Source organism: Ziziphus jujuba, chromosome 10, assembly GCF_031755915.1.
Source record: "Ziziphus jujuba cultivar Dongzao chromosome 10, ASM3175591v1".
NCBI classification, from domain to species: Eukaryota; Viridiplantae; Streptophyta; class Magnoliopsida; order Rosales; family Rhamnaceae; genus Ziziphus; species Ziziphus jujuba.
Window position 1 is genome coordinate 20,391,072 of NC_083388.1, and position 70,826 is coordinate 20,461,897.

The 70,826-nt window shown below is 34.0% G+C and overlaps 8 protein-coding genes across 15 annotated transcripts; 3 read left to right on the plus strand and 5 right to left on the minus strand.

Annotated features, from left to right (window-relative positions):
• Positions 1-1,793: 1,793 nt before the first annotated feature.
• On the minus strand, positions 1,794-4,175 carry LOC107411776 (F-box/kelch-repeat protein At3g23880). Of its 2 annotated transcripts, none has more exons than XR_007239373.2 (2): positions 2,770-4,175; positions 1,794-2,138 (listed from the first exon to the last, which is right to left on the minus strand). XR_007239373.2 is itself a non-coding variant. In XM_016019433.3 (2 exons), the coding sequence occupies exon 1, from the start codon at positions 4,005-4,007 to the stop codon at positions 2,841-2,843; it is 1,167 nt and encodes a 388-aa protein (XP_015874919.2). In that variant the 5' UTR covers positions 4,008-4,175; the 3' UTR covers positions 1,794-2,138; positions 2,805-2,840. The 2 variants fall into 2 exon arrangements, 1 of the variants encoding a protein (XP_015874919.2); XM_016019433.3 differs by having other exon boundaries at positions 2,805-4,175.
• A 14,638-nt stretch (positions 4,176-18,813) lies between these two features.
• On the minus strand, positions 18,814-20,106 carry LOC107411747 (F-box/kelch-repeat protein At3g23880-like). The gene has a single exon (XM_016019395.2). It carries the CDS (start codon positions 20,104-20,106, stop codon positions 18,814-18,816), a length of 1,293 nt encoding a protein of 430 aa, XP_015874881.2.
• A 2,387-nt stretch (positions 20,107-22,493) lies between these two features.
• On the minus strand, positions 22,494-24,624 carry LOC107411775 (pentatricopeptide repeat-containing protein At1g09190). Its single transcript, XM_016019432.4, has one exon. The coding sequence runs from the start codon at positions 24,470-24,472 to the stop codon at positions 23,012-23,014; it is 1,461 nt and encodes a 486-aa protein (XP_015874918.2). The 5' UTR covers positions 24,473-24,624; the 3' UTR covers positions 22,494-23,011.
• Positions 24,625-25,455: 831 nt separating this feature from the next.
• Positions 25,456-28,970, minus strand: LOC107411763 (uncharacterized). 2 transcript variants are annotated; one of them, XM_016019417.4, is made up of 10 exons: positions 28,732-28,967; positions 28,367-28,447; positions 28,223-28,250; positions 27,993-28,075; positions 27,795-27,827; positions 26,890-26,968; positions 26,651-26,703; positions 26,211-26,271; positions 26,005-26,087; positions 25,456-25,761 (listed from the first exon to the last, which is right to left on the minus strand). In XM_016019417.4, the coding sequence occupies exons 1-10, from the start codon at positions 28,750-28,752 to the stop codon at positions 25,672-25,674; spliced, it is 612 nt and encodes a 203-aa protein (XP_015874903.1). In that variant the 5' UTR covers positions 28,753-28,967; the 3' UTR covers positions 25,456-25,671. The 2 variants fall into 2 exon arrangements, with proteins under 2 accessions (XP_015874903.1, XP_015874904.1); XM_016019418.4 differs by having other exon boundaries at positions 25,702-25,838; positions 28,732-28,970.
• An 802-nt stretch (positions 28,971-29,772) lies between these two features.
• Positions 29,773-34,656, plus strand: LOC107411774 (probable protein disulfide-isomerase A6). Its single transcript, XM_016019431.4, has 11 exons — positions 29,773-30,011; positions 30,795-30,879; positions 31,034-31,131; positions 31,286-31,341; positions 31,504-31,621; positions 31,814-31,841; positions 31,940-32,031; positions 32,220-32,376; positions 32,458-32,582; positions 32,787-32,886; positions 34,272-34,656. The coding sequence occupies exons 1-11, from the start codon at positions 29,854-29,856 to the stop codon at positions 34,344-34,346; spliced, it is 1,092 nt and encodes a 363-aa protein (XP_015874917.3). The 5' UTR covers positions 29,773-29,853; the 3' UTR covers positions 34,347-34,656.
• Positions 34,463-38,622, minus strand: LOC107411764 (uncharacterized). The gene has a single exon (XM_016019420.4). It carries the CDS (start codon positions 38,394-38,396, stop codon positions 37,185-37,187), a length of 1,212 nt encoding a protein of 403 aa, XP_015874906.2. The 5' UTR covers positions 38,397-38,622; the 3' UTR covers positions 34,463-37,184.
• Positions 38,623-42,758: 4,136 nt separating this feature from the next.
• LOC107411748 (ATP-dependent DNA helicase Q-like 1) lies at positions 42,759-48,980 on the plus strand. Of its 4 annotated transcripts, XM_060811956.1 has the most exons (11): positions 42,759-43,056; positions 44,151-44,539; positions 44,830-45,090; positions 46,292-46,455; positions 46,777-46,873; positions 46,979-47,022; positions 47,157-47,271; positions 47,350-47,703; positions 47,820-48,044; positions 48,182-48,324; positions 48,491-48,980. In XM_060811956.1, exons 1-10 carry the CDS (start codon positions 42,942-42,944, stop codon positions 48,290-48,292), a joined length of 1,875 nt encoding a protein of 624 aa, XP_060667939.1. In that variant the 5' UTR covers positions 42,759-42,941; the 3' UTR covers positions 48,293-48,324; positions 48,491-48,980. The 4 variants fall into 4 exon arrangements, with proteins under 4 accessions (XP_060667939.1, XP_024926409.2, XP_060667940.1 ...); XM_025070641.3 differs by having other exon boundaries at positions 48,182-48,980; XM_060811957.1 differs by having other exon boundaries at positions 44,839-45,090; positions 48,182-48,980.
• Positions 48,981-50,240: 1,260 nt separating this feature from the next.
• LOC107411771 (uncharacterized) lies at positions 50,241-55,680 on the plus strand. 3 transcript variants are annotated; one of them, XM_016019427.4, is made up of 6 exons: positions 50,241-51,157; positions 51,535-51,657; positions 51,759-51,814; positions 51,940-53,688; positions 54,285-54,426; positions 54,888-55,680. In XM_016019427.4, exons 2-6 carry the CDS (start codon positions 51,552-51,554, stop codon positions 55,550-55,552), a joined length of 2,718 nt encoding a protein of 905 aa, XP_015874913.3. In that variant the 5' UTR covers positions 50,241-51,157; positions 51,535-51,551; the 3' UTR covers positions 55,553-55,680. The 3 variants fall into 3 exon arrangements, with proteins under 3 accessions (XP_015874913.3, XP_024926407.3, XP_015874911.3); XM_016019425.4 differs by having other exon boundaries at positions 50,244-51,157; positions 54,285-54,438; XM_025070639.3 differs by lacking the exon at positions 51,759-51,814 and having other exon boundaries at positions 50,242-51,157; positions 54,285-54,438.
• The last annotated feature ends 15,146 nt before the right edge of the window (positions 55,681-70,826 follow it).

Below are 70,826 nucleotides of genomic sequence, written 5' to 3' on the forward strand. Positions count from 1 at the left end.
AGATTCTCTTCTTCGCGCTAATGGTGAATGGAACAGAAATTTGTTGGAGTGCCTGTTTGATTTTGCCTTAGTTCGAAACATCTTGAGAATATTTTAGGCCAACGTATCCTTAGATGACAAGTTGTTATGGTTGGGGAACAAGGCTGGTAAATTTCAAGTTAAGACAGTGTACAAATTCTTAAGATCTGGAATGGCTGAAGCTTCTACATGGTGGAAGTTCCTTTGGAATAGTAATATCCATGACCGGCTAAAGTTCCTTTTGTGGAAGCTGTCGTCTCATGGTCTCCCAGTGAGATCTGTCCTCCTACAAAAACAGTGGTCCTTAGAGAACTCTAACTGCCCCTTTGGCTGTGACAGCGTTGAAACTGAAGTCCATTTATTTTTTCTCTGCAATGTAGCTAGAGCTCTTTAGCTGGCTTCCCTTTGGAATGTTAAGTGGGAAGATTTACAGCCTGCAAGTTTGGAATCTTTCCTTGCTCAAATAGTTAACCCTGCTGGACAGCTGCCAGTTCACCCAGCAGATCATAATGATTTCATTATTTTTGCAGCCCTCACTTTTGAGACAATTTGGAGGATACGAAATAGACTTGTCTTTGAAAACTCAAGGGGCTCTCTGAATGATGATATGAGAGCTTTGATCAACAGGTTTGAAGAGCATAAGGTGGTTGGGACTCTTCGCCATTAGACCATCAATTGTAGACTTGGTTCTGCAATGGATAATATCTCCTGGCGGCCACCCCCATCTGGTGTTATGCAAATTTTCTGTGATGCAGCTGTCAAGGGAGGATCGGCTAGCATTGGACTAGTAGTCAAAAACCACCAAGGACAAGTAATGAAGGCTCGAGTCTGCCAGGAGCCCGTAGATCTCCCAGAAGCGATAGCTATCCTTAGGGCAGTGACTCTGGCTTTCGACGAAGGCCACCTTAATTTGTGCTGCATAAGCAACTCCAAAGTTGTGATTCAAATCCTCAATAATCTAGGTTCCTCTGCTGGTCATTGGGCCTCTGTAGGCTTTATTTCGGGCATTCTAGGTTTATGTTCAAGTTTGCAGTATGTGTATTTTGCTTGGACCCTAAGAAACAATAATAAACTAGCTCATATTGTTTCTCGATGAGGTCTGATTTCTAGGTGTTCTGGGGATGTGCCCCTTTCTCTGCTTCCCAGAGAATTTGTCAAGGAGATGAACAAGGAAAGGGTTTAATTCCCTCCACTGTTTGAGCTTGTTTTCTGTATGTTTCCTCTTTTTTGGTTTATACAATCCCCTTTTTCGTAGCAAAAAAAAAAAAGGAATCATGGAAGAAGCTATTCGCAATTGGACCTTCTCAAGGCATTAGGCATTGAACGAGTACCAAGGCTTTTGGACGAATGGTAAGGTGTTTGTTCAAATATTTTATGAGAATAAGTTTTTGGCCCAATTCCAAGAAAGACAGCGGCTTTTGTTAGTCCTAACCAACAAATAACAAGACTTCAAGTTTTTAAAGGCTCTTTTATACAAGTTTTACCAATAAAGAGACTCTAGTTCCGCTTAAAAGCTTTTATGCATAGCTTCCTGCTTTTCTAGTAGCTATATGAGTGTCTTTGTCTTTCACGTAGACAGAGCAATGGAAAGTCTAATAATAGTTTGTTTGCGAGGAAATGCTATATGTTATAATATATACTTCATGTTTACTGTATGCTATGTTATTTCTAATATTATTCAATCTGAAATTTAATTCCAAACGCAATGTTGTGCTTCGTTATATTTCTACAATAAGACAATTGAACAAATTTGTTCAATCATCTGGTCAAACCTATCAATTAATAGCACTACATGGACTAGAAATTTTTCAAGTTTCATATGTTCATCTTTAACAGTGACATAAACTACCAAATAGATTTTAAAGTCGCCTCCTTAGTATGTAACATAAGGATTGAAGTTAACATAAACTAACCAAAATATAAAGTCCCCATTTTTTTATTGGGGCTTACAGACAAGCTAGAAAAATGTTAAAGGAAATGAACAAGTATATCTCACAAGTCATAAGAAAGAACTGCAAAAGCTCCGCTGCCTGCCACCAACAAAATATTCCATTGTCCACCATAAGAAAATCTAGCAGATGAAGAGAAGATCCAGGAGAACAGAGCATCTAAATGTAAATCTGCAATATCCAATAAGTATGATCAATATCAGGAAGCAAGGAATTCATGTAATCTACTACCACATTCAAAAAGATCACTGTGGGATTCCCAATTCTGCATCTGCTTTGCAAAGTTTAAGTTCGATAATCAAGGGGCAGACAGTTTCAACAAGGACTTTCTTATGGCATTAGCATGAAGTGGTGCTCAAATTTTAAGGGGCAGACAGGATTGTTTCTTCACATTTTTCACTGTGCCATTTCCTTTACCTTTCTCTTTACCCCTACCAATTTTTTGTTTTTTTCTTAAAAATACATCTATATTAACAATTAATTTCGATATAAATTTCATTCATTTCTCAAAAGGGTTCGAAGGAATTGAGAAAATAAAATGGTTCTATAGTTGCTCAAATCGAGCTATGCTTGACATTCTTCCCAAAACAAAAGAACAAATAACCAAGAATACTAAATGGCCAAAACGGTCTTAGGCCTACAATATTGTCTAAGAGCCAATTAGGGACACACAAAGAAACATAAACCAATTGATCCTTCAAAAGCAAATTAATATAAAGTACATAAATCAAAGACTTCCAAGTTTCATGTATCAAAAACACAGCACAAAAATAGGCACTATCAAAATGAAATGATCGCTTACAAAAACAAATAGTCATTCACATCTCACAACTCAACTTTGCAGGCTGCTTAAATCACATCATTCTTCCAGCATTAATTCTCACTGTTGATTTGTACTAGGCTCTCTTTATAACGAAAAATCCGCAATGTGAGTGAATCCCCAGAAATAGCAAGACTAGTATTTTGGTTGGTAGTGCAGTCATGGAAGAACAACTCTCGACCATTTGTTTGCCACAACACCAACCTGCTGTCCCAAAATCCCAGCGGAGGTGGAACATATTGAAGGGGTCCAATCGTAAATGATTTAGTCCATGACTCCACTACACCAGGTTCACGCAAAACCCATATATCCAAAAGTCTTCCCTCCTGAGATCTAGCTCCAGCATTAATAATAGCAAGGTATTCCTTATAAACCACCAAATGACTTACTTCCACACCATCGAAATATATAGAAATACTTTCAGGGAAAGGTGTCCTTATGATCATTTCGTTGCTGATGTCAAATGACAATATTTCATCTCGACCAAAATTCCAACCCCAAGTCCCATCATCCGCTTCATCTTGTACCACTTCCTTCTTAGACGCTGACCAGCTACACATCCCACCCACATATAAACCGGATGAGCATAACATTAAATCCATACTTTGAATTCCTGGAACCAATCTCCAAGAATCGGTGGTTAGACTATAGACCTGAAGCTGGAAGCTCATAGGATCATTTTGGGTACAAGCATAAGTCATGACTACTCTGTAGTCATCATTGTTGACATCAAAATAGAACCCAACATTCTGCATCTCAACATCTGCATCCCTCTCATTCCGCTGGATGTGGGAACGTGGGACAACCTTGGTCTCTCTAGTAGGAGGGTTCCAAAGAACCACATTGCCATTGGCCTCATTATACAGACAAACGACACCGTTACAAGATCCCTCGATTTCTGACCCCGGTGAGGCAGGTGGGGCTTGAATGAGTTTCACATCCAGTGGATTGTCATAAGGAAGTATAGAGGCCGACTCAAGATTAAAATCATAAGGAGACAGAATTTGGACAAGGAGATCAGGAGGGTTGGTGGAGTTGCAAACCTGGAGGTGTTTTTGAATGAAGAAACGGCGAGTGATGATAGAGCGCCATGACTTGCATACGCATTTGAACCTCAACAAAGAAATCACCGGAAGCCTCGCGAGGATTTCAATCTCCAACTCCTCGCTCAATATATTGTCCCTCCCCTTTGCTTTGGATTCAGCTTTTATCAGATCCATGAAATTAGTCGATTACCATTTTACCAACAAAACAGAGACGCAGAATTACAACACTGTATTGAATTCAATTCTCTAGCACATGGACAACTGATGAAAAAGAATAACCATCAGAAATGAGAGAGAGAAGCAAGTTTTGGGGATTTTCGTACAACAACTCGTGTAAAGATTTTGCGGGAATATAGAGATTTATTTATATATACAAAAATAAAAATAAATAAATAAATAAAAAGACGATGGGGAAGGGTAAATTTTAAATTTTGAAGATGGAATTTGCCAAAATGACATTTGCTTTTTTTATTTTTTTATTTTTTTTTAATGCAATTTACTATTACAATAAAAAATAATAAAAATAAAAGATTCATGGAATTCCCGGTTCTACTGCTTGTTCTGCATCTGCTTTGCAAAATTCAATTTCTAATGAATATCAAGGGGCAGAGAGTTTCAGGTTTCTTTATCTTTACCCCTTACAAGTTTTTCTTAAAAATGCATCTAAAATTAACAATTTTAATTTTTAAATAAAGTTCTTTCATTCCTCAAAAGGGTTCAAAGGAATTGAGGAAACAAGGGGGATCTATATTTTGCTTAACATTGATCCCAAAAGAAAAGGACTTATAACCAAGAATATTTGGATGGCTAAAATTGTCTTGGACGTGCAATATCCTAACATACTAAGCTACATAAACTGTGATCCATCATAAGCAGGTTTATATGAAGTTCATGTATATCAAAAGGGATGTACGAGAACCTAGGGGCCCAGCCACACTAGCTAAAAAAATATAGGAAATTTCATGTATATCAAAAGGGATAAAAGCAAAAGATAAGTTTCATGTATATTAAAGGAAATTTTCATAAAAAAATTTATTATAAAAAAAAAAGAAAAAAAGAAAAAAAATAGAGAAGGTATAGTATGCGAGCTTGCAAAGTATGAGCTAAGAATTGAAAACTCCCTATGGCGCAGCAGGTAAAAATATATATATGCAAGGTTACAAATTATAAAGTAATTAACTAAATGTGGAAAACATCGCTATGGAGCAGCATATAAAAATATAAGTATGCAAGGTTGCAAAATATAAACTTAATATGGAAAAGTCCCTATATATGGGATATAGCCATACATAATGACAAAGCATTGTTTACTCCTGCAAAGGAGTATAACGGTAAGCGATAAGTGAATTTTTAAAAGGATGAATATGTATAAACTTGATAATCTTGTTTTGTTTTTGAAAGAAAACTTGATAGTGTTGTTAAAAAAAAAAGAAAAAAAGAAAAAATACTAGAACAAAAAAAATTCCAGCCAGTTCCTCAAAAAATACATTTAATTAAAAATTAGTTTTGCAAAAAATTTCTTTCGTTTCTCGCTTCTTCAGCGATTAACCAAAAAAAAAAAAAAAAACACATGCAAGGGGGTAATTTGATGTTCACATTCTTTTATATTTTGACCGAGCTCCAATCGGCAATTGTCTCTTAGGCCTACAATTTCTACCAATTGGGTCAATTCAAGAAATAAACTTTTATTTATTTATTTACTTTTTCGAGGTTAAAGTATTTATCAAACAAAGATTTTAAAGTCAAGAACATAATAGAATGTTACATAAGCAAAGTGATAACATAATGAGCAAATTAATGAGCATAACATGATGTTTCACCACAAAGAAAATAAGCATTAGCATGAACTAAAAGTTATCAAGTTTCATATATTTAACTACAAAATGACAAAATAGTCAAAAGGATTTTAAAGCGACCTTAATAGTATCTAACACAAGGATCCAAGTTACTAAAGCAATAGATAAACAGGGAAAAAATGTCTAGACGCTAATTTGCTGCCGGCAGAGCTGTGTAAAAGCGGGCTTAAATCGTTTTGTCATTTTACATTCTTTACACCTTGATCGGAACCAAACTTTCTTTGCATGTAACAAAACCCCTGCATCTGTACTTAAGATGAGAAACTCCAATACTTGTTTTTTCTTTGTTAGCAAAGTCATACATGGGGCTCTTCATTACTCTTAAAATCAAATATGATCATATTTTCATTCCAAATTCTCAACATAGGTGTATCCTACCAATCAAGCAATCCAACAGTATACAGTTTAGTCCAAGATTCCACTAAACCAACTTCACGCAACACCCAAAATTCATACGAAAAGGTGTCACGAACCTCATAGACATCTATGAGATCACAAGCATCATTAAGAATAGCGACGGATCCATTGAAAACCCCGACATGAATAAAAACTTCATCAAAGTCGAAAACAACATCACCAACTTCACTTGGCAGAGGTGTGGTTATGATCTCCTCATTGCTGATGTCAAATGACAAAATTTCAGGATGCCTAAAATGATCATAAACCAACCACGAAATCATTCCATTGGTGTATGTACCTGCTGTATGTATCTTCATCTATAGAAGTTAAATACATCCCTCGATCACCTTTAACCAATTTCCAAGAATCCATTCTTAGGCTATAGATCTCAAACCAAAATCGATCTGGTTTAGAAAACTCCTCTACTTCTTCATATCCCTCTGCTTCAGTACCATCACTATCACTACCAGAATCTTTGAATGAATGAATATGGAGTACCTTGTAATCATTATGTTGCAAACATAATATGTGAATATATGTAAATACATATGGACAATTTAATACAAAATAAATAAAATTAAATATAAAATAATTAAAAAATTATAGAACCTGTAGGTCCTTAAAATTGATCTGCTTTCTAGAAAGATTGACTGAGGCCTGTGTGATACCATAGTGTCCTTCAGACGTTTTACGCCCACCGGTGTAGGAGTTTTGTAGCGAACGTCTCCCAGGATACAACGGCTGCAAAAGCTTTCAGATTCAGCACCTCTGAAGCTTTTTTCTTCGAACTATCTGAGTACATTCCCTTTACCACTGTTTTTTTTTTTTTTTTTTTTGTAAAAAACTGTAGAAACGTTATCAAAGAACGTGTAAGTAACCAACTCTAAACAACAAAGAGTTGTAAAGCCTTCAAACTCTCAACTTCCCACATTCAAAAATCTTTTTATTTTATTCAAAAATAATGTTTTTCCAAAACAAAAACAAACAAAAGTCCAAAACCTTTTGAGGCTCAAATCATTCACATATACATGGGCCCAAACTCTAACAATCCCCCACATGAATGATTTGACTTCTAAAACAACCATGCCTCTAGTGGTAAAGCTCTACAATCGGAACCTGCATAGGATAGGTAGATGTTACTCTTTGAACCTTCCCTTGTAAGACTACATTTTCTTTACTGACTTATGGTAGAAGCGATATCTTTGAACTATTTCATTTTTTGTGTAAATGACAACATAGCCCACACATGATTCCTTCCTGCTACACTTTAGTTCTCACTGTTGTGTTCATTTTGGCCCTGAACACCTCCCTGATTCTGCGAGAGTGCCCTAAACAATTCTCCTTTGAAGCGGCCACTCTTCTCTCTCACATAGGTGATTCTTATTTCTTATGTAATCAGCATACCTATGCATAGATTACTAAGCACACACTTATAGGAATCATTAAAAGCATACTTTTATGCTTAACCTCTTTTTATCACTGTTTCATCATAGAAATGGGCAGAGGATTAACCCCCCACAGTGATCCATACTAGTCTTTACAATTTAGTTGTCCCATTGAACCTAGATCTTGGGATCTCCAGTCAACTAGGTTGGGTTTCCATCGTATTGACTTTATTCACGGGCTTCAATCACATTCCCCTTGATGAATTCTCAACTAGTTCTCTATTTAACCCTTTGGTTAGCGGATCCGCAATGTTATCTTTTGACTTCACATAGTCTATTGAGATAACTCCAGTTGAGATTAATTGTCTAATGGAATTGTGTCTACGACGAATGTGTCTAGACTTTCCATTATACATAATATTCTGTGCCTTGCCAATCGCAGATTGACTATCACAATGTAAACTTATTGCTGGCACAGGTTTAGGCCACCTCGGAATGTCCTCTAAAAATTGGCGTAGCCATTCTGCCTCTTCACCACGTTTATCCAAAGCAATAAACTCGGATTCCATAGTGGATCGAGCTATCACAGTTTGTTTTGAGGACTTCCATGTCATAGCTGCACCTGGTAATGTGAACACATAGCCACTAGTGGATTTTGAATCCTTTATATCTGATATCCAATTTGCATCACTGTATCCTTCTAATACAGCAGGATATCTTGTATAGTACATTCTGTATTCACGAGTGTATCGTAGATATCTTAGTACTCTAACGATCCCTTTCCAATGATCTTCATTTGGATTACTCGTGTATCTACTTAGTCTACTTATTGCGTAGGCTAAGTCTAGTCTGGTACAACTCATCAAGTACATCGGACTTCCAATCACCCTAGCATATTCCACTTGAGATACACCTTCTTCTTTATTTTTGGATAAGTGTAAACTCATATCTATGGGTGTTCTGGTTATACTAGTATCATCATTACTAAACTTAGCCAGTATTTTATCTATATAATGAGTTTGATTAAGAATGATTCCATTCGAAGTTCTTGTGATTTTCATACCTAAAATCACATCTGCAATCCCCATATCTTTCATGTCAAATTTAGAATTTAACATGGCTTTTGTAGTTCGGACCATATTGTCGTCACTACCTACTATAAGTATGTCATCTACATACAAACATAGAATGACATATCCATTCTCTGTATCTTTTACATAGATACACTTGTCACATTCATTTATTTTGAACCCATCTTTAGCATGGCATTATCAAATTTTTGATGCCATTGCTTTGGAGCTTGTTTAAGTCCATATAAGGACTTTACCAATCTACAGACTTTCTTTTCTTGTCCTAGAGCACTGAAACCCTCAGATTGCTCCATGTAGATCTCTTCCTCTAGATCTCCATTAAGAAAAGTTGTTTTCACATCCATTTGATGTACTGTAAGATGCCGCAATGCTGCGATTGCCAGTACCATCCTTATGGAATTTATCCTCGTTACTGGAGAATAAGTGTCAAAATAATCAAGGCCTTCTTTTTGCTTGTATCTCTTAATTACAGGCCTTACCTTGTATTTATCTATTGTTCCATCTGCTTTCATCTTCCTTTTAAAAATCCATTTGTAACCTAAAGATTTACAACTTGGAGGAAGATCTACCAACTCCCAAGTGTGATTCTGCAAGATGGAATCAATTTCACTTTTAACCGCTTCTTTCCATAAATTCCCTTCAGGAGAATTTATGGCCTCTTGGAAGCTTTGAGGTTCACTTTCTAGCATATAAATAAGAAAATCCGAACCGTAGGAATTTTCAGTTCTTACTCTCTTGCTACGTCTAAGCTCAACTTCAGTTTCTTATTCTTGATCACTATCATGATTATTATCATAAATAGTATCATAAGTTTGTTTAGACGTACTCAGTCCTTCTTCCACTTTATATGGAAAAATGTATTCGAAAAATGATGCATTTCTCGATTCCATTATTGTGTTCTTTTGTATATCAGAAATTTCTGACCTATACATGAGAAACCGATATACACTACTATTCTGTGCATATCCTATGAAGATGCAATCAACAGTTTTTGGACCTATCTTCACCTTCTTAGGTGTAAGTACTACTACTTTAGTTAGACACCCCCACACTCATAAATATTTGTAGGAGGGTTGTCTTCCCTTCCATATCTCATAAGGTGTCTTTACCTTATCTTTCCGAGGCACCTTATTTAAAAGGTCATTTGCCCACAAAATGGCTTCCCCCCACAAGTTCTGCGGTACTCCAGAACTTATCAACATTGCATTCATCATTTCTTTCAAGATTCTATTTTTTCGTTCAGCCACACCATTTGATTGTGGCGAATATAGTGGAGTAACTTCATGTATTATGGCATGTTGAGCACAATACTCTCCAAAATGAGTTACATACTCTCCACCATGATCACTTCTGATCACTTTAACTTTCCTGTTGAGTTGATTCTCAACTTCTGTTTTATAGAGAATAAATTTCTCTATAGCCTCATCCTTGCTTTTAAGCAAGTATACATAGCAATATTTCGTACTATCATCAATAAAGGTGATAAAATACTTATTACCACCTCTAGTCGGTGCGAATTTTAAATCACATATATCACTATGTATTAAATCTAAAGGTTCATTATTTCTATCAATTGTTTAATATGATGACCTCGTTAATTTTGCTTCCACACAAGTTTCACACTTATGATTGGAATCAATTTCAAATGTGGGAATATGATTTAAGTTAATTAATCTCCGCAGAGAATTAAAATTAACATGTCCTAGTCTACCATGCCACAAAATGGAAGACTTAAGCAAGTAAATAGAAGAACTACTAGCTTTATTCATTTTTTTAAGCTTTACAGTCATTACATTCAGTTTAAATAAACCATTGACTACATAGTCCTTTCCCACAAACATCCTAAATTTGGGCAAAATAACCTTATCTGACTCAAACACTAAGCGAAAACCATTGCGCAGCAGCGATCCAGATACCAAATTCTTGCGAATGTCTGGAACATACAGTATATTATTCAGAGTTAGCTCTTTCCCCGAGGTCATCTTCAGGATTACTTTGCCCTTACCTTGGATTTCTGAGGTAGCGGAGTTACCCATAAATAGCTTCTCCCATTCTTCTTTGGTTCGAAGGAAGTGAATATACTCATATCCGAACACACGTGGCGGATCGCACCAGTATCTATCTACCACTCTCTAGGATTAGATCCCACCAAGTTCAGCTCAGATATCATAGCACTTAGGTCAATATTGTCAACCTCTTTAGTGATGTCCTCCATCACCTGTGCCTGGTTCAGCACCTGCCTTGAAATTTGGCCTTCTTGGAGATTCCTCCTTTTGGCCCCAGCTTAGAAGCTTTTCCAATTTGCTTCTTATTCTTGGAGCCCTGACCATGCTCCACAACATTAGCCTTCAACATGGCCTTCGAAGTTCTCTTATCAGACTTCCTGATGTCATCTTCTATGCGAAGCTTGCTAATAAGAGTCTCTATATCCATCTCCTTTCTCTTGTGCTTCAGATAATTCTTGAAGTCACTCCAACTCGGAGGTAGCTTCTCAATCATACAAACCACTTGTAATGCTTCATTCATTATCATCCTTTCAGCAAGCATTTCCTGAATCAGCACTTGCAACTCATGTACTTGATTCATTATTGGCTTCGCATCCACCATCATGTAGTCCGAGAATCGGCTTGTAATAAACTTTCCTGAACCCGCATTCTCGATCTTGTACTTCCTGTCCATTGTTTCCCACAGCTCCTTAGTTGATTTCGTGCCACAGTATACACCATATAGGGCATCAGACAGGCCATTCAGGACATAATTTCGACATAAGTAATCGGAATTATTCCATGCATCCACCTCCATGAGAGTCTCCTTATCACTCTCTTCATTACTGGGTGGTGCATCTTCAGTCAAGTACCGCGCAAGTCCCAGGGTGGTCAAGTAAAATAGCATCTTCTGCTGCCACCTTTTGAAGTTTGCTCCATTAAACTTCTTAGGTTTTTTTGCATGAGTAGCAAAAGGAGGCATCTGAATTCCAGAAGTCTGAGTGGGCACAGTCTTGTTGCCTCCACTTGTCATTTCTGTAACATCACACAACAGAAATCAATTAGTTGTTATTTTTTATATTAACAAACTAATTATAAGCAATTTCCATAAGGAAAACACACAAAAAAGTGATTTTTAGGGTTTCTGAGTACACCACAAAAATTACTGTATACACCCAAAAATACTATTCACAAGCACTATTCACCGGTACTGTTCATGCCATGTGTTACTATGCTGATGTGGATATGCCACGTGGCGAGCCTGTTACACTATTTCCGACACTTGTCACTACTATAGATAGACACGTGTCACCTGTAGCAGGTCGGCACGTGGACTGTCCAAACGTGATACGTGGCCGTCCAAAAGGAAACAGTCGACACGTGGCTCATTGCTTTTTCGACACGTGTCCTTGCCTCGATGCGCCATTTGTCTGCACCTCGTTTCGACACGTGGCTCTCTTTTCTTACGACACGTGGCTAGCCTATTTGCCATTGGGCCGTTTCTCTTGGGCCTTGATCTCAATCAGGCCTGGGTCCTGGGTTGAACAGTAACCTGTTCTTTAGAACTGGGCCTGACCCAATAAAATTAAAAAAAAACCTGCCCAGTCTTTGAGATATAGCCCAAACCTTAATTTCCTTTCTTCTTCAACCTTCAACCGGGTCGTTTTGACCCGGTTTCTCTGGTAAACGGGTCATACAGAGAAACCGGGTCAAAACGACGGGTTTAATACAATTTTTTTTTTTTGGTTTTAACAGTGAAACACACATGGAAATATATAATCAATATATATATATATACACATAAAAATGCAATATATACATAGCAATCAATAACATAATAAACAACTTAAATTTCCACATTATATTTACATATATAAAATTTGTAAAACGTCTTAAGATTGTTGCAAACATAATATGTGAATATATGTAAATACATGTAGACAATTTAATACAAAATAGATAAAATTAAATACAAAATAATTAAAAAATTATAGAACCTGTAGGTCTTTAAAATTGATCTGCTTTCTGGAAAGGTTGACCGAGGCCTGTGTGATACCACAGTGTCCTTAAGATGTTTTACGCCCACCGGTGCAGGAGTTTTGTAGCGAATGTCTCCCAAGATACAACGCTGCAAAAGTTTTCAGATTCAGCACCTCTGAAGCTTTTCTTTTCGAACTATCTGAGTACCTTCCCTTTACCACTGTTTTTTTTGTTCTCTCTCGTTCAACTCCAAAAAAAAAAAAAAAAACCCTTTTTTTTTTTGGGTAAAAAAACTGTAGAAACGTTATCAAAGAACGTGTAAGTAACCAACTCTAAACAACGAAGAGTTGTAAAGCCTTCAAACTCTCAACTTCCCACATTTAAAAATCTTTTTATTTTATTCAAAAATAATGTTTTTCCAAAACAGAAACAAATAAAAGCCCTAAACCTTTTGAGGCCTAAATCATTCACATATACATGGGCCCAAACTCTAACATATTATTCTCTTCATCAAAACCAAATCCATGTGCAGCTACATCAACATAACACCACCGGCTTTGACGTGGCATTAAGGAAGGTGGCAATAACTTTGTTTCCCCAGTTGCAAGATTCCAAATAAACCCTACGTCTCTGAGTGGGTCATAAAGTAAAACAAGACTATTACAAAAACACAATATTCTTCGAAACCAGTCAGGCCGAATACTACGCGGTGGGATTTCTTGTATTTCAACAACTTGCAGTGTTCCATGAGAAACAATGAATATCATTATTTTCAATCCTAGTTTGGGTTTTGACAAGGAGATTAGGATTGTTGGTGGTGCAGTTGCATAGCTGGAGGTGGTTGGCTATGAAGAAAGGGCTACTAATGAGAGAACACCATGACTTGCAAACGCATTTGAACCTCAACAGAGAAATCACTGGTAGCCTCACCGGGATTTCAATCAGCATGCCTTCATTCAAATTCATTATCATGGCTTTTTTGGATTCCATTTTTAGAGCCATGAAATTACCAAAACAAAAAATAGAGGAAAATTTAAAAATATACACAACAAGGAATTCAGACTCTAGCTCATCGACACACTGAAAGAGAAAGAACCAATGAAAGAAAGTTTGAAGGAGAATGTGAATGAGAGTAGCAGAAGAACGAACTCAAAATCTGCTGAGCAAAAGAAAACAATAAATTAAAATGGTGAAATGATTTGTTTTTCCATATTTGGATAAAAGAAAACGATGAGGAAAAAAAATGTAACGGAAATCTAGGAGGAAATTGTAGTGATATGGAATTCTGTTTTCCCTTCAAAACCGAGTGGAAAAGGTGGGAAAATTTTTCGGAAACCATGTTTCCTATTGCTCTCTCTCTCTTCCTCAATTTTCTAATTCTATTTTTAATTTTTTTAGTTTACTTTTCTTCCAGTCCAATCAGTTTAAAATTTTCAAAGATTCATGTGTTGTCAAATTAATTTGTATTTTTTATTTGTTATTTTTGTTTTTTTATATTCTCAGAACTAGCCTGTTTGGCTGAAGAGAAACTTGGTTGAAAGAAAAAAAAAAATGGTAACAATGAAATAAAAAAAAATGAAAACAAGGGCTAAATAATATTAGAAATTATAATAATTTTTTTTCTGATTTTATCAAATTTCTAATGACTAAATCTTTTTCCCATGATTACATTTTCTTCAGCCCCAACAATATCAAATTTGCAAAGAATCCTGCATTGTCAAATTAATTTCTCAAATATGCTCTTTTTCTTTTATATTCAGAAATAGCTTGTTTTCGCTAAATAGAAACTTCGGTTGAAAAAAGAAAATAAAACAAAGAGTAGATAAAAAAAAAATAAAAACTCATGTTCACAAATCAGTTATGTTTAAGGTTTAACCCAAACAAATAACGAGCAATAACCAAAAACAATGATATATATATATATATATATATAAAGGATCCAAAAAAGTGGTCTAAGGCCCAAAATATCTTCAGGTACATAATAATGAAATAGATTTTCAAAAACTATAATATATACATCATTAGGGACTATCGAAAAGCAATGATCAATTGAAAAAAAAAAAAGTTACAAGATCATAGAAACTATCAAAAGGATTTTAAAAATTCGTGACATATGGCATCAATTGGTGGCATAAAATGATCAGGGCCAGGGGGTCAACGAGAATCATCATCAGATAAGCAAAAAGATGATAAATTCTCCGAAACTCCTCTTTGCAGGCTGCTACAACATTAATCATGATCACAATCATCACACCCTTCTTCTTTTTCCTTCTTGCGATCGCTCTTGATTTGTACTAGACTCGGTCTATCCCACAACAGTTTTCCGCTGCCTATATGATGTATCTTGATTCGCGAAAATTCCAAGACATATTTGTTGTTGGTCAGTGCAGTTGTATACAAGAACAATTCTTGATCTTCTTTCCTCCAAACCAGACTGTTGTTGTTGTTCCAAAATACCAATGGAATATTTGGTAACAATTTAAGGCCGGATCCAATATTAGTAACTGTATATAATTGAGTCCATGTCTTCTGCTACCCCTACTTCACGCAGTACCCATATACAAAAACATTATCTCTCCTCCTCCTCCCAATCAAAATATCCATTAACAATAGCAAAGTATTCATCCAAATTCACCAAATGATTCCCATTGTTTCTTGGTCTAATATTACGAGCAATACTTGTTGGCAAGGGCGTCTTTATGAACACTTCCTTGTTGACATCAAATGAAACTATTTCATGGCAACTATAAATACATGAAATTAGCTCATCATCATCATAATCACTACTCATGAGTCTTGGTCTTTCTTTATTATTCTCTTCTACATCTTATACGCTAACCAAGAACAAACACCATATTCAAGGTACACCCCATGAATTTCTTCCACAAACCCTAACTCCTCAAATCCAATTAGAGTAAATACCATCTCCAATAATCCCTTCTTAGGCTATAGATCTCAAACTGGGGATCATCACTAATGTATTTAGTACTAAATACTACGTTGTAGTCATTAGTGCGGGCATCAAAAAAGAACTTAACAGTTTCTTTCTTTAGTTCTTTCTTTATCCTTTTTAACAAGAAAGAAAACTCAATGTGCAAATTGGGAGGTGGAGACAGCCTTGGAAGGTGGGAGAGCCTTAGTCTCTCTGGTTGCTGGCTTGCAAAGAAGCACTGTATTCAAACTTTTATGAAGGCAAACGACGCCGTTACAACAACATACCATATATATCAAATCCCACACAAGAAGAATCATCGTGATCAGGATTAACATGAGCACATGGTGGTGGTGGGAGAGTCGTAGAGGGTCATGACTTGAGTTGTTTCATATGAAATTATGGACATCGTCTTGACCATTTTGGATTCGGAAGTCGACATTATGGCGAAAAGATCATTAGGATGATTGTTTGTGGGATTGTTGTTATTTACCTGGACGAAGATAGGGCTAGTGATGACTGAGTACCATGACTTGCACAAGCACTTGCATCTCAGCAGAACAATCACCGGAAGCCTTGATAGGATTTCAATCACCAAGTCTTCTCTCAAGTTCATATTTTCAATAATTTCCAATTTGAATTTGATGATTGCTTTGCAGGGATTGAATATAATAGAATAGAAAAAATTTATACAGCAAGAAGCATTTTAGATGATTTTGGTAGCGTACCTTCAAAACGATCACATGAAGAGAGAGTAGAAAGGTTTGTGGTTAGGGGTTTGATTTTTGCGTGAAGAAAAAGAAATGGTTTTCCAAGAATTTTGGTTTGAAATTTTCACCTTTGAAATCAATAACTGTCAAATTTATGGAATTAATAAACTCAAATCAAATTCAATATGACTCAAAAACGGTTTCTAACCAAAACTGATAAAAAATAGTTTTACTTTTTAGAAAAACAGAAGCAAAAACTAAGCCGAATATTGTTATAAACTTTAAAAAAAATTTAATTGAATATACTAAAATCTAAAAAAGATTTCTATGGACTTCATTAAAATATCTCATTAAATCAAGTTAGAATATCTTTAGACTTTTGCTTTGAAAATTTACTAAATTGTATAACCTTCTAAGTTTACATGTAAGGAAATAACTCTGATGTAATTAAACTTCCTAGTTTATGTTTTTCAAGAATTAAAGCTATTTAAATAAAAACGAGTAAACAATCTAAAAACAAGATTTAGAAAATCACTAAATAATAATTAATTAATCAGGAGACACGTCCAAAACTGTTTAACTACCAATTTGTAATTCCCACAAGAAAAATTATAAATAAATAAATAATGCTTAACAGCATCGAGCACAATTAATAATATTATTTAAAATTTTCCACAATAAATATCATACAAATCTTAAAAAGAATAAAATTTCAAAATTAACTATAACATTTATATTTAATTTTCATTCTTCAGGGAAAAAGAAAATTTTAATTTCCATTAACTAATCATTATAAATTTTAATATATATTTTATTTACTCTTTTTTAAATTCCATTATTTTCTCTTTTCTTTCCTTTTTTTTTTTAATTGAAATTATTGAAGCTTCTAGCTCAAGAAACTTAGAAATCTGTTGTTTATATATATATATATTTCTGTATTTTTTATTATTTCAAATGTATTTAATATCAAATTTCGCTTAATCCATTAAGAAATAAGTGAAAAATATAGAAATTCTTTCAATTATTTCATTATTGCCTTTCTAAGATTATTCAAATTATTAAAAATAACTATATCTTATTTTTGGTAATTGAAAAATCCAATATTGTTCTATTATTCTTTTAGAATGAAGGATGCCATTTGGTCGGTATTAATTAGATCATCTCTCTCCATAGGAACGGTGATATCCAAATCCATTTATATAAGTCCACAAATTAAAGTTAAATACCCAAGTATAGATTCATATTAAAATTAATAAATTTACATCCAATCATGATGGTTGAAATTGGTTAGATTTTTTACTTCTTGAAAGTAAATTGGTTTGAATTGGATAAACAAAATTCAATCAATCTATGGAATAATACCAAAAGTGATTGGCCGGATGACAACTATAAGTACCGCTAATAAAATAACTTTAGGAAGAATTGAAATAAATATTAAGTTGTGTAAAAATGTAAAAGAAGTATGTTTTAACAGAAGTAATTTTCAGAACTTGTAAAAAGCTATACTTAGCTTGTATTCATTGGACCTGTTCTAGATATGCAATTTTATAACAAAATGCGCATAAAATAGCATTGGAACAGATTACCACTCCATTCCTAACATCACATGAAATTATTTCATCATTGGAGTACAATCAATTGTACAACTAGATTTTCAACAACTAAAAATACATCACAAAGGACTATTGAGATGCAATGATCAATTAGAAGAAAAAAATTATATATATAAAAACAAAAAAACATGATGGCTGTAAATCATGAGTGAAAATATCCATAGGATTTTAAAGTTACCTTAGCATTAATTGGCATAATCAGCACAAAGTTAAATAAGCAGATGGTCATCGTGAAACTATCCATAGGATTTATTTTGTTTTACATTTTCTTACTAAGAATATATTTTACTTTTCGAGCATAAATTTTATCTCAATTTTATATTTTATATTTAAAATAGGAAAAACTTCATAAGGGAATTTTCTTAAAAAAATGGTAGCTATGCACGGTTGCAAAATATAAACTAAATTTTGAATAATCCTTGTGAGACAGGCTAGCAGGAAAATTAATTACCACTATTTTTACTCTTATAAAATTCCTTATGGGACAGGGTAGTGAACCTTTAAAAATTGATGAATATTGCATAACAGTGCTATATTAGGTTCACTATTTAAAAACAGTATACATATATTTCCCAGCCAGTTCCTCCTAAAAATCCATCTAATTAAAAACTAGTTTTGAATTAAACTTATTTCATCTTTTGAGGAAACGTGAAAAAGGCTCACTGGTGTTCATCATGTTTATTTTCAACCTCGAAACCAAAACATAGGTAAAAATAACCAAGAGTATTAGTCGGCCAAATTAATTGGTCTTTACGTCTCCAATTTCTATCAAGGGCCAATTCAAGTCGTACCAAATTAAACGGCATTAGCCAAAGTAGTCATACCTGATATTTCATAAGCAAAACAAAAGCTGTTAAGTTTCATATGTTTAACTTTTAATTCGAAAGACATTAACTATCAAAAGGATTTAAAGGCATCTAACATACATGAGAATTCAAACTAGAGAAGTTGTAGATAAGCATAAAAAATATAATCTAAATTCCTAGTTTGCTGAGTAATTAAAAAGCTGATTAAATCATTTTGTCATTCCTACATACGTTCCTTCTTCGTATCATTGATTGGAACCAAGCTCTCTCTGTAGTGCATCATGAAACATGGATCTCTAAAATTTCCAATACTACTTTTTTGTTGGTTATTATAGTTCTGAAAGAACAACTCTTCACTATCTTCATCCAAAAGTACCAGACCTGTCTTCCAAAGTAGCAATGGAGAAATAACCCCTTGAAGGGGTCCAATTGTAAATAATTTAGTCCATGATTCCACTACACCAACTTCACGCAACACCCATATATGGAAAAAAAAGGGGATGTCCTCTAAGTTTTGATTAACATTAACAACAGCGAAGGATCCATTAAAAACCCCCACTATAATATTACCAATCTTATCAGCCAAATGAGTACCAATTTCAGCAATTTCACTTGGCAAAGGTGTCCTTATGATCTCTTCATTGATAATGTCAAATGAAATTATTTCATCCCTACGTACACCCCTAATTGAATCCTCTCGATGTGCTAACCAGGAACATATTCCATTGGCGTGTGTACCAATTAGTTGATCTGAAAACGTTAAACCCATCTTTGGAAAATCTGTAACAAATTTCCAACAATCTGCTCTGAGGCTATAAGCCTCAAACTGGAAACACCCTGTATCATGATCATAATTATGATCAGCACCGATACTAGGAGATGAGTGAATCACAATCAGCTTGTAATCATTATTTCTGGCATCATAACCAAATCCACTTGCTTTGAAATGACCTCCCCGTCCAGAGAAACGTGGGATGAACTTTGTTTCATTGGTTGCAGGATTCCAAATAGCCCCGTCGGCTTTGAAATACAAACAAATCAGACCGTTACAAGATCCCACCATTAATACAGTACTGCGGGCAGCTTGGTCATCATCTTCATCTTGGGATTCATCACCTGATGATTCTGCTATTGAATGTGGGGATGATTCCTCTTCGATTTCGGAAACTTCCATTGTTTCATGAGAAACAATGAAAATATTTTCGACCCCATTATTTCCAGGCCTTTGATCATCAGCATAGAACATGAGATCAGGATCAGGCTTGTTGGTGGAGTTGCACAGCTGGAGGTGTTTGGCAATGAAGAATGGGCTACTAATGAGGGAATACCATGACTTGCACACGCATTTGAACCGTAGCAAAGAATCAACCGGAAGCCTTACTAGGATTTCAATCACCAACCCCTCGCTCATCAAACTGTTATTCCTCTTTGCTTTTGGTTTTGCTTTTATTATTGCCTTGAATTTACCAAAACACGAACGGAGAGAATTTGCCATCCCATTGCTTTTCGAAAACATCTTCACGTACGTACCCCACTCAAACGCTTTTCGAAAATGTGACCTTAGGAATAAAAATTTAAAAAATAAAATAAAAAAAATCGAACTTCCAAATTTTGGAACAATGAAATAATCAATATATAATTGGATGAAGATTTGTTGTTGATTTTTTTAAGTCCAAAAAACAAATTAATCCAATAAGAATGATGATAAGGGTATCAAAAAGTCTATCATATCAAAGATTGTTTATCAAAATGATGTTGTATGCTGATTTATTAGTTAAAATTAACTAACATATATAAGTTAAGAAGAGCAATGCTGGTTGTAATTTAAAAAAAAAAAGAAAAAAAAAAAAAAGAGTAATGCTAGAAGTATCAATACCTTTACCAAAATGATGCCATTAAAATAATATATTATTATTTTATTAGTTAAAAATATTATATATGAATTAGTAAACTTTTAAAATGCAAGTAAATAATAAGATAATGACATTTGATCATATGCATCTTGCTAGAGTTCTTATTAATACTTTTAGGATTATTCTAATATCAATAAATATAGATAAATAAATAATTTTAAAGATAAATGTAATTAAATATAACTCAATAAAAAATAATATTTTTTTATTTTGTAAATATCTAAGTAGACTTCTTGATAACTTTATTATTATTCATCCAATAAATATAGTATTTTTTTTTTTAATCTTTTCTTCTTTATTTGTAAAATATATATTAGTCCAAATTTATTTTTGTCATTTATTAAAATTTTTATACGCAACTAAATATAAACCAATAAAAAAATCACATCTCTTCACTCGGTCAATATCTTTAGAAAAGGGAAAAAAAAAAATTCTCAATTTCATATTTTCATCTTATACTTCAAAGGGAATTTTCTTGAAAAATTGATAAAGGTAAGTATGCAAGGTTGGAAAATATAAACTATGGAAAAGTCCCTATAGAGTAGCATAGATAATGACAAGGCCGCTATTTCTCTTGCAAAGGAGTATAATGGAAAGTGATAAGTATATTTTCAAAAGGATGAATAAATGTGTGATACATTGAATTTCAATTATTTAAACACCCCCAAATAAGACGGCACTTATTGAAGCAAACAAATTCCACGAATTCATTTTTTATTTTGATGGTATTTTTAATTTGTCTTGAAACCATATTATAATAACGGAAAAGAAATTCTTTTTCTTCTTTTTTTTCATATATATATATTTATGTTATTATTCACCACTGGCACTAATATTCTTTAGATTCTCTACATACGGTATTTGTATGAATTTCAAGAAAGTGGATTTCAACTAGCTTGTGACAATAATTGATATGTACCATTAGGATATTCTAGTTTGGTGAGTTTATTTCCAAAGTAAGATGGAAAAAAAACAAAAAAACAAAAAACAAACAAAATAAATCATGGCTGATTATTGAACGTAAAAATATTCTTAATTAAGAAAGATAAAGTTATGGAAAAATCTTCCAAATGGAGACTACCCTATTGAAACCTAGTTACCTAGGCTCTCTCTATATGTTACAGAGCGCAGGGACCAGTAACGATTTCTAGTAATTCCAATTCTTGATTTTTTTATTTTTTTTTATTTTTGTTGGCTAGCAGGGTTACAAAAGAATAGCTCTTCATCAATATTTTACCAAATCACCAGACCTTCATTCCAAAATACCAATGGATGTGGATCAAAACTGTTTTAGTGAATCCAATTGTAAACACGTTTTGTCCATGAGTATACCCACATGTCAAAGGAAGAGTAATTGGTGATTTGAGAACTGGCCGATATTGAATAAAAAAGCATCGTTAACAACAGTAATGGATCCATCAAACAAAACCATGGCTCAAGAGGATAATTAGCAACTTCACTCGGCAAAGCATAAAGGTGTCGTTATGATCTCCTCTGGTTGATGTCAAAGGTAAAAATTTGAGGGTACCGAACGTGGTCATTTGCTAACCACGATGTCATACCCTTGTCATGATCATATGCCACCAACTATTTCATCATCCATATCAGATAAAACAATACCTTGAGTGAGTCAATTTTTTCATTTAAGCTATATATATCTCGATCTGAAATTCCCCTGCTTCAAATCCCTCCTAGTGAATAAGTGGACCAGGAGGACCTCATAATCATCATGTTTTTTTCATCATTACCAAAACCAATAGCATTTTTATCACTTCCCCATATTAGGGGAAGTGGCATTACCTTTGTATGTCCAAGTAAGTACGGGATTCCAAATAACCCCATCGCCATAGTCATAAAGACAAACGAGACCGTTATAAGAACCGGCCACTTTCATGGTGAGGGGTGGATTTCTTCATGTTTCTTGTTTTTATGTCATTGATCTTGTTCTTAACGTGCTATTTTTGTACTAAAATCTTGGAAATAATAATAGTAATAATAAGTTGGCTGGAGAGTAAAAGAGGAAAGATTGTCTACATTGTTCCCCATCATGGGAGCTCCTACATATTTTTTCTCAAAGCTTTTACACTAGTCGTATATGATTGACAATTTATTCAAATAGCAGTTTAACATTCTCATCTAGTTATAAACTTAGAAAAGAAAATATATAAACACTAGATAGAAAAACAATTTGCAAAAGCTTTCAATTTTGTGTTTATGTCACCCAAGCCACCCCAAAGTAACAACCGAAAACACACTCATTTACCAATTGAACACTAAATTACTAAACATCAAGTTGTATATTCTTTGTGCATTGTTGGAAGTCTCAAAACAAGGGGTCCCTAACAAATCTGGAATATTAGCAACAACAAGGACTTCAAACATTTTGTGATTAGTTGATGCCAACAACGCTCTGCCCTGGTGCTTTTTTGACATAAGCAAGTCTCAAAACAAGGGGTCCCTAACAAATTTGGAATATTAGCAACAACAAGGACTTCAAACATTTTGTGATTAGTTGATGCCAACAACGCTCTGCCCTGGTGCTTTTTTGACATACTTTTCTCTCATTAAAACTCTCACCTCCTCAACTTTATCCCAACTCCCTTCCTCGGCATAAATGTTTGACAACAACACATAGTTACCAGAATTCCATGGTTCGAGATTGATAAGCTCTTTAACTGCAAGTTCTGCAAGCTCAAAATCACCATAAGTACGGCAAGAACTTAGTAATGAACCCCATAAAGTTGCATTTGGCTTCATAGGCATGCTTCTTATCAAGTCATGAGCCTCCTTCAGAGATCCACTTCGGCCTAAAATATCAACCATACATCCATAATGCTCAAGTTTCGGCTCAATTTGATGATTTAAAGTGATTGAAGCAAACAAATCTAGTCCTTTTTCCACTAAACCAGCATGAGCACAGCATGCTAAAACCCCTACAAAAGTGGCATCGTTAGGATTCATGCCCGTCTTCATCATCTCCTCAAACAGGTCCACCCCAAGTTGACCCTTCCCATTAAAAGCCAGGCCTGAAATCATAGCATTCCATGTAACAATATTTTTGCATTGCATTTGGTGGAAAATATTGAAAGCAAGGTCCAAATTTCCACATTTACTGTAGAAATCTATGAGTGAATTCCTTATAGAAATAAATTCTTTAACAAGTCCTTTAGAATCTGAATAAGTGTGTATCCATTCCCCAATATCCAGTGCCCCTAAACGAGCACAAACTGGCAACATCGTAACTACAGTTGCCTCGTCTAATTCAAGACCCTGATCTCGCATTTCACCAAAGAGTTCTAAAGCTTCACCATCCCGCCCACTCTTTTCCAAGCAAGAGATCATCGAATTCCAAGAAACAATGCTCCTCTCAATCATCTGCCTAAACAGATACAAACCCATATCAACATCACCCATCTTGCAAAACCCACGAATCATCAAATTCCAAGCAATCACATCTCTATGATACATTTCATCGAACATTTTCTTTGCATCCTTCAGCGTCACACAGGTAACATAAAACTCAACAATCCCATTCTGTATCGGTCCAGACCATTCAAACCCAGCTTTGAAAACTTGAGCATGAACACACTGACCCATCCTGTACTCACAAATATTGGAGCACGACTTGAGCAACGGCACAAAAGTATACTCATCGGGCCGAATGCCACGGGATCTCATAAGCGAGAACATTTGCAGAGACTGATGAAAAGGACCACAAGAGGAGTAGCCTTTGATCATGGAATTGAAGAGAAGAATATTGGGGTTTTGGGTATGGTGATAGATGCGATTCGCGTAGGCCATTTTGCCCAAAGATCCACAGACACAGACAAAATGAGAGAGGACTTGGTTGGACTGGTCAAGGCCATGGCGGAGAAAGTAGGCGTGGATCTGGGAGAGATGGGTCCGAGTTTTCTGGCCGTGGAGGAGGCGGAGGACCCTCCGTTCGACCTCACGGCAAGACCAGCTCATAGGCGCTCTCTGTCTCTCTCTCAGTCTGCATGATATCGTGAAGATGGCTTACCAGAACTCCAACTGAATTTTGAAACATTTTCTGAGCCGGCACGAATTAACGAGACTGACAGAACGATGGCAGAAAAAAGGCGTCGTTCAATTGAGTGGAGAAAAACGGCAAGCCGTTTTAATGCAAAATTTAAAAAAACAAAAAAAGTTTGCAGTCTAAAAAGCATTTTTTTGACTACCCAATAAATAATTTTTTTTTTTTTTTTTGGTGGGATAAATCACTATCCAATAAATGATTATTAGCTGCAGCTGGTAACAAATCAATTTTTCTGATTTTTTCTTTTTTTAATTTTCTTTATGAAGGAGAGCAGATAAACCATAAAAAAATAAAAATAAAAAAAGTTTCAAAAATATTAAGATACCCAAACTGTTCACAATAACGTTCTGAAGTTTGGAGAAATATAATGCCAACCGTACGGAAAAAGGAGAAAATATCAAATATGGGTTCCCTGGAGGCATAAATGGAATGGAAATACGTTGTTTTTATTTATTTATTTTTTGGATTGATGGAAATTCGTTATTAAAAAAGGAGAGGCGTTAGATAAGCAACAAATAGTTTCTAACTCAATTTGAAATTTGTATGGTCTTTGAATTTATGTATACATATCGATTCTCATATACCTTCCCTAGGAAAGACTGCAAGATTAGATCCATTTTCAAAATCTCTCTGCTAATTACCATGCCGCTAAGCAAAAAAGTTTATCCTCTTAGACTAGTATATTACTTGGGATTTTCCTCAAGCACAGAGAGAGAGAGAGAGAGGGAGAGAGGAGTTTAAACGATATGTCTTCTTCATTGTGTGGCTGCTTTACCAAAAAGCAGATTTCAAGTCTTACTTTCGAGTATTTACCCAAAAAAGCAAGAAAAAAATTTATGCTTCACTTGAGATGAAATAACAATTAACAAAGGACAGCACTTGAATCCGGCAAATCTCAAGCAAAATTCTCTAATTTTTCTCCCTTCTTTAGCTTGATCAATATGGAACATTTAAAATGTATACAATGTTCCAGATTCTAGTCTGGATAAGGTTTGTTCCCATGGAACATTCAGCTTGTAACAAAATAAGGATAAAAACGAAAAAAAAAAAAAAAAAGCTCTAAATATTGCAACGGTAGAACTCCTCACTCTGAGTCTCTGATGGTGCAAGATCACTTTTTGGATGAACGGAAACCCCCAAATCCCATCATAGCTGCAACGTCAGGGTCCATTTCAGTTTCCTCTTCTTCTACTTTTTCCTTCTGAAACCAAGTGGAAAAGGAGGAAGTGGGTTGAACAATCAAGCACAGACAAATAGCGTCGTAGATAGAATAAAGTTCTGAAAAACGTATTGAGGTTGATCATATCATCAAAAGATTTTAATCACTTCAGCAGTTAAAGCAAATTAAAAGAGTAATAGGACAGCTGATTCCTTTCTAACTCGAAACTTATTGAATTTGTATGATCCCACAAACATTAACATCGAGCAAGCTAATTGTACTGACCTTTTTTTCTTTCTTTCTTTCCCGGCGCTGGCGCTTCCGCTCCTCATCTTCTTGCTGTTGTTTTAAAATCCGCTCATCAAGATCTGAGGGAAGAAAAGGGGAGATGAATCAAATTTTCCAGCACTCAACTAAGCTGTAAACCATAAATTATTTGTACAAATCTTTAATCAAAATATCTAGTTGTTATTTTCACTTGAAGATTTTACCTTGCTCTGTGAAGCTGCCTGGGACTTTCCGCTTCTTGAGAAGTTCAAATCGGTCCTTGACCTGAATATCATCAAAAATCCAGTTTCAATATATATAATACACCAATCCTACATGAATATGAACTAAGCATTGACCAAGATATCAGGTCATAAAATGATATTCATCTCCAAAAGATGAGCAATCTCTTAAGCGTTTCTCTCTCTAAAAATTTTGTAATAGTCTTCATATGTCCAATGTGGGGATACTTGTTAGCCTATATTTTATACATCATTTTGTGCCTCATAACGTGTGTTTTACATTTACTTTTTCCTTAATCTATTTCTGCATGTGAAGCATATGCTTGTTAAAAAATTTTCATCAAAAAGAAAATTTGGAGATTGACTTGGTTAAATAAATTCAATTTTCATAATGAAATGTAAAAATATTTCAGAGAGTTGACCTGGTTAAGAGATGCCCGCTCTACCCGCATAGACATGCCCAAAGCTCTTTGATCTACAGAAACAAAATATAAAAATAAAAAATATATAAAGTAATAAGAAGATATAAGATAAATTTGGAATTTAGAAACAAAATATAAAAATAAAAAATATATAAAGTAATAAGAAGATATGAGATAAATTTGGAATTATTTTATACTCTTAACTTCATTGGTAACTATAGCTAAGGATGATAACATACGTTTCTTTCCATTAATATGATCCAAGTAGTTTGCAGAATCCTTTACTACACATTCACACACTGAACAGTAGTAACCAGCCTGTAAATAGAACCACATTAAAAGAAATCAGATTGTTTTAAAGTAAATTAACCATCAAATATAGCAATAGTACGGACATAACAACTTAAGTCAGTAATAAACATAATTCTTTCCTTGAACATAGAGGAGAAAAACCATCCCAAACCAAAAGAGTGGCCTCAACCAGGAGAATCAATAAAGCGATGGTCTGCTTAAGCAATGATAGCCTATTGCAGTATTCTTTTAACACCTAACAGACACTTGATTCCCAGTACCTGATTCTGATCCCAATTAATTGCATGAGAAATAACCTTACTAATCATGATGACTTAAACCAACTTGAGTTTCTTTATAGAAATGACAAGTTTCTGAGCAGAAATGGCAGGGCATAAAACTAAACAGATGCAGCCCTCCTGCCCCATTGTTCTGAGTGAGAAAAAGGAAACAACTTGAGATTAAGGGAAAGGGGAAAAAAGATAAAACAGATAGGGCTGGGGACCTAAGCTAAGGGATATAATCCCCCCATGAGATTCAATAAAGTTTTCATCTAAAAGGATATAGCTCCAACTTCACATATCCATTCCCGTGAATATTGTAAAATAGGATTTTAATTTCATCTAACAAATCCCTCTGGCATCAGAATATCCAATAACACTTGCATCCAGGATAAATTGTATAAACACTATAAAACTACCTATGGGAATTAGGTTCCAACATAACCCACAAAGACAACCAAAACATAGAATTCTAAAACTTTATAGCTAAAATTATATTCAAATATAGGTTTCCCAATGAATCAATTATAATGGTATACGATAAAGGACCATGCAATCTGGTGATACATTACCTGCTGGCTCAGAGGTGCAACTGGAGTAACAACCTGCAAGAAACATAATTAAGAGTTAAAAAAAGTTATGCATTCGACAAAAAACTAATAAAGAAAAACAAACTTAAGAATTTTGCGGCGAGAAAAGAAAACTCGGGGAATAAACAAATTACATTACAACTTAAGTTCAAGCAACAGTGTGAAGATACATCAGCACACCTGGGTTTTTCCCAATCGAGACTCGAGGTCTACTTCATAATCCCTATGTTTCAACGGCTTCCTTTGCACTGAAGGACCTTTAGCTGTACACAAAAGATAAGAGAAAAATTCTTTAAAGTTGAAAACCCAGCAAATAAATCCATTTTGATTCATAACCAAGGAAGTAAACCTTTCAAACTCCCAAGATGCACAAATAGGTAAAAAAATAAAAAAAAGCTTGAACAACTTACATTTCGATTTAGTTCGTCCCTCCGCCTCCTAAATTACAGTTTCAATCAGCAACTTTACCCCCCAAAAGAAAATGCCAAGAATTCCAAAAAAAAAAAAAAAAAAGACCCAAAAAAAAATGGTGAAAATTTTGAGAGGAATAGAACCTGTTTTTCACGCTCACGAGCCCGTTCCAAGTATTCTTCACGATCAAATTTCCTTCTAAATGTATTATCAACTCCACCAGCCTAAACACACACAAACCCAAATACATAAAAATCCCAATGGTTAAACTACTACATTGAATCAACAATTAAAAACTAAAAAATCAACTAAATCACTTAATCCTCATAGCTTCAGCTCTTATCAAATGAGCTTAAAAGAAACAAAGATATGCAGAATAACATATTTTTTTAAAAAAAATAAATAAAAAAAAATTGTCTTTGCTCCTAATAGAAAAAGAAAAGGAGAAAGTAGAATAAGTGAAACTATGGTGGAAGTGAAAAGAAAAGCAGAAGAAAATCCAACTTACGTTGTTGCTGTTGTGAGCCATTGCAGAGAAAAAGCTTTGCCCTAAATAAATAACCCAAGAACTGCGAATCGCAATTCTTGGACAAAAAAGGTTGACTATTTCAGACCGACCGACGGTGAAGGAAGAAAGAGGGAGTGACAAAGAAACAACCAGAGAATTTAATTTAAATGTCCGATTTGAAGTTCGGACGTTGAGGAAGAAAAAGGGCCTAAAAAAAAATTGAAGAGGGAGGCAACGAGGCGAAAAATAATTACTATTTTTTTTTTTTAATTTTGATTTTTCATAATTAGATTTTTATTTACTGATTTACCCTCGGTTCATTAAACGGCAACCGCCATTGAGCGTTTTGCTTATTTTATATTTTCTTAATACAAATTGTTTCCCTCATTGAAAAAAAAAATATATATATATATATTAAAGAAAAATATAACTATTTTTTCTTTTTTTTATTGTTCTATTTATATATTTGTTGTTATGCCTTTTTTTTATTTTTTATTTTTTATCCTTCTTTGTATACTTCCTTTGAAGAATATCATAGGGCCTTTAAATATAAATTGAAGTTTTATTTAATTTTATAGCTTTTTATTGGAAGAAAACAATAACAATTATAGAATGTATAATCTAATAAGCTAACTAATGGTCCGTTTTTGAAAATAATTCCCTCAAATTATTTTTTCAATATAAAGTGATGTATCAAAAAAAAAATTAGTTAATTTGTATTTCTCCTAGATGATTTTTCTAATCGAAAAGCTAATTACATTTTTTTTTAATCAAACATTAGCTTTTATTATTTTATCATTAACAAATATTCCAAAAATAATATTATTTAATTAACTAGATCATCAAAATATATTTCACAGCTTGGAATAGTATTTTGGCTTATATATTTTACAAGCAATTTAATAAATTGATTGAAAAAAAAAAAGTATTGAAATAAGTATAAAAATAATAATAATAATAAAGAAAATAAAGAAAGATACGAATCCTTGTACTTTACGTCGTTGGAAAAGAGAGTAATATATACGGAAGAGGAAAACTAGAGAGAGTATAATAAGACCAGAGAGGAAGTGGGATTTTGCAAAAGAAGAAAGTTGAAAGAAAGCAGTGAAAAAGGAAGCAAAAATGACGAGCTTATTGAGGACTTGGCTTGCTTTGGGAACCCTAGCTTTTCTCTTTATCTCATCGGTCTCAGCAGACGACGTCGTCGTGCTCTCCGAGGACAACTTCGAGAAGGAGGTCGGCCAAGATCGCGGCGCTCTCGTCGAGTTCTACGCTCCTTGGTAACCTTCCCGATTTTATATTTTTGCTCTCTCTATATTTTCCTAGAAAATATTAAAAAAAATAAAAATGAAAATGTTTTTATTTTTATTTTTTTTATTTTCCTTCAATAATATATATATATATATATATATATCATTTTCAGAATACTTGAACTGAGTCTAGGAACTTCGATTTGTTATTGCTGTTTTATTGTCTTATCGGTAATTGAAGGGATAATTATAGACGTTTAAGTGATAATCGAAGATTGCGATGGTGTTGACCTCTTTTGATTCGAGATCCATGATTATTGTACTAAGGCAATCTAGATCTGGATGAGGAACCAATCAAGGAAATAAACAAAAATTATTTTATTTTGGTGAATTCGGATCCATGTCTCAATAATCTGATTCAAAACTTTTATAGATCACACACTGACACTCTTTGGGGTATGATTTTAATTATATAAATCCGATTGTTTTTGCATAAATTGGTCGAGTATACGATAACTTAATGGAAATCAGTGTAAAATGTTCACTAGTACTTGGGGATTTATTTGTTTTTTTTTTTTTTTTTTTTTTTTTTTTTTTTTTTGGTTGTGGGGGGTGGGGGGGGGGGGGGGGGGGGAAAGAAAGAAATAGGTGGTGTAGTTTCAGATCGGGACAAATTTGAGCAATTAATATAACTGCCCGTATTAACGATTTCTATTTATTCTATTTTTTTTGGTGTTATTTTCATCCGGGCAATGCTCATTTCAATTTTATGATGAAGTGGTTACTAAAATGCGAATTTTACTTCCATGGCAGGTGTGGGCACTGTAAAAAGCTTGCTCCAGAGTATGAGAAACTTGGTGCAAGTTTTAAGAAAGCAAAATCTGTTGTCATAGGGAAGGTGAGCTCCTAAATACCTGTTATCGGTTTTTTTTCTTTTCCCTGATAATATTGAATTATGGAGATAAAGTATTCTCAGCTGATTAATATAATTTTTAAATTAATGGAGTTGTTGTGTAGTATTGTCATTAATAGTTTTTTTTGCCTTGTCATAGGTGGACTGCGATGAGCACAAGAGCCTTTGCAGCAAATATGGAGTTTCTGGATACCCCACGATTCAGTGGTTTCCCAAAGGGTCCCTAGATCCGAAAAAGTAAGTGCATCCCTCTTATTAATTTGTCTTGAAAATATGCAAGTAAATTTTCTGAATAAAATAATTTTAAACCCTGTATGCGTAAGAAATTCTCCATCAAAGTAGTTCTCTGCGATATTAGTAGCATATTCCGATAAAACTTTACATGCTTCAGGTATGAAGGTGCACGTACTGCAGAAGCTCTTGCTGAATTCGTGAATAAAGAAGGAGGTATTACCATGGCCTTTGATATTTTACTTGCCATGAGCTGACTATTTTGGGATGGTGCTACTCAATGATGTTTTGTCTAGTTCTTTTTAAAGAGGGCAACTACTATTTTGTTTGCATAGTTTGCAGAATTGGCCTAATATGAACTGATTGCTTTGCATGCAGGGACCAATGTGAAGATAGCTGCCATTCCTTCCAGTGTTGTGGTACTTTCACCTGATAATTTTGATGAGGTTGTCCTGGATAATACAAAAGATGTTCTTGTTGAATTCTATGCACCATGGTAAGAATGGGTCTTTTCATTTTTCTTTATTGTAATTTTGTTGAGATACTGTGTTATATTGTCAATGGTTAATCTAACAAGAGGTGGGGCAAATAAATTTGAGCATCAACTTAAAAGTCTTGTGTAAACGGAATTTTTCTAACACAGCTAAATACATGCATATCTAACTGCAATTTTCTCTTTTGGTTGCAGGTGTGGCCATTGCAAAGCCCTGGCTCCTGTAAGTATATTGTTAGATCCGTAGATTTGGGATTGCATGTTCTTTATTTTCTACCAAACAAAAATAATCTTGATTGTTTTATGTTCTCGTTTATCTAGATCTATGAGAAGGTTGCAACTGTATTTAAGTTGGACGAAGATGTAGTGATTGCTAATCTTGATGCTGACAAATACAAGGATTTGGGTGAAAAGTGAGTCTTAAATCTAATAGTAAACTTTTGTTCTTCTTTATATTACTCTTAAGTCCAATTATATTTGCTGCCAACTTTCATATTCTTATTATTAATCCCATGATTAATACTGATGAGATTATTAAGAAAAGTTAAAGCATTTTCCATCTAAGGATTGATAAGCTGATATAAAGATGCTGCTAATGCAGGTATGACGTAAGTGGATTTCCTACTTTGAAATTTTTCCCCAAGAACAACAAGGATGGTGAAGATTATAATGGAGGCAGAGATTTAGATGATTTTGTAGCTTTCATTAACGAGAAGAGTGGCACTAGTAGAGATTCAAAAGGACAACTAACTTCTCAGGTGAGTGAGATATATCTTGATTGATGGGTTAGACATAATGTATTTGCATTTCCTTATCAATTTTAATATTTCCTGATGCAGGCTGGTATCGTTGAATCTTTGGATGAATTGGTGAAAGAATTTGTCAAGGCAAGCAATGATGAGAAGAAGGCAATCTTTGCCAAGATAGAGGAGGAAGTTGAGAAGCTTAAGGGTTCTGCTGCAAGGTTGACACAATCACCATTTTATTTAATGGTTGCACATTACTTAAACCATTTATTGTCATCCAAATATTTGGTGTCTATCCTATTCTTCTACTTTCTTAATGTTAACATTGGCAATCATTTTGGTGGAAGCCATTCAGTGGTTCAAAGATATCAGTTTTCTTTTCTAATTTTTATTTGTTACTTACATTTTCCCTTTATTTTTAGAAACGGCAAGATTTACCTGAAAGCTGTAAAGAGCAGTCTGGAGAAAGGTGGTGATTATGCTAAAAATGAAATTCAGCGGCTTGAGCGCATTCTTGAAAAGGTGATATATCTTATCTTTGTTTCACAACTTCTCCATTAACGTCACCTTGAGATAAAATTCTTAGGCCACATAGAAGAGAGTTTACATATTGGAATTGACAAATGAGTTTGCACAATTGGAATTGAATTCTGATATTAGAAACTAGTCTAGAAATAACCATTTTATTTTATATACGTCTTTAGAAGTAGAGCAACTTAATTACAAAATAATTCACTTCTTTCTTATATCAGTTGAAGTAAAACAAAATTGAATAGACCTCTTACAGTCCTCATCTCTTTCAAATGAACCCGCAGAAATTATATGTACCTTGCAGCTAGGTGATGTTTGAAACTGACATTAGTTGCCCCTTCCTTATGGGAGAGCATCCCCTTGTAAGCCCTGTACAACAACCGGTAGGCTAGTAGAATGTCTTACAGTCGCTGCATACCACAGCTGTTTGCCAAGAACATTATAAGTACGAAATTCATGGTTTTTTCTCATGCAGATTCGGTTATGGTTTACATCCATGAATACAAACTTTTCATCAGCTCATCTATCAAAACAAAATTCAAACAAGTTTTTCTTTTTCCTTTCTCACAAAGACCCATCTTTGTACATCACTTTCATTTTCCTTGTAACGCTCCAACAATTAGTAAACTGGAGAAAAATGAAAACAAAAAATAGGGCTGATTATTAGTCAACAAGTAACTTTGAAGACAATGATGGAATGTTTCTCTGCCAAAAGGATGAAGAAACATGGGAGAATTGGGAGGGAATAAGGAATAATGGAATTTTAAATAAACAGAGGGCTGGTTAAGGATGATTATTGGTTGAAGAATAGGGGATCGTGTGGAGGAACAAGTAAAAAAACAGTTCTGATAAAAGAACTAGCAGAAAGACTTACTGATGGCTAAAGTGACTGGCAGTGTGCTTGAGGTAATTGATTGCTCGTCATTGGCAGCATTCTTGAGTGGAGAGACCCAAGATTATGCCATAGCTTTTCCCTTTCCCCTGTGGCATCATCTCTTTAGGTACAAGGAGATGCTTTTAATATGGGATAAGAAATCCAACCCCTCCCTTGGGGACGCCATAGTCCCCATGTAGTAGGACCATAAGCTGCTTCTGCTTGTCGGATGGAATATATTCTTAGCACATGATGCACATATGGAATAATAGTGATCCTGTGGTTGACAAATAGTTCTTTGATGAATCAATACTAATAAAATCTGGACGAATTATAATTTTTATTTCACTTTTTCAACTTTCTACCTAACCGAAGTAGACAGGTCTTTTATAATTTCATAATGAAGTTATAATTTTATAGTTTCATCTTCCTACCTAGCTATGTGTCAATTTGGCAGGTTTTTGAATTTTGATTTACATGTTCCATTTTCTTTTTGTGGCAGTCAATCAGCCCAGCCAAGGCAGATGAATTCACTCTCAAGAAGAACATTCTATCCACCTTTGTTTCATCTTCATGAGGATTCTGGAGAGGAATTATGTTCTATCTTCCATGGTGATCTCTGTAACCCAGCTCCCTAGGATTCTACCTCCAGGATTCTTCTGAGCTGGGGGATTTTCTGTTATCCATGTACTCTTAATGTTCCCTTTTATGCACTTGGAAGTTATAATTATAGAAATGGAGGTTAGCTTGGTTACAATTAACAATAGCATAGTAATTTTGAATGGGAAATCTTATTATTACGGACTCTTTTTTTGTTGTAACAAGGCATAAACTGAGAGCTGTTAGTGTTCGACCCCTTCTATAGAAATGAACATGCATTTTCTCGATTTACAAAGCATTTTTACTTGCATTGGGTCTTTGAATTAGCATCCGTTTTGATGGATTTGATTTTGGTAGGTCATTAAATGCTGTCCTAAGGAGCTATTGAATTTGAATGCACTTTTTAAATATCGACATGCATTTGGATCTCTCTCTCTCTCTGGAGGAGACATGCATTTGAAATTTTACCTACATTGAGTCTTTGAATTAGCATCCATTACGATGGATTTGATGATGGTAGGTCATTTAATGCTGTCCAAAGGAGCTTTCGAATTTGAAAGCGCTTTTTTAATATCGACGTCCATTTTGATCTCTCTCTTTGTCTGGAGACATGCATTTGAAATTTTAAAATCGCCCATCTCCCATGAATCTCTTGCCTATGCTGTTAAAGATACTTGCAAAGACTCGCACAACAGTGGGTGTAGTTTGACGCAGAGCGGCCTCAGCTTTTGGTAGGGCGAAAAACTGGCACTAAGCCTATCGCCGAACCCACTTCAACCAAAAGAAATGGATTAGTAACAGCCCCTTTTAAGTGATCCAAACCTGCAATGCGACGCTAAAGAAGTTTCCCGGGAAATCTGGAGTTGAGAGTTTACAAATTTGGCAAAAGCACCGAAGATGGTAGTATAGGATTCTCTGCAGGCTTTTACATGGATCACTCACCAAAAGAAACATCCCAATCAGAGAGTAGTGGAAACTTTTGGCCCACAAGGCAGGGTGGACAGTGGTCTTGTATGAGCTTCATGTGAGCCATCATTCAAAAACATTTAGAAATAGACAAAAGGGTGCTTTCACTATCCCAACAGACCCCAATGTAGGCGATGGGATTTAACACTGTAGCATAAACTTTCCATTAGGGCTTTCTTTCCATATGTATTAATTTTCTATGCAATTTGTTTGATTCTTCTTATAATTCTAAGCTTTTTATGTTGTCATTTTTCTTTCAAGTTCTCTATCATTAATTCAACTTGAGAAATAGTAAGAAAGTTAGAATTGGAGATTTTATTCCTGGTATAGAAGGCCAAATGGAAAGTCGTAGGATATATGATATTGTGGTTTAAAACTTAAATATAGAGATGGGACCGTTTGGTCATGGGAAATGGATGTTTCAAAAAGCAATTTCAAGTTCATGTTGAATGTGATAGAACAGTGTTTGGAATTTTCAAACATATCTTACCTGTACATCTTAAAGAGTTTGTACCATCATATTGATTCTTGGGATAACATGGAAATTTAGATACAAGCCCATAAAAAACAATAATGGAGATGGGGACCATGATGGGATTTTACTACAATTTTTCTCCATTCTGATTTTAATTGTCCCCACGAGATTGATGGAGTTGGAAGGCCATGTCAGTATATGATCGTCAATTGTTTTTTTCATCAGAAATTTCTATCCTCCCTGTTAACAAGTTAATCATGGAATAGCAGTAATAAACAAAACTAGGAAGGATAAAATCCCCAGAGAAAAAAGGCCAGAAAGAGATTTAAAAACTATCAGGTTGTGATAATTTTGATTGCAGAAGAATGCAAATCTCTCGTTAAGCCCAAAAAAAAAAAAAAAAAAAAATGGAGAACGCAAATCTGTCTATTGATTCCAAACGCCTTTATGTCACATCTAAAAAGATCATTTAATGTCACTCTTTACCATGACACTATTAACAATTCAATCTATAACTGCCTAGTTAGTAGCTGCAAATCAGATCTAATCTACTAACTTTTGACGGTAGGTTTTTATGGTTCCCAAATAATGACAAATAAAAGCCTAACAGGGGTCACATCGTTCCTTCTCAAATCCCAATCGGTTTCTCATGCACCAGTTGCAAGCATATATATATATATATATATATTCATCATAATCCATGGCTAAAGGTACATGACCAAGACATAATTGCAAAAATTGCGATCTGGTTCAGTACCAATATTGATGCACTGTGACGTTTTTTCTTTTTCTTTTTCTTTTTTTTTTTTTTTTTTTAGCTTCGCTTAAAGCACTCTGACGTATTTTAGGGCTATAATTTCCTTTAACCATGAAAGCTTGGTTCAATCCTCAAAAATGGATTCTGCTCTGTCATATGAACTGGGTTACAAGAAGAATCAAAAAACCCTTTAAAATGATTGCCCCACTTATTAATTTACATGACAAATATTTATGTACAAATACACCATATAAGGAACAGATTCATATTTAATGGAGGCTCACATAGACCAGAAAGAATTAATTTTCAAATGTAAAGAAGATCCATTGTAAATCATAAACTAATTGATAACAGTGATATAAAGAGCAATATTATACACTGCTATACCTCTTCTAAGAGGCAGATTTGGGGGAAAAAGTTTTAAGCCCCCATAAATTCAACAAGCCCATCAATTGGGGACAGCTACTCTTTTAAACGAAAAGCTAAGATTCAACAATAATTACATAGATGATGACCATAAAATCTTCAATAATAAAAAAAAAAAGGTTCAAAAAGAGAAATAGAAGGGGAAAAAAAAAAAAAATCTATACAGTTCCCATTGATACCCAACATAGATTTTACCTGGAAGATACTGGGTTCAAAGCTCTAGCAAACCCATTCATAGCACCATAACCCTTTGAACTAAATCCTAAGCACCCAAGCAAACCTTGTCTGTAAGGCAAATAAGTTTTCTTCCTCAGCTCCTCAGCCTGAGCTCTGTTTGCAGTGTAATGGAGCTCATGTGGAGATGGAGGAACCCTCCTTTTCCCAACCCCATTGGCTGGTTTTCCTGCTTTCTTCCTTGAAGTCTGTCCTCCTCCTCCTTTACCTTTCTGGGTCTCTGAAGCCCCATTTGAAGGATTGGAAATCTTCTCCTTTGAAACAGAACCTTGAATATGCTGATTCATTGTTTTCTTTTCTTTTGCAGGCGAAAATGATAGAGTAGACCAGAACTTGTTGTTGCTCCTTCCTTCACTTTTACTTCTGTAAAGAAAATCCTTCAAAAAAACCCACCTTTTTGAGTTTCTTCCAGCTGAAGATGATCTTGAAGACGATGCAGAGACTGAAGGAGTAGTGGTCTCAGAGGAAGACAATGCCTCTTCTCCATGATTCTTAATGTTAGTTTCCAAGTCACCCCCTTTCATATCTTTGCTAGAGAAACCATCATTCTCATCAAGCTTCTCACTTTCAGACCATTCAAAGGAAGTGGTTTTCAGAGGTGACATGGATCTAGCTCTTCTACGCAGAGACTTATCTCGCAGTCTTAGATCTCTGCCTCTCACTGGCTCAAATGTAAGCTCAGCTGCATCTTCTTCAGCTTCAGGATCCAGATCCAGCAATGGTGCTAAAACCTGAGGCCTTTCCAAATGGGTTGAGAGCTTCATTGGCCTGATCTGACCGTTCAAGAAAAGCTCGTCTGCTGAACTCATGGAAGACCCAGTTGCTGCAGACCCAGTTGATGCAAACCTTGCAGAGAACTCAAACTCGAAGCTGAGAGGCATAGAATTGTTCTCCAATGAAGAAGATGAAGAAGAAGACTGAGCTAGACATAGTGAGCTTGAGGCGAGGGCGAAGTGCATTGGGCTTGCTGGAGCACTGTAAAAAAACCCACTAACAGGTCCACGGCCTGGGCTTGAAGGAGCACTGACGTATGGAGTTGAACAAGTGCTATCAAAGTCTTCATGGGTTTCGTGGGTATCGTCGGTTTCACCATTATTAGGGTTAGGGAGGTCTTGTTTCGGTTCTGGGTTTGAGCTTTCGCCATTGTTGGGTGGAGTTTCAGGCTCCATTATTTTCTCTGAAAGGTTGCAGAAAGAAAGCCATTGTCTCTCGGTGCAAAAATATAGCCTGGAAAATTAGGCACTTGATTTTTGCCCTCGAGTTTAAAGTTTAATTCCGTTAATGCCATTCACCACCTTAAGTTATACTAAATTGATAGAATACCCTCATGTTTCTCTTATATTATTTTGGCGCGTTACGTTTTTGACATGTCTCATTTTTCTTAAATTATGAAACAACCCCTATCATATTTGCTTGTTTTCCGTTTGACGGTTTGTCATAAAACCAAAAATTTTCAATTTGAGTTAGAAATGCTTGTTTCGTCCTTTTATCCAATCTAATGCTAATGAATAATAATGTAAAAGGCCAAATCCTATTATATTACTTAAATAATAGATGAATATGTAATATTGAAATGTGTAAAACATTATGCATATATATATATATATATACATATATATATTTACTAACTAAACTACAATATTTCCCATCATTGAATCTTCTGAATTCAAATTTTATTCCCAATTTTTCAATTTTTAAAGATTCTTGAGTTGAATGAGCACGTAACTAGTACTACCAATACACCTATGGACCCAACTATCTTGAGCTTTACACCTATTACATTCCTATAATACCAAATACCCTAAATTATTGGTCTCTTAACATTTATACTCTACTTAAAGTCAAATTAAACCAACTCCCATTGAAAATATAAATTAAAAACAGTGTAATTTAACCACTAAACAAGTCAATGAGCAGCCCACCCATTTCAGAAACTATAGTCTAAAAATCTGCAAGGATAGTTGAAAAAATTTATTGTTTTCCTAGTTCGATAAAAAAAAAAATTTAAAAACAAATGAAAGAGGGAATAGAATTAGAATATTTTGTGATCAATCATAAAAAGAATTAAAAGGGTTTGCTTTGAGAGAAGAGTTGGGATCTTGGTAGCAAAATAGGGAAGAGAAAAAAAAATAAATAAATAAAAAGAAGTAATCCTTAAACACAGACTTTACGCTACATACACAGAAAAAGGAGGAGAGTCTCCCAAGGGAAGGCACATCAGCCTACCACTGTTCTTTGTTATGCTTCTCTGTGGTGTCACCCTAACTTTGTTACCCTGAACCTCATTTACTGTCTTTCTCATAGGCATGGCCAAATCTTGAAAATAGCCCTTTTTTTGGGGGAAATCTTGAATATGGCCGTTTTGATTTAAATTATTATTATTATTATTATTTTTTGGTTGGTAGTAGAATTTGATTTCAGAACATTTAACTTTGGTAGTCCTCAAGAATTAATGCTAGTGTTGCATATATATATATATATATATATATAAGATAAACGTATGTCACATTCACATTTAAATCTAATGTATGCCACATTCACATTCAAATATTTTTAAGTCTTAAAGAATATTTTAAATGACAAATTCATTTATGTCATTAGATATCTTATTAAAGATATAAAATATAAAAACCATCGAATTACCAAAAATATATATATAAAAAGCATATAGAGGCCCCATTATTCTTTTTTCAGACCAAGAAAAAAAAATCATATTTATTTCCTTTAAAATAGACCTGGTAGGCACATGAATCTACTGATAAAGGGTTTTCTTTTTCTTTATTTTTTTCTTTCTAATTAATCATATAATGTTATATCATTTAAAAATGATTTTTTTTTCGCTTAGTTTGTTTTTCTCTCTTTACTTCAGTTTTTTAAAATGAAATTACATTATATTATTATTTTTTGGTAATTAAATAACATTATATCAATAGTTAAGAACATAAACAAAAAAAAGAAACATAAGATCTTGATCTGAATTTGCCAAACAAACATGGATAGGAATGGTATTTTAGTAGTGAGTTGAGTAGACCTAAAAATAAAAAATAAAATAAAATAAGAAAAAGGCAGAGGTACAACTTGAACGCAGCAAATAGTTATATACAACTTCTTCTCTGCATAGGATCCTAACTTATGGGCAGCTATTCCAATGCTGAGGGTTTATGCCTCTATAAACTCCTCCACAAAATTAATATTTAATGATTACAGTAATGAACTTTCCTGTTGATCAAATATTAAAAAACTAATTAATCTGAATAAAGTTTAACATGGTAATCTGTATCCATTGTATAAGCTTATGTATTGCAGTGTCTTTGCAGTTTTTCTCTCTACCCAAGAAATAAGAATATTGGTTAGTCCAACCAAAAAAAAAAAAAAAAAGAAGAAAATTAATTCAAAAAAACAAAAAGAAGAAGAAGAATAATGGTACCCATACCTTAGATGTAGTGCAAGACATTGCAATGAGTCCCATCTGGATTTGACAAACTGATATTTTGTGAAAACCAGCATGTGCATTTTGCCATACCATCACATGAGGTGTGTTTGACAATTTGTTCATTTTTTTAAACTGCTTTTCTGACATTTTTTATTTATTTTTTATTTCAGAGTAAAACAGGAAGCCACCGCACGTGGTGTGCGCGTGATGTGGTCAATGACGTTATTGTATTGTTGGTGAAATCTGAAGTCTATTTGAATTTTGGTATTGGTACAATTCAACGCATTTATAATATATATATATATATATTTTTTTTTTCTTTTTCTTTCGGCCATCAATCACGGTTTCGATGTAAATAATAAATAAATAAATAAAATACCACTATAAATAAATTTGCTGGTCCCTATGGCCCTTTGCTATTCCCTCCTTCTAATAGATTATTAGGATTTTCTTCCTCATATACATTACCAAGATCTAATTTTATTATGTTATTGTTATGTTATATAGTTTAAGAATTAAATATTTTAAATTTGACTATAATTAGATTACTAGGTCTAATTTTCATCAATTAAACTGTTAAGATTTAAAAAAAAAAAAAAAAACTACGATTTTATAAAAATCTCTTACTCCATAATGTACTAACTACTATAATTTCTAAAGGTTTTAAGATATTAGAAATTAGAACATCTATAAGATATATTTTTATCATCTTGACATTATTGTCTTATTTGGTTTGTTTGGTGGTTCATCTTCCATTTAATTGTTCAAAAGTTCTACCTTTCCATATATAACAATTTCCTGCTGCGTATTCCTTTATTTTTGTTGTAAAATCTGATAAAATCCGTTTTTAGCTTATAATTTTGAGATTTTACTTATCATTCAGGTTCTTTTTTTAAACAGGATTAAATTATATTGGATTGAATTAGTTTAATTTTAGTCTAATCTTAAATTAAACTCAACTTTATTGAATTAAATTTAAAATGATCTAGTCCCATTCAGTCTTTAGTGCAATACAATAAAATAGCCCAATTCCATTCGGTTGTATATGAAATTAATCTTGCAATTGAAATTAGAATTAAGCTTTTGGGTTTCCTTTCTATCGAACTAAACTAGCTCTGAATCTGTTTTACTGAAGTTCTGGGTTTATTGGGTTTCTTCCATATAATAGTAGAGGTGGATGAAGAAAAAGCCCATTCCTTATGGCTGTCTTACGATCAACTTGTTTGCAAAACTTTTATTAAAAAAAAAAAAAAAAAAACAAAAAAAAAACTGTACTTGCAAAAATTAAACAAAGAACAATAGACAAAAGAACTAAAAGTTTTATATTAAAGATTAATAATAATAATAATAATACTGACATCTAAACATTAGGTTGGTTTTTTTTTTTTTTTTATTTTTTTTCCAATGTATAATAAGCATTAGGTTAATGTTAGTATATTTCACTTTAAAAAAGGGTTGGTATACCATTTTGTTTTTTAACTTATGGTCATTTTTTTTTTTTGGGTAATATTTTTCAATAAAGTAACTAAAAAAGAATTCTTATATATTGCGAATAAAAAAAGAGGAAAAAGTTCATTTAAATCCTCTCAAAATTTTCATAATTATATTTATAATTTATAATTGTGAAAACCAATCAAGATAAAATTAAAATGGTTTAAATAAAAATTTTTATCAAAAATATTTTTTTTTTATCTCAAAAATTCGAATTCTCGTAGCAATACTAATGCAAAAAGGAACAATATAACGAATTCATCTATTTAGTCTCCTTTAAAAAAAAAAAAATTAAGAACATCACTAAAAGTTGTGTAATATTTAACAATAAAAAATGCATTTTTATTACAATAATTAAATAGAAAATAAGTTTACCTCCCTATGTTTCAACTTTTTCAATTGAGTAACGCTATATATATCAATTTTGCTTTTTATTCAATTTCAATAATGTGAGGGTATATATTTGATTGACAAATTATTTAAAAAAATTCCATATATTTATATATATATTTTTTAATTATCGGCTCAACTGAAAAAAAAAAAAATTATATATATATATATATATAGAGCACAATAAAAGATGGAGATAATAATTAAAAATGAAATTTATATCAGAGCCTCTCAGTCAGTATTTCATGGCACGACGGCGTTTTATGGACTTCCGTTCGATATTTTGTGACAGCTTCGCCATAGGCAAACATGCTCTTAGGTTTTCAAAAGAAAGCAATTTGGCGCGGGAGATAGTAAAAAGCCTAAAAGGTTGTAGACCACCACCACCACCACCACCAGAATGGAGGACTACGATCTGGAATTGGAGAAAGCTCGGTTGCTGAGCTTGGCCCTCGAATTTGGCTTCGATGAACATTCCGCGAACAAGTGCTTGGATCGTCTGGTCAAGCTCTATGGTATCTATTTCCACCACCAAAACCCTGAACACCAATTCAACTCCCATTTACGACCCAAAAAAAAAAAAAAAAAAAAAAGTATTTTTGCGTGGTCCTGAAGTGAAAGATCGTGTTTTTAGTTTATGAAAGTTTATACGTTGCCTATTTTTGTTTGTTTAACGAAGGTTTGGTGTCTGAGATTGATATGCGTCATTGGTTGTCGTTGTTGTTGTTGTTGTCTTTTTTTTTTTTTTTTCCCCCCCCTTTAATTTTCTATGGTTTGAGATGTAAATATTTCTGATGAAGGTGAAATTGGGATTTCGAAAATGACTTAAGAGTGTATCCAAATGGGTTTATGAGGGTTATGGGTAACTTTGAGTTGTCTGTTCAGAAGCAAAGTTGTGTTTTGGTGGGCTTTGCTTGCGCTGCATGTTGATGCGTGTAAAAAAAAAAAAGAAAAAAAAAGTTTGTTTAAGCTCAAAGCGCTTGTAAAATAGATTTTTAGGTCCTTTTTTTTATTTGTTGAAAGCTAGAATGTATAATTGGAGTGCTTGAAAATGGTTTACTGGGTGTCACAGATACTGTTGATTTAGTGGCTGGTAAAGAAGTTTCATGCTGTGATAGTTATGGTAGTACTAGTACATTGAGCTATTTCAGGCAGATGGTGATCTATTTTATAATTATGTGTCAGAGAAGTTCAGGGAGAACTTACTATGCCTGCATTTGGGATTTCTCTTAGCTGTCTCGAGTTGTGAGCTTGGTGTTTATTGTGTGGCCATAATCATTTGTGTAAATCATATTCATATGTTGTCTTGGGTGGTAACAGGTTGGATATATGTTTCATATGTTGTGTAACTCATTTATGTAACAGGTTTTATGCTAACATATTGTTCGTTTAGTAACTTTAGCATTTGAAAGTACATTCTTCCATCTTATTTAACGAATAATCAAGAGTTATCTAATTTTGTAGACAAATGTAGTGCTGAGTTGGTTATGTGGACTACTAACTATGAACTTAATTTACAAGTTGAAAGGTCATCCACTGAATTGGTTTTTTTTCCTTTTGAGGTATGGTGTCTAATATTGGAATTGCTAATCTTCAATTCCATTCTTAGGTGAGGATGGCAGAGATTTTGTCTCTGTGGAGCATTGTGGTGATGATTTTCTTGCATCATTAGCTGAATCTATGGAAGACACCGAAGAATGGGATGATCTACAGAATGTAGAATCAGAAGCCTGTGGTGCTTTAGAAAACATCTGTGACAACAAGGTCCTCAACAATGCTAACACTCATAGACACAAGGAAAAACACAATATTAATGTCATTGAGAGTTCATCTGCATCTCTAGAAAACCCAAATTTTGTGGAGTTGGATTCTTCAAGTGACAGTGACTTAGATTTCAGAATTCTAGAAAAAAATGGTGAACCGAGCCGCTCCCATTGTCCTGATATGAGGGGTTCAGCCTTCAAACAGAGTTTGGCAGAATGTTGTTCAAGATCTTTGGTAAAATTTAGTTTTATAAAACATTTGTCTCATCACTATCGTTTCTTTACAGCTATTGCCTTTGAGGTATCAAATATCATTTGTGCATCTGGCTGCGTAATTTTAATTTTAATGGCAGTTTTCTTCAATGTCTGTGCATTGTTTCAATAAGAGACATCAATACAAGCTTTTCATAAACTTGCTCATGACATGATGATTATAAATATGTTCCACTAGGGAAAAAAAAAAAAAAAAAAAAAAAAGGGGTTTAACTTATGGTTATCTGAAGTAGGTAGTTGTTTATGTTGAAGGACTGTCAGAGCACTATCACTCGAGATTCAGTTTCAATAATAAATAATAAGAAACAGTGCTCCCAGAAGCCAAAAGATGAAGCTGAGACTCTCAGTTACGAACAGTTACAGGCTTTGGACGACTTTGAATTGGCAAATGTTGTAATATTTGGTAATAGGACATTTCGACCATTGCAGCATCAGGCTTGTAAAGCAGCTGTTTCAAAGCGGGATTGCTTTATTCTTATGCCAACTGGAGGTGGTAAAAGCTTATGTTACCAGGTTATTTCTCTTTTCTATACATAAGGCTTCTCTTATGGATGTTCTTTTTGGTAACCAGTTTCATCTTATAAAAATGGCAAAGATTTTGCCTCCTCCTTTCAGCTTGAGTGTTTGCTTCTACTGTAATCTTTAAGTTATCAATCAAACAAGTCAACCTCTGCTTACGTGAATTTCATCCAATTTTTCCAAAGTTTGGCGCCCCCCTCCTCCACAACACACACACCACACCCCCCAACACCACCACCTCCCCCCTCTCTTCTCTTCTAGGCACTACAATACCCTTGTTGTGGTCACCACTCTGAAACTTGGGACTACTGGTCCAGGCTGTGTTTGGCTGTTCAGGCATTTTAGTTTTATATATATGTATACATATTTTAATTTAATGAAATGTAAAAGAAATATGAATACTATCCTAGGAAGTATATGAAAAAAAAAAATGTTTTTCTTCCTTCTTTTTAAAAATATAAAAAAATTGTTTTTCTTCCTTCTTTTTAAAAATGTGTCTCCACGTTGTTGACCAAAAAACTTTAGGTTCACATTCTTCTGTAGCCAAGTAAGTGTGATTAGCAAAGGGTTCTGTGAGATGTAAATTGCACAGGAAAACTGGTTTATTAGTATATCCTGTAGATTTTAGCAGTCTTGGCCCATTTTAATGTGGCACAAAAACTCTATTATCAGCACTTTCCCTCAGAATGATGGGTTGTATCGAGGCTGTTGAAATATTTTCTCTGACTGCAGTTGGGGTGTTAGAAGAATTGTCAATTGTGAGGTTGTACTTCTAAAGGTATACATGATGGAAATAAGCAAACTGATCTAAACCTTTCAATTAATTGTGATGATTCAGAATGTTTTTATTTTATTTTATCATAAATCTCCTTGTAAAGTCCTATTTTTAATATGGTGATTGTCCATAACTTATATATCATAAAACTTGGCAGAATAAGAGACTAGTTAGATTGTCAATGTTGTCTACACTTAACTTAGTTTTCACCTGTTTAATATCTTTAATGACATTGGCCTAAGAAATTTTATAAGAAAATACTTATTATTGATTAAATGAAATTTATCAGATATTTGCAACTGAGAACTAGGACCAGGAATTCTGGGTTCTAGTTTTCCCCCTCTCTTTTTCATAGGTTAGTTCAATGTGAGTAATTGCCCTCTAATTTGATATTGCATTTTTCGATTGTATTTTGAGCAGCTTCCAGCGACTGTGCAACCAGGAGTGACAGTTGTTATATCTCCACTGCTTTCGCTTATTCAGGATCAGATAATTACGTTGAACCTCAAGTTTGGTGTTCCAGCAACCTTTTTAACTTCTCAACAAACTGCTTCCCGAGCTGCAGCTGTCCTCCAAGAGCTAAGGCAAGGTTCTATTTCTCTCTCTATTAGTTCTACTTATATTTTCCACTCTTTTTTCACTTTTCTTCCATCTGCCCCTTAGTTCTATGTTACCACCCATTACTTTTCCTGATAGCATATATAGAACAAGTTGTTTAAGGACTCTGGGCTTGCATGATATAGTTATAGAGATATACTTTTGATGTGTCTATTTATTCTGAATTAAATTTCGTTCAAAAAATATCGTCTCTTCACCATATAATTCCCCTTGTAATTTTGTAAGTATACCATTCCATGTTTACCTCATTCCGCCGACACGCTTCTATTTTGTTTTCTTGTTTTCAGGAAGGACAAACCATCGTGCAAGCTTTTGTATGTGACTCCTGAGAGAATAGCTGGGAGCCCAACATTTTTTGATCTTCTAAAATGCCTACATCAAAAGGTGAACAATTTCAGGTTATTGGCTGAATGTGTTGTGACCATGTTCAAAAGCATAGGATTTTGACAACTAATACAAATTTGGCTAATATTTGCACATAAATTGCAGGGACAATTATCAGGGTTTGTTGTTGATGAGGCACATTGTGTTAGGTATGCCGTTTTCTTTAGTATATATCAATGGCCATTTCTATAATAAGTATCATGGAGATCTACAGGAACAGGAACATGATTATTTTCTTATTTTTAATGAAAATAATATTATTATTTCTTTTCATGCTTTCCAGCCAATGGGGACATGATTTTCGTCCAGATTACAGAGGATTAGGATGTCTGAAGCAGCACTTCCCAAATGTCCCTTTGATGGCATTGACTGCTACTGCAACTCCTTCAGTTCGAGAGGTAGTAATTTCGCTAGAATTGGATTCCCTTCTAGTGCCATGCTGTGAGAGAAATAATGCTTACATGGATGTCTTGCAGGACATATTACAAGCTTTGAGAATACCCCATGCTCTTGTCCTTGAAAGAAGCTTTGATAGACCCAACTTGAAATATGAAGTAATTGGTAAGACCAAGGAAACACTAAAACAGCTTAACCAAATACTGATGGATCGTTTTAAGAATCAATGTGGAATTATATACTGCCTTTCAAGAAGTGAATGTGTTGAGGTTGCCAAATTCTTGAATGAGAAGTGTAAGATTAAAACGGTGCATTACCATGCTGGTTTGTCTGCTAATCAGAGAGTTTCTGTTCAAAAGAAGTGGTACATGGGAGAGGTTCATGTTGCTTGTGCTACAATTGCGTTTGGGATGGGGATAGACAAACCCGATGTTGTATGTTCAGATAAACTCTGCATTTCTCTTAGTTTTATAGATGACCAACCTCCTTTTTTCCTTTTCCTTCCGAATTTATATGATCTAATTGATTGTCGTCCCCTTTCAATATCCAGCGTTTTGTCATCCACAATACATTGTCAAAATCAATTGAAAGCTATTATCAAGAATCTGGAAGGGCTGGAAGAGATAATCTTCCTGCAGTATGCATTGTCCTATACCAGAAAAAGGATTTTAGCCGGGTTGTGTGCATGTTACGGAATGGACAAGGATATAAAAAGGAGAGCTTCAAGAGAGCAATGGCTCAGGCTCAGAAAATGCAAGAGTACTGTGAACTTAAGGTTTGCAACTTCACCAAGAAATTGTTGTTACTTTCACCTTAAAAGTAATTCCATTTTTTCATGGCGACTTAATTGTAGGTAATGACAGGAGAACTAATTTTTTTTTGCCTTTCTCTATTTACTCTGACATTTTCTAGGATAAATGTCGGAGACAAACATTACTCGAACACTTTGGAGAGGCTTTTGACCAGAAGACCTGCAAGTACGGATCTAATCCTTGTGATACTTGTCTCAAGACATATTCCTGAGCATATTGGTGTACTTTTCTTTCCATAATGAGGTATATTCCATTGTGGATTTTAGCTACCTTCAAGATGGAGCCATGTCTTTTTAAATTTCCCCCATGATATCGTGCATCCTGTGCGAGTGGGGAGTTTTCTTTTTGTTTTTGAAAGCTCAAAGCTGGTATTACCCATTGTAAATGCCCCTAATCCAACCATTTATAGGTGCAGAGAAAAGCGAACTATTCCACTCTAAAGAAAGCTTTAAGTTGAAGCCAAACTTTTTACCTGCCACTTTTGCCTGCCACTTTTTTACCTGCCACTTTTGCAGCAGTGTCTCTCTTTCATGGCAGTTTGGGTTAATGTGTGAGGTACTACTCCATTGAACCAGTTGAGCCACTGACTGAAAGATTCAAAATAGTCTATTGCTAGCGAGTAGGAGATTTGTATTAAGATACAATTTCATTAGCGTAATCCATGTGCTTAGATGAAACTTTACTTAATTTTAGAACTTTATTTCTTCTGTTTGATGGGCAAGACGAATCACAATTATGTATGCAGTCGAGAAAACAAATATTTGATAATTATTTTGTCCTCGGAAGAAATGCTTCTATATTGAGTCCCACATGTCGATGATGAGGCTCAATTTTGTGTTTTATTTTAAAACTTTTATTGGATGCACATAAAATTTCATCTCGAGTCCTTTTCCATGGTATTATATTGATCTCTGATCGTATAATTTCTCTATTATTGCAGAAGCTGAGGTAAACCCAAATCCAAGTCTTTTCTCTAAGAACATTTTACTGTAATGTGTGTTTTTGTGATATTGGACAGGTTCAAATTTTGATTGTGTAATACCACTTCACTCGTCAGTTTGTTGGCTCTGTAAGTCTAAGAAGGATTGATAATCATTTTGATCGATCTAACATCTAAGATCTACTAAGTCATGAAGAATTTTTTGAAGAACTTTGAACCACAGCATTTGCATTTTTTTTTTTATTAGTTTTTATATTCGCAACATAATAATGAAAGGCTTAGATACTAGTAGAATATGACACTATAACCACCCCAATAATGTATCCATGTGGGACTCATTGTGTTTTTTGAGTCTCTCAAATCCAAAGCTCAAAACTTGCTTCTTTGTGGTAGTACTTCAACATCCAGTAAGCGTTCTCTTTCTGAGTGAGATAGAGAGAGAAGAAAGAAATCAGAAATCCGAGCATCTTTTTGGTTTCGAAGTAGAAGCCAAGGAAATGGTGACGCTACAAAATCTAAAAAGTAGGATAACTTGTTACCCAATAATATTGTTTTTAAATTGATTATTTTATTTATAGAATAGTCAAAAGACAAACGTATCCTCCAGATGACAGTGGACTTTTCTTTTTTCTTGCTTTGGAATCTCAACAGGGACGCAAAAAAGTTTTGGAGTTTGCCAATTTGCCTTGTGAAGTGAAATCTAACCACCCATAAACAAAAAAAGATGGAAGAGATTAGGGCTAGGTGGATAAAGTTTTACATCTTCTTGATTCAAAAAAGAAAGACGTAGTTGTTACTTATTATAATAGTGAGAAAATTCACCAAAAAATAATAGGGAGAAAGAAAATGGTTTGGTCATGAATGAGATAAGCATAGATCTTTGTGTCTTCCATTCCATTGATTTGTTTCACCTTTTTTTCGCCACTAATTTTTATTTGCGAAAATTGGAAATAGATGTTTACCCACCAATTATTGTTTTCCTATTTACACCATCTGGCGTAGATAAAGTCAACAATTCCTAATGCCAGTGATCATGAAATTGGATAAATTTTGTTTAATGTAAAATTTAAGTATCCATATTCATCATTTTATATGTACTTTTCAATATCTGGAACATTGTATATATTAATAACTAAAAATTTTAGGTAAATTAAACCCGAAGGAATTGGGAAATAAAGTGAAAAAAGAAAAAAGAAAAAAGAAAAAAAAGAAAAAAAGAAACTCAGAACATTAAAACCTAAAATCATGGAAGTGGGATTAAAGTCCAAAGTCCAACAACAATCACCCGGTTTGAGAATAATGTTTAAACCTTTGAACTTTCTATGGGACCCGACCATAAAAAAATGGTGTATAGCGATAGTGGAACCCAGAATTTGTTGGGTCCCAAAGACCCACATCCCTCAGAATTGTTATACACCTTGTCGATCAGCAAGCAAAACTACTGGTTGTACAAATTATCTTCAAGCAGAATTCTTTTATAAATCACATGCTAGCGGTGGTTCTTTCTGCTGAACATTTATTATTTCTTGGAACAGACAATTTCTTGCTCTTCTTAATTCTCCCATTCTTTAGTATAATACCCATTTGACCAATAGTACATCTTTACACGCTTAGAAGAAAACAAAAATAATAATAATAATAATTAAAAAGGAAAAATAATTCTTCACCTCCAAAGTCTGAAAATTTCACTGTTTAGTTTTTCTTTCTGTTAGGTTCTTAGTCTTTGCTCTCTCTTTCTTTAAGTCAAGTTTGAGTGTGTATACATTGAGAAATACTTCTCATTCTTGAAAACCCATTATTTATTTTGGATTTTGAAGTCAGATCTCTTAGTCCATTGTCATATCTCTTGTTTCAGTTTGAATAGGGTTGCCTAGTTTGCGGTTTGATGGGGATTCTTGGGTTGAGGGTACATGTGAGATTGATTGAACGTTTACCATTTGAGTGAAAGTTGGCTGATTGAAGGTTTACCATTTGAATGAGAGTTGGTTTTGTGTGTCTTTAAGTCTTTGATATTGTTGGTTCATGAGCTGTGGATTTGGATAAATTGCTGTTTCCACAAAGAAGAAAGAGGAAAAAGCTGAGTCTGGGAAATGAGGTTTTGCGGATGGACATAATTTTTGGTTGAAAGCTTTCAAGGTTTGTGTTTTTCCTTTTTCTTTTCTTTCTTTTTCGTTTTCTCATTTCAAAGGATTTCCATCTGAAGGAACATACATAGATATAGAAAATTGTGTTTTTGTTTTTATTCTTTCTCTGTCTCTGGCGTTTTAGAAGTTAGGATCTCTATATGCAATTGTAGTTGAATGAGCAATGCAAGATGATTAAATTGCACCCTTTTTACTGGCAGATATGTAATACTCAATTACATATTCATTCCGAGAAAATGGAGAAATTATTCAGCTATATGATTGTCTTTTAGCATTAATGGATTAAGCTTGGTGAAAAGTAGCATGGATACGCGCTTTTGGTCTTTGTTGTATTGTTCTTTCTAACCGGTAATTGCCAAACTAATTTAGGTTAATATAAGAAGAAAATGGAGGTTGAGGAAAAACGTTCAAAAGGAGGCTTTCTTAACCTGTTTGATTGGCATGGAAAGTCCAGAAAGAAGCTCTTCCCGAATACTTCAAATGAGTTACCTGGTAACAGTTGCATACAGATTTTTAAGTAATGCATATATTGAGTATTTCTTAGTTGGGCGTGATTTTTTAACCAATGTTAACCGCTGTTTTGGGTGTTCAAGGATCCAAGCCAGAAAAGGAAAATGCAGAGAGTTTTTCAGAGTTACCGCGATTCAGGGTGGGAAGAAAGCACCCTGCTTCTCTCATTGTGTTCTTCCTTTTCGGTTACCTTTTACTAGTTATGATCTCTCTTGGTTTTCCTCCTTTTATTTATTCAATTTTTTTTCCATACATTTCTTCCAGGCAGAGGTGGATGAGAATGAAGCAAGTTCGAGTAATAAAGAAAGTAGGGATTTGAGTTGTTCTTCATTGGCTGGTAGTGATGAGGGATGTGGGACTAGAGCCCCTGGGGTAGTTGCTAGACTGATGGGTTTGGATTCCTTGCCAACTTTGAATGTTGGTGAGTCCTCTTCTCCTCCAGTTTCTGATTCATGCTCTTTTAGAACATCTCATCATCATGGGGTAAATCACACTGGTAGTGATTTTTATTCCACGGAGTGTGTGAATATGCCCAACAAGCTGGAAAGGTTACCTAGAAATCCTGTTCCATCTAGACCACAGAGGATGCAGAACAGGCAAATGGAGAGATTTCAAACTGAAGTTCTGCCTCCGAAATCAGCTAAATCAATTCCAATCACTCGCCACAAGCTGTTGTCACCTATTAAAAATCCTGGGTTCACCCCAGCAAAGAATGTGGCTTACGTTATGGAGGTAGCTGCAAAGATAATTGAGGCGAGTCCTCCGGCATCTGCCAAGTGCAAAGTTCCGGGTGTTGGGCCTTCATTTCCCTTGAGAATTCGTGATATTCGAGAAAAGGTGGAAACTTCACATAAAGCCTCCAGGCCTGGAAGAACCAAGGAAGGTAGTGCTCTTAAATATTCAATAGGACCTTCTAATGACAAGGGCCCTAAAGGTTCAGATTATTTACCAGTAAACCAGGCTTTTGTTGGTTTGGAAAAAGGAAATTTCAACAATATGAGAAATAAGGGAAAGCCGGAATCAGTAGCAGTGCAAGCAAATGTCAGTGTTCAAAGAAGGGAGGGACTGGCTTCTTCTGGTAACAGAAGTTCTGTGAAGCATAAGGAACAGAATGAGGTCAAATCAAACCAGTTCTCCAAGTGCCAGCAAAGTGCACAAAGACCTGTGCAGAAAAGAACATCTTCAGGCAGCTGTAGTAATGTCCTCAGGCAGAACAATCAGAAGCAGAATGGTGTAATTAACAAAGACAAATTAGCTTCAAAGACTTTGATTCCCCATCAGCCAGTGGGAAGAACAAGGTCTCAGGATGACTGTATTGGGCAGAATAAGACAGTTAACAAGGCTGTTATGAAGTCCAAAATCGGCTGCAAACAGATGGGTCCAGCATCAACTACCACCGAAAAGGATGTATCATTTTCCACAGTTAAGAGTGTCTCTCGGAAGAAAAGGCTTGCTCAGCATGATGTTCATTTAGAAGAAACAATTGTTCATAATTCATTGATGGGTAAAGAAGAAGGTATAACAAAATGTAATGTTGCAATGGATGGTTGCACCAGTATGGGTGCAGATAACAAGAAGCAAGGAATGGATGTGATTTCGTTTACATTCACATCTCCCCTGAAAAGATCTGTACGTGATTCCCAGTCCTCGAATCAAGTCATGAGAATAGGAAACAGCTTTGACATCAATTCTTTTGGTGAGAAGAATCAGGAGCTTTGCTCAGAAAACTTCACAACATCTTCACCTTCATTAAATGTAATTGGTGGTGATTCTTTGAGTGTTCTTTTGGAACAAAAGCTTCAGGAACTAACATGTAAAGTCCAGACATCTAAATTGAACATTGTCAGAGAAGGGAGTTCTCCATCTGGTTTACTAGATTCTTCAGGTTCCAGTGCGGTAACCACAATATCAAGGAGCAAGCAACTTCAACCAGGCATACCAAGAGATAAATTGGACCACTATGATTGCTTGCCAGCAGATTGTCCAGTGCTTGATTGGAACCTGGTGTGGCAGGTCTGACTCTTTTTCTCTATTTATTCATGCTGCAGCTGCTACCTTGTTCTTAGTGCTCATGCACCTTGAATACTTGGTAATTTTTAATTGTTAGCTTAAAAAAAAACAGAAAAAAAAGAAAAAAAAAAGATTTTTGCAGAGACGCCACTCTGGCTAGTAATATTTCATATGATGTTTTATTTCAACCATAGATAAAAAATAAAATGAAACAGTTGTAGAATAAAACGAGGCTCAAAGTAAACATTGGATGTTTATATCTTTCTTCTGGTGAGAATTTAGTCGTTAATTGACTGTCAGATATATAAATGAATAGTGGGATATGAGTGGTTCCTACTGAGTCTGAGTCCTGAATCAGATATAAAGAAGGAAAACTGAGCTATCGCACTCTGCAAATGTGGCAGTCTTTAATGACAAGTTCATATAATTGTTATATTTAAAATTCTGGATGAAATGTCTTATGTTGATTCCAATAATACCTCCATTTTTTTTTTCAGTGTGCCTTTGATCAAGGAGAGCTGCATTATTTTTGAGTTAATTTACATCATGATAATGTCTAAACTCAGCACACTAAGTCAAATTTTTTTTGACACTTTCAGGAATATGAAGGGATAGAACAATGTAGTTGGAGCAGGAGCAGCAACTACAATGAAACTGGAAAAGAATTGGATTGTCATAGTCTTAGACCAATATCAATTTTTGAACCATCATTTAAGAGTGGAAGCTGTGCAGATAACAAAAGTACTACCAATGGTACCTTTACATTCTTTCTGGTGTCATGTGAAATTTTTTTCTGTCATGTGCATGGTTTTAGCTTTAGAATTAATGAAGAATGCAATCAGAGAAGGGCTAGGAACCCAATGGTCATAAGAATACTTGGAAAGAACTATTTTAATTGTTTTCTACTAATTAAAGTACAAGTATGGGATTTGGGGCATCAAGCAAGGATATAATATATTTAAAAAGAGATGATTATTTAGGTTCCAGATTGTTCTGAATAGTATAAGAGTAATAGTCGTTACTAATTGTTGACATTAATATTATGAGAATAGCAGATGATGAAAATTGATAATGTGAGCTTTGTGAAAAAATTCATATAAATTGAGGACCAATTTTCAAAAAATTTGATAATTTTTATCTGGTACCTACAAACAAGTGTATGTAGGGAAATACTTGACATTTATAACACTCTTGTTTTACAGGCAGCAAGAAATGCATGCTGGATGAAGCTCAAACTGAAATCAATCTTTTCTCTAGAAATGAATTACTATCAGCGTATGGCATGAGAGAGTCATCTGACTCAGTTTCATCCACTTCAACAACTGATGTGGGCGGAAAACATGGGACTACAAAATTTGGTTTTGTTGATCTTAATATATCAAGTAACTGGGAACTGGGATATGTGAGGTACATACTCAGCAACACTGAATTAGCATTGGAAGGTTTTGCATTGGGTAATACTAAAAAGATTATTGCCCCATATCTGTTTGATATCCTCGAGAATCAACAAAACAATAGAAAAAGGAAGGGAGAGGAATGTCTGGGTCTTCAGAGAAAGGTTTTGTTTGATTGTATGAATGAAAGCCTGCACATGCGCTGCAGGGCAATGCGTGTTGGAGAGTGGAGTAGATGGCCGGAATTGACTCAGAGTAAGGATCGATTAGCAAAAGAACTGTACAAAGAGATTTTGGGTTGGAAAAGCATGGGAGAGTTGATGGTGGATGAACTTGTGGAGAGGGACATGAGCTGTCAGTACGGGAAATGGTTGGACTTTGAAATTGAGGCATTTGAGGAGGGCCGAGACATTGAAAAGGGGATATTAACTTCTTTGGTCGATGAGTTGGTTTCTGACTTGTTGGTAGGTTGATCCCCTATAATGGTTTCTTTCTTCTAGATTGAGTTCAAACTGTGTGGTAACATCAGGGTAAATTCTTCTTGTTTGCTTTTCATCATGATTTTCTTATTTGGATATGATATTAAGTTCATCATCTTCTTCTTGGGAGTTTCCCTTAACATCTTACATTACGCAATAGCAAATTCATACAACCATTTTAGTCCTCAAAGGTTATTGAACACTTTCTGTCAGCATTTATTGCAATAACTTAAAAGCTCAAAACGCCATAGTCAAAGTCAATGGTGGGACTACATGTTAATACATGATACAGACACCTTGTGGTAAAAAAGGCAGCAAGGCAGAGTGCAGAATAGACTACGCAGACCTTGCATGCCACGTACAATGCGGAATTTCCTGCTCAACCGAGGAGTATGGTAATAACTCTATTATTTTTTTATTTTTTATATTTTTATAGGTAGAATTTAACATTGTATGTTTCATTAATTATTATGTTTTACGGCAGTAATTAATTTAATTACCATGTCATGTAGAAATAAGGGTCTGTGAACCATTGCAGGGACTTGAAATTTTAATAAGCCAAATCAGGATGTAATTACAATGATAAAAAATTATAATTAAGTTTCAAATTAAATTAACCATATAATCCATCATTGAGAAGCTGTGAGGTTTAAACAGTGATTAAAATGTTAATATTGTAGTGTCTTTTAGGGATAGTTCGATGGTAAAGTTTATTATTTCCGGTATTACATATTTCGAGGTAGAGAGTTTGAGTTCAGTCTGAGATGACTTGTCCTTTCCATTCAGTTATTGCGATGGACCCATTCTTGACTAAAGATTACTTCACGAGCTTTACGTTTTCAGATGCCAATAATTCTTAAAAGATAAGGACAATAATAGTGTAACTCTAAATTCTATGCATCTATAAAAAGCCTCATAGCCTTCTAATATTCTTACATCGTCCACTCCATTTTTATTTCATCTGCATTATCAAACTCTCCCATAATCAATGAAGACAATGAATCCATTAATTCTCCTATTTCATGTGGTGATATCCTCCTCATGTTGCATCTTTGTTTCACATTCCTTGAACTCCTACACCAGTTTTTCTTCCTCACCAATCTGTTTTACTCCAACTAAAACGAGAGCTCACACTAAAGAAGCCTGGATATGATTCAGTTCTTTACTTTTATAGTAAATATCCGAAGATGAGATATCGAAAGGCAGGTAGTAATTGCTGTAACTGGGATGGAGTCACTTGCAATATGGAACTAGGAGATGTAGTAAGTCTAGACCTCAGCAGAAGCTGGCTTCAGGCCCTTTGCGGTCCAACAGCAGCCTATCCAGCTTGCTTCATCTCCAAAAGCTCAACCTTGCTTTCAATGACTTCAACTCAAGCCAGATTCCCTCTGAATTTGGCCAGCTTTCCAGGCTCACCCATCTCAATCTCACTTGCTCTTTGTTTTCCGGGTATATCCCATCTGATATCTCTTGGCTGACAAAGTATTCTCTCACTTGATATTTCAGCTGGTTCTGTCAAGGACGGTTTGTGTCTGAGAGAAGGACAGCTGACTGGAACAGCTTATCCAAAACACCGCCAATTTAAGACTACTTCACCTGGACGTGGTGAATCTTTCCCCTCACCGGTGCCTTAGTCCATGGGAAATTTGTCTTTATCGACACATCTCTCTTTTTCTGATTTCTTTCTGCATGGTGAATTTCCACACAATATCTTCCTGTTACCTAACATACAATCCATTGACCTGTCAGGAAACTATGAGCTTACAGGTTCTCTTCCAGAATTTCATTCTAGAAGTAACCTAAACTCGTTGGTTTTATCCTCAACCTATTTCTCAGGGAGATTACCTGAGTCGACTGGCAACCTCAAGTCTTTGAATGTTTTAAATCCCATGGAATCTTCTTTCTTTTTTTTTCAGGGACGGTTCTTTTTTCACTGTGGAACCTTTCTGAACTCGTAGATGTTGACCTCTCATATGATCATTTGGAAGGCCGGGTTCCAAATACTCTAGGGAACCTTCCAAAACTCACTTCACTTGCACTTGACCATGATGAATTTAGTGGTGAATTACCTTGTTCACTAAAAAACCTCCCAGAACTGAATCATTTAGAACTTGGTAACAATAATTTGGGTGTCAAATTTCATCCTCATTTGAAAACCTCACACAGCTAACCTATTTGGATCTTTCAATTAATTTTTACTGGAGATTCTGGAGTCATTCCTTTTTCTTTATTGACAATGCCTTCTTTGTTATCCCTATTTCTGGATCAAAATCCGTTTACAGAATATGGACATATCTAATTCATCCCAATTAGATGCTCTTTGTTTTAAGTGGAAACAGATTCAATGGACTTGTTCCAAGATGCATATCCAAATTCATGTCACTAGAAGAACTTAGCCTTGGTTCAACTAATTTAAGTGGCACAGTTGATTTTGGCATTTTCTCAGGGATGAGTAGCCTTCAATATCTTGATATTTCATATAACAACCGCGTATCTATTACAAAAACAAGCATGGTTTCCGCTTTTCCCCAGTTTGTTGATTTGAAGTTGGTGCAATATAAGAGAATTTCTAGATTTCCTGAAAACACAATACGTATTAGTGAACTTAGATCTTTGCAGCAATAGGATTGGCGGCCCAATACCTGAATGGTTCTTCAGCATATGCACGGAGACCTTGTATGAACTAAATATTTCTCGCAACACGATTAGCAGCTGGGAAGAAGTCCCATTAGTTCTTCCATGGAAGGTATTGGAGATTCCTGATCGGCATTCCAACTTATTGCAAGGACCACTTCTTGTTCCACCAATGTCAACCCTGTTCTTCATTCTCTTAAATAGTAACTTGATTAGAAGAATTGATCCACTGTTCAGTAAATTAAAGAATGTGAAAGTACTTGATGCATCAAATAATCATCTCAGTGGCACCATTCGTCAATGTTTGGGTAACTTGGCTAGTCCTCTTTCAATGCTTAATCTTGCAAGTAACAACTTCCATGGCAATATACCTCAGCTATGCAGTGGTGAAAGCCAAGATTTATTATCATTGGATTTAAGTCACAATCAATTACACGGGAAGATTCCACGGTCAATGTAAGAGTTTCAATCTTGGCCACAATAAGTTAAATGATACATTCCCTTTTTGGCTAAAAGATTTTCCCAACCTCGAGGTTCTCATACTATCCTCAAATAAATTTCAAGGTCCCATATGGCGTACAGATGAAAACTTATTTGGCATTGCTGTGTTGCTGCGTATCATTGATCTTTCTCACAATAACTTTGTCGAGAACTTACCATCAGAATATTTTAGAAATTGGACATCTATGAGTACTAAAAGTTTCCTAAAATATGATGATTCAGAAGTACACCAACACAATTGGCAAGCCTCGTCAACACCTGAATATCCAAAGGACTCGTTGCCCTGGTGAATAAGGGACAAGAAATGGAATTTTTTGATAGTCTACTTCTCATGATATCCATGGATCTCTCAGACAACAAGTTTTACGGAGAAATTCCAAGGACAAAATGGGATCTTCAATCTCTAGTTATGCTCAATTTTTCAATAAACAATTTTACTGGAAGCATCCCATCATCTTTGGAGAATTGAAGGACCTCGAATCATTAGACCTCTCCAGTAAAAAGCTTTATGGTGAAATCACTCAACAATTGACGACTCTTAAGTTTCCTTGAATATTTAAACTTTTCCAACAATCAACTTGTGGGTCCAATACAAGTTTCGACATTTGAAAATTCTTCTTTTCAAGGAAACTTGGGATTATGTGGCTCGCCGTTGTCAATAAAATGTCCAACATTGATTTCCAAAATGTTTGTCGTGAGACTACATAGGCGAATGAGATGAATTGGAGCATAGTTAAAGGTATTCATAACAAAATTTAGAATGAACTTGAATGTTTGTAGCTAAAGAGTGTAATAAGTGATGTGAGCTTTATATTGATGTTTTCTTTTGTGCACCTTTTGATGGCTGTTTGGACATATTAAACAGAAAAACACAAAGCCTGATGAATGTCAGCAATCACAAAGAAAAAGAATATCACATCATTACAGGTAGCACTTCCGAATAATTTAGTTGTCCAGACAAAATGAGACGCTATAAATATATGATATTTTCACCTCCCAGTTAATGGACCTTTAGGGTTTGCCTAAATGATTCTAAATATGGTTGCATTTTATTTCTAATGCACTGAAGGCATTAGTCCACCTCTTTGAGAATACAATCAAAACGGCTCATATCCTTTGTTTGGTATGACATGAAACAATTCATTAACCATAATGTTTTGTAAAAACCAAAAAATGTGTGCAACAAACTTATAAACTGAAATATACATAAACTAGCACAAATATATGACTACTAGTTCATTATTTGGAACCTAATTCAGAATGAATATCATTTTCAACCTGATGCAGCTAATTGCATTTGACCATAGTTTTTTTTTTTTTAAAATTTTTTTTTTCAGGTGATTTGTTGTATTTAAAAGCCGTAACAATGAAGAAAATGTGTCGAAGGGTGCTCAAATATATATTAATACCTAGAAGAATCTACAATATTCAACGACCTCTCTTTTGTTTTAGGTTTTCTTTTCTAATTAAGAATTGAAAACTCTCTTACACAGATCAAGTTTCGACATGTGTATATAACCATGATCATGTGCACATTCTTGACTAAGGATACTGGTTACTTCCAGTGACTTTACATTTCCAAATGACTTTTATTACATTCATTTCTAGAACGCCATTATTGATTATTACACCATGTACAAATTTATCAACAAAGGGTTAATTTTCTGTTTGTTCCATATAGACTTTAAGTTTTAATATAACATAATCTAATCAGACATTTTGTTTTGTTTATTTTTTAATCACTTAATACTTAATATATATATATATATATATTTTTTTTTTTGGTTCTTTTTTTTCGTCTTAACTGAAAAGGCTAAAAATTTTATGATTTACATCTTGATCGAAATGTTTTTAATATTTTTTTTAGGCAAAATTTTCAAACTATCCCTAACCAGGGAAGTAAAAATCGACGAGACAGTGGAAATGTCGACGATAATTTCCGTTGTCGACGCTGTCCGACACCGACAGGGGGGGAAGAAGTTTCTTGCACGCGTGTCGTCGATCTGTCACCGGAATCGATGGAAGTCGACGGAATCTGGAATTGTCGGTGAAGATGTCGGATTTTGGGTGGATAAGGTGGAAAGATCGGGTGGGTTGTCGATGGTAAAATGTGGAAATTTCTGGATATATCGGTTCGGGGGGGGGGGGAATAAATGGAAATTGATGCAGCAAACAAAAAATTAATCCAATTTCCCAGCATCCCAGCAGCAGAAAAATACAGAAAAAAATAAAAAAAAAATCAATTCAATTTCCCAGCAGCAGAAAAATACAGAAAAAAATAAAAAAAAAATCAATTCAATTTCCCAGCAGCAGAAAAATACAGAAAAAAAAAAAACTATGATTGGGAATGAGGGGATCATTCGGTTAGGGGGGGGGGAATGAGGGGAAATTGATGCAGCATCCCAGCAGCAGAAAAATACAGAAAAAAATGAAAAATCAATCCAATTTCCCAGCATCCCAGCAGCAGAAAAATACAGAAAAAAATAAAAAAAATCAATTCAATTTCCCAGCAGCAGAAAAATACAGAAAAAAATAAAAAAAACTATGATTGGGAATGAGGGGATCATTCGGTTGGGGGGGGGGGAATGAGGGGAAATTGATGCAGCATCCCAGCAGCAGAAAAATACAGAAAAAAATGAAAAATCAATCCAATTTCCCAGCATCCCAGCAGCAGAAAAATACAGAAAAAAATAAAAACTATGATTGGGAATGAGGGGATCATTCGGTTGGGGGGGGGGGGGAATGAGGGGAAATTGATGCAGCATCCCAGCAGCAGAAAAATACAGAAAAAAATGAAAAATCAATCCAATTTCCCAGCATCCCAGCAGCAGAAAAATACAGAAAAAAATAAAAAAAATCAATTCAATTTCCCAGCAGCAGAAAAATACAGAAAAAAATAAAAAAAACTATGATTGGGAATGAGGGGATCATTCGGTTGGGGGGGGGGGAATGAGGGGAAATTGATGCAGCATCCCAGCAGCAGAAAAATACAGAAAAAAATGAAAAATCAATCCAATTTCCCAGCATCCCAGCAGCAGAAAAATACAGAAAAAAATAAAAACTATGATTGGGAATGAGGGGATCATTCGGTTGGGGGGGGGGGGGAATGAGGGGAAATTGATGCAGCATCCCAGCAGCAGAAAAATACAGAAAAAAATGAAAAATCAATCCAATTTCCCAGCATCCCAGCAGCAGAAAAATACAGAAAAAAATAAAAAAAACTATGATTGGGAATGAGGGGATCATTCGGTTGGGGGGGGAATGAGAGGAAATTGATGCAGCATCCCAGCAGCAGAAAAATACAGAAAAAAATGAAAAATCAATCCAATTTCCCAGCATCCCAGCAGCAGAAAAATACAGAAAAAAATTAAAAAAAAATCAATTCAATTTCCCAGCAGCAGAAAAATACAGAAAAAAACAAAAAAAACTATGATTGGGAATGGGGGGATCATTCGGTTGGGGGGGGGGGAATGAGGGGAAATTGATGCAGCATCCCAGCAGCAGAAAAATACAGAAAAAAATGAAAAATCAATCCAATTTCCCAGCATCCCAGCAGCAGAAAAATACAGAAAAAAATAAAAAAAACTATGATTGGGAATGAGGGGATCATTCGGTTGGGGGGGAATGAGAGGAAATTGATGCAGCATCCCAGCAGCAGAAAAATACAGAAAAAAATGAAAAATCAATCCAATTTCCCAGCATCCCAGCAGCAGAAAAATACAGAAAAAAACAAAAAAAACTATGATTGGGAATGGGGGGATCATTCGGTTGGGGGGGGGGGGGAATGAGGGGAAATTGATGCAGCATCCCAGCAGCAGAAAAATACAGAAAAAAATGAAAAATCAATCCAATTTCCCAGCATCCCAGCATCCCAGCAGCAGATCAGTGACCCAGTCACCCAGCGAGGCAGTCGGTTTCTACAGCGAGGAATACCCAGGCCTTCACGTAGTCGGTTTCTCCAGCGAGGCAGCTAATTTTTTCCCCTTCACGCGAGCCATTAACGATCTGTCAAAGTGTCAATTTGCTAGCAAGGCAAAGAAATTTGTTTTCAGTTTTCACAGAGAGAAGAGACGAGAAGACAAGAGAAGGGAAGAGAAGAGAGAGGCCGAAATTGGGAAATTGGGTGTTTTTTTTTTTTTTTTTTTTTTTTTTTTGCTTTTTCGGTTGTTATTGGCTTAAAAAAAAAAAATTGATTGAGAGGGTGAGAGCCGAAATTGAAGAAAGCCGAAATGATTGATTGTTTGATTTTTTTTTTTCAAAATATTAATCAAGTATGATGCTGAAAGTATTGAAAAAAAATTTGAAATGAAAAAAAAAATAAATTTACTGTGAGTTCACATGCTTTGAGCTTTTGAGCCTTTGACTGAAAAAGTAAAAGTGACGAAAAAAAAACCATCTAACAATTCCAGAAACAAATAATACAACGAAAGAATTGCGGAAAGAAATAATAAAATAAAGTTATTATAGCCTCAAAATAATAAAGTTACTATTAAGTTTGTGCTGTCATTTTTGTTTTTTTTTTAAAGTACATTCACGAGACAATTATAAACTTGAAGAGGTAAGTACTATAAATATGGGTGTATTTATGTTTTGATGTTTTGAATCCGTCTGTTTCACTTTCAGCATAAATCATAGAGAGAGTAAACATAAAGCTTCAGAAAAATGAAATTGAGTGCACGCGAAGTTTAGTTTTTAATTTTCTTTTCTTTCTTTATTCAACATTTATATTCATAAAAGGAAGAATTTTTTGAAGATCCACGTTAGAAAAAAATTATCAATTCACAATTTCTAGATCCTCAAAAGTAAGCATTTCAATAATAAATATTATTAAAATTGTGTTTATTATTTAACAATTTCTAATTATTATTGTTATTATTGTTATTAATATTCTTATTATTTATATTATTATTAATATTGTTATTATTATTATTGTTATTTTTTTCTAATTTATTATTGTTATTATATTTATTATCGTTATTAGTATTAATTTTGTTATTATTATTATTAATATTATTATTATGGTTATTATTTTTCTTCTTATTATTGTTATTATTATTATTATCATGTTGTCATTATTTATATTATTATTAATATTGTTATTATTTATATTATTTTTAATATTGTTATTATTGTTATTATTATCATGATTGTTATGAATATTGTTATTATTGTTGATGTTATTATTTTTATTAATGTAGTCATTATTATTTCTATTATTAATATTATTATTAATCTTGTTATGATTGTTGTTTATTATTATTATTAATATTATTATTATTGTTATTTTTCTTCTAATTATTATTCTTATTATATTTATTATCGTTATTAGTATTAATGTTGTTATTATTGTTATTAATATTTGTTATTATGGTTATTATTATTCTTCTTACTATTGTTATTATTATTATTATCATGTTGTTATTATTTATATTATTATTAATATTGTTATTATTATCATGATTATTATTAATGTTGTTATTATTGTTATTAATGTTGTTATTATTGTTATTAATATTTGTTATTATGGTTATTATTATTCTTCTTACTATTGTTATTATTATTATTATCATGTTGTCATTATTTATATTATTATTAATATTGTTATTATTATCATGATTATTATTAATGCTGTTATTATTGTTATTAATGTTGTTATTATTGTTATTAATATTTGTTATTATGGTTGTTATTATTCTTCTTACTATTGTTATTATTATTATTATCATGTTGTCATTATTTATATTATTATTAATATTGTTATTATTATCATGATTATTATTAATGTTGTTATTATTGTTATTAATGTTGTTATTATTGTTATTAATATTTGTTATTATGGTTATTATTATTCTTCTTACTATTGTTATTATTATTATTATCATGTTGTCATTATTTATATTATTATTAATATTGTTATTATTATCATGATTATTATTAATGTTGTTATTATTGTTATTAATGTTGTTATTATTGTTATTAATATTTGTTATTATGGTTATTATTATTCTTCTTACTATTGTTATTATTATTATTATGTTGTTATTATTTATATTATTATTAATATTGTTATTATTATCATGATTATTATTAATATTGTTATTATGGTTATTATTATTCTTCTTACTATTGTTATTATTATTATTATCATGTTGTTATTATTTATATTATTATTAATATTGTTATTATTATCATGATTATTATTAATGTTGTTATTATTGTTATTAATGTTGTTATTATTGTTATTAATATTTGTTATTATGGTTATTATTATTCTTCTTACTATTGTTATTATTATTACTATCATGTTGTCATTATTTATATTATTATTAATATTGTTATTATTATCATGATTATTATTAATATTGTTATTATGGTTATTATTATTCTTCTTACTATTGTTATTATTATTATTATCATGTTGTTATTATTTATATTATTATTAATATTGTTATTATTATCATGATTATTATTAATGTTGTTATTATTATCATGATTAATTTTGTCTTATAATTTATATATTAGATTTAATTTTTATTATTATTTTGTAGCATACTTTCTGAATCCACGGTTCCAATATAAAGAAGGAATTGGCACTGATTCAGATCTTGTACAAGCTGTTCATGATGTCTTTGCAGCATTATATCCAAATTCGGATCGTATATCTCAATTTGGAAATGAAGTAAGATTTTGTTTATTATTATTTTTTAACTAACATACTAATAATATTTTTTATAATTTTTTTCATTTTTACATATAGATAATATGCTTTAGAGATGCACGAAAAGGGTTTGGTGATCGTGCAGCAATTGCCGCCCAGGCAGAAATGATACCTGGTATGTGCATTTCAATTACTTGTTATAAAAAAATGTGCTTAATATCAAAAATTTTATTAATAATTAATTTTTTTTTTAAAATTTAATATATTTTAATTTATAATGTTGAAATATACAGCTGAATGGTGGACAATGTATGGTAATAGCACCCCAACACTTAGAAAATTGGCAATGCGTATTTTGTCACAAACTGTATCATCATCCGCATGCGAGCGTAATTGGAGCACCTTCGCTTTAATACACACAAAACAACGAAATAGACTCGCATATGAAAAACTTCAGAAATTGGTTTTTTGCTACTATAATATGAAATTGCGGATACGTGATATGGAATTAACAAATCAACCGCAATTAGATTCTGATTATTTGGATCTTCTTGAAATTGGAGCTGACCCTGGTGAAGATGAAGATAATCCTATTATCCAATGGGTTAAGAATTCACACTTAGATGATGAGGAAGGCAATCCAGATCCTCGAGTCGCAATGCATGCTTCACAATTAGGGATAAATGTTGAGAATGTTATTGCTGAAGAAGTTATGAGCAGTGATAGTGGAGGAAATTATTCGTTTGAAGTAGTGACAAGGCCTTCAACTAGACGATTTAGTCCTCGTGTAGAAACATTTGGTGGTAGTTATTCTCAACGAAATGAATATGAGGATGAAGATGATGATGATGTTGTTGATCTTGATGATGATGATGATGATGATGATGATGATGATGATGATGACGACGACGACGACAATGACGGTGGCAGTGGTGGTGGTGGTGGCAATAGAGGAGGAGGATATGATATAGGTGGAGGTGGGAGTGGAACATACTATCGAGAACCAAGCCAACAACCATTAAGCCCATTTACTAGTGAAGATCAATATACACATGCAACACAGGATTTTGATCATGGAGCTCGAACAGCAGGCACTGGTTCAAGAAGGCATTATGGCAATTCGATGATGAATCAACATGATGAAGATTATCTTTCTAACTCTTTGGATGCAATGAGTTTAAATACACAAGTTAATTCTCAATCTGGAAATTCTGAGATTCCAATTGTGTATCCAATTGGTCAAATGAGCTCACATAATCCTCACAGAGATTACGATGTTGATATCTTCAATCATCCCATGTCTCAAAATGAATGTTACACTCCTCATTGGATAAATCCACACTATCCTCCACTTGGACAATTGGTTGGGATTGATAGAGAAAGATATACTTGGCACATCTACAATTACATGGAAAATTTCTCTAATATGATGAGTTGGAATGCCTATTGTTATACACGTGAAACATCAAGATATGATCATCAATTTGAAGAACCAAGGAATTCTTTTTGGTATTAATAATGTATTAGGGATTATATTTGAGAATTTCTTGTATCTTACTATTATCTGTTAAATTTTCTATATTTTGGTGTGAATTAACTTTATATTTTATTCACTTATAAATAATTTGTTATATTTATAGAATATTTTATGATTATTGTATTCTAATTATTGTATTCTTATATAATTTTATTATATTAATTATCTCATATAAAAAAAACTATTTTCTAAATTAAAAATTTACAGTTTCCGTAACTTTACCGATATTTCCATCGATATCGACATTTCTATCGATATTTCCGTAAAATCATACCCTCGACATTTCCATCGACATCGATATTTTCTTCACTGTCCCTAACTAATCCTCTGTTTTACTGTACAAAAGTCCTCTGTTTTGCTGCAGCTAAAAGTGGAGTTTACACTCAAGAAGCCAACAAATTTTCATTTTGTTTCAAAAGGATATTTTATCATGTTGATCCAAATAAAAGTACTTATTTATCATTTTACTTTTTTCAACAAGTGCCTAATTATAAAAATCTTAGAAATTATATTTCTATTTTCAAATTATTGATTAATTTTATTTTATCAAAATTTTAAATACCAACTAAAAGATAGTATTGTTTCTGCCAAAATGGTATTGCTTCCTGGTACCTACCAACAAATGTAAGGAAATTACTTGTCATTAGCAAGAAATGCAGGTAGGCTGAAGATCAAACCGAAATCAATCTCTTCTCTAGCTATGGCATGACAGAGTCATCTGACTCAGCCTCATCCATTTCAACAACTGATGTGGGTGAAAACATATGGGACTGCAACATTTTGGTTTGGTCCATCTTAATGTATCAATTAACTGGGATCTGGAATATGTGAGGTACATTTACATACTTAGCAATGCTGAATTAGCATTGAAAGGTTTTGCATCGTATAATACTAAAAAGAATATTTCCCCAAATTTCTTTGATATCTTGGAGAATCAACAAAACGGTAGAGAAAGGAAGGAAGAGGCCTAACATGTTAGGAAGCTCCAAATAAAGATCGTTGTTCGATTGTACGAGGCAAATGCATGTTGGATTGTGTGTGGAGTAGATGGCGAGAGTTGTATCACACTAAGGATCGATTAGCAAACAAATTATACAAAGAGATTTTGGGTTGGAAAAGCATGAGAGAATTCATGGTGGATGAGCTTATCGAGAGGGACATGAGCAGTCAGTACGGGAAATGGTTAGACTTCGAAGTTGATGTTAGATTTTACGAATTTAAATATACATAATAAATTCCATAAATCATAAATTACTAACTTCTAAATGCAGTCATTGATAAATTAAATCTTTAATCCTGCAAAATAGAAAACAATGTAAAGTAGTGCTTATTGACATATTACTCCCAAACCATTTTCAGATTTCTAAAAACCCTAATTCTCAAAATACCGTATGGCATATCTATTTGCTTGCCCTTGATCCTTTTTATAGTTTCTGCAAGTTACACTTACCTATTAATTTTAACACATACAAAATACTAATAATTTAATAATATAATAATACTAGAAAAAATATGGGTAAGTCAATGGGCTTATAAAGAGAGTTGGTCCTCTAGTCCAATGGGCAAACTGGAATCTTATAGAGAGTGTCTGACCAAATGCCCTACTACAAAATAATAAAATAAGCCAGTCCCATTAATGGCATAAATAGGCTATGTAAGTGAGTAATTGATTATGCTAAGTCCACAAATTATTTATTTATTTAACATTCTCCCACTTGAATTGTATAATCATCATCCTATATAATCCAAACTCACTTACTGTAGAATCTCCCGAACCATAATACCATTTCATCTAAATATATAGCATGCCGACAGGACACAACAATATACTAGATTAGGCAGTAGAGATTCTCTCAGTAAATCTCTTAAAATATGATACTATTTCAACTGAGCACTTTGCATGCCATAAACTCAGTCTAGGTAGTGGAGATTTACCTAATCATGTGCAATCCCCCAACACACAAATACCATTTCATTCGAGAACATTGTGTATCGACAGGATACAACAATATATCCAAACTAGGTAGTAGAGACTCACCATGGCACCTGTGGATCAACATACACATATACAAGGACTAAAAGTCTCAACAGGCTTGTAAATATAAGGAGCAATGATATGTGTAATAAATCATCTCATAAATATATAATGATCCACATACATCAATGTGTCAAAATAATGAATAATACTCAACATGGATATTACTGTAGAAAATATAACAAACTCTCATTGACCCACAGCAGTCTCAGCTACCTAACAATCCCATACGGGATACATGCTCCTCAAATATGCCTACTGGTAAGGCCTTGGTCAGTGGATCTGCCACCATGCTGTCAGTAGGCGTGTGAACAATAATAATGAGGCCTTCTTCAACCTTCTCCTTAACCACAAAATACTTAACATCAATGTACCTCGCACCAAGGGTACCCTTTAAATTATTGGAGAAAGACACTACTGCAGTATTATCACAATGCATCATAATAGACCTCTCAATGGAGTCAACCACTCTCAAATCACGAATAAAATTTTGAAGCCAAACTGCATGATGAGTAGCCTCATAATACGCCACATATTCTGCCTCCATAGTCGAGGATGTTGTCATTGATTGCTTTGCACTCCGCCAAGATATAGTACCTCTTGCCATGATAAATATATACCTAGTGGTAGATTTCTCATCATCCACACAACCTTTATAATCTGCATCACTAAAACCAACTACATCAAGAGAGTTGGTGCGACGATATGTCAACATATGATCTTTGGTACCCTGAAGATACCTAAAGACCTTCTTAACTGCTTGGTAATGAATAGGACCAGGATTACTCATAAATCTACCAAGCACACCCATAGCAAAAGCTATATCAGGTCATGTATAAACTTGTACATACATCAAACTATCCACTGCTAAGGAATAGCAAACATTTTTCATCGCCATCTTCTCGTTATCATTCTTGGGACATTGATCCTTAGAAAATGTTTCACCCTTTGTGACCTGGTACATTTCCAGGAGAACAATTATGCATATCAAATCTATTAAGGATTCTATCAATATAGGCTCTCTAAGACAACTGCAACACATTATTAGTCCTATCTTAAACAATCTAGATGGCCAAAACAAAAGAAGCCTCACCAATATCTTTCATATCAAAATGGTAGCACAATATTTGCTTTGTCTCAGCCAATAGGTCAGTGTCATTAGTAGCTAGAAGTATGTCATCAACATACAACACCAGAAATATAAAACTACTCCCACTGACTTTCATATATATGCATCTATCAACAACATTCTCCTTAAAACCATTTTTGGTGACAACCTCATCAAACTTAAGATACCATTGCCTCGAAGCCTGCTTAAGACCATAAATTGACTTCTTAAACTTACAAACCAAATTACCATTCCCTGTTTGCTGGAAGCCTACTGGTTGAACCATATATACATCCTCAAATAAATCACCATTTAGAAAAGTAGTTCTGACATCCATCTGGTGCAACTCTAGATCATAATGCGCCACAATTGCCATAATGATCCTAAAAAAATCCTTTGTGGATACAGGAGAGAATGTCTCTGTGTAATCAATTCCTTCATTCTGGCTAAACCCTTTGGCTACAAGTCTAGCCTTATATCTCTCCACTTGACCATTAGAGTCTCTTTTAGTCTTAAAGACCCATTCGCACCTTATAGGCTTGCTGCCAATAATAACTCAACCAAATCCCAAACTCCATTTGATGCCATGGATTTTATTTCATCTTCCATTGCATCCAAGCAAAAATTTGAGTGTGAACTGCTTATGGCCTCCTCATAAGTGATTGGATCCGAATAATCGCTTATGTCAAAATCATGCTCTTACAAGTAAACCTCATAGTCATCAGGTATAGCTGACCTTCTAGTCCTTTGCGATCTTATCAAAGGCACATCAGCATCTACAATAGCTGGGATATT

Coding starts and splice junctions, on each gene's coding strand:
- LOC107411764 (XM_016019420.4), bottom strand. CDS start 38,396: ATGGAGCCTGAAACTCCACCCAACAATGGCGAAAGCTCAAACCCAGAA.
- LOC107411776 (XM_016019433.3), bottom strand. CDS start 4,007: ATGGATCTGATAAAAGCTGAATCCAAAGCAAAGGGGAGGGACAATATA.
- LOC107411747 (XM_016019395.2), bottom strand. CDS start 20,106: ATGTTTTCGAAAAGCAATGGGATGGCAAATTCTCTCCGTTCGTGTTTT.
- LOC107411763 (XM_016019417.4), bottom strand. CDS start 28,752: ATGGCTCACAACAGCAACAAC. Junction 28,076..28,222: donor GGGACGAACTAAATCGAAAT/GTAAGTTGTTCA, acceptor TTTTGTGTACAG/CTAAAGGTCCTTCAGTGCAA. Junction 26,088..26,210: donor AGGCAGCTTCACAGAGCAAG/GTAAAATCTTCA, acceptor TTCTTCCCTCAG/ATCTTGATGAGCGGATTTTA.
- LOC107411775 (XM_016019432.4), bottom strand. CDS start 24,472: ATGAGCTGGTCTTGCCGTGAGGTCGAACGGAGGGTCCTCCGCCTCCTC.
- LOC107411774 (XM_016019431.4), top strand. CDS start 29,854: ATGACGAGCTTATTGAGGACTTGGCTTGCTTTGGGAACCCTAGCTTTT. Junction 30,880..31,033: donor AATCTGTTGTCATAGGGAAG/GTGAGCTCCTAA, acceptor GCCTTGTCATAG/GTGGACTGCGATGAGCACAA. Junction 31,622..31,813: donor GTTGAATTCTATGCACCATG/GTAAGAATGGGT, acceptor TTTTGGTTGCAG/GTGTGGCCATTGCAAAGCCC.
- LOC107411748 (XM_025070641.3), top strand. CDS start 42,942: ATGGAGGACTACGATCTGGAATTGGAGAAAGCTCGGTTGCTGAGCTTG. Junction 45,091..46,291: donor GTAAAAGCTTATGTTACCAG/GTTATTTCTCTT, acceptor TATTTTGAGCAG/CTTCCAGCGACTGTGCAACC. Junction 47,272..47,349: donor CAACTCCTTCAGTTCGAGAG/GTAGTAATTTCG, acceptor GATGTCTTGCAG/GACATATTACAAGCTTTGAG.
- LOC107411771 (XM_016019425.4), top strand. CDS start 51,552: ATGGAGGTTGAGGAAAAACGTTCAAAAGGAGGCTTTCTTAACCTGTTT. Junction 51,658..51,758: donor TACTTCAAATGAGTTACCTG/GTAACAGTTGCA, acceptor TGGGTGTTCAAG/GATCCAAGCCAGAAAAGGAA. Junction 51,815..51,939: donor CAGAGTTACCGCGATTCAGG/GTGGGAAGAAAG, acceptor CATTTCTTCCAG/GCAGAGGTGGATGAGAATGA.